Below are 72,089 nucleotides of genomic sequence, written 5' to 3'. Positions count from 1 at the left end.
TCTAAATCTCTATACACTCTTAAGAAATACATGAGATACATCTTTTATATACACTACCCTCCAAAAATCTAGTATACGGACACGTTTCCTTTCCACCAAAGAATAGATTTCCATTTCTCGTTGCAGTTCAAATCGGCTCTCTGCGCTGGTAATTCTAAATTTGCACATTCAATGTCCATTAAAATTTCTCGGTGCAGCGAGATTCGACACTCCACGCAACTGATTTTCACTGCTCCACGGACCTTAACGCATTTGTTGCAACATAAAAGGCGACACCATTGATTGCGGTTGGTGATGTTTGGCTTATACACCACCGCTCTTCCAAAAATTGAGATTGTGGAGCTCCATAACTCGTGTGCTCGTACAGACCTCAACTCCTATTGACGCCTTGAACTCCTGGTTGATGTTTTCCAAGGATGTGTACTGAGATTTTCGTACTACCCTTCCGAGTACCCTCCCCCTCCAGTCACACAGGAGCTATCGTGGTCTTCCTAGGCGTTCATCGACTGTGATAGTACTGTCACTCTTCCATTCTATGGTAACATCACCTAAGTAGATTACGGATTGTGATGGCATTGGTATGTGGATCTTCAATGCCATCTCTATCTTTTGCAGCGTCATTTGTAGAATCAACAATATTTTATAAAATGCTCTTCGTTAGTGTCCCTTACTTTTGACAACGTTGTGCACTTCCTTCCTGTCTTATACTATTTAGTGTTCAATCCAGAGGTAAAATAAAAGAATCTGCATATTTACATCGATCGTTAGATGGCGCAAGTGTATCTGCAGATTTGAACAACTACATTTCTTTTTATGATTAATGCTCGCTGTCTCTTCCAGAATTCTTTGATGGAATAGTTGGGTTGTAAGAGGAAGAAAGAATGTCAAGAATTGTAATTATTTGGTTCGTTTATTTAAATGGTAAGCACGGACTGTAAACATCTAAGACCATTACTCTACTAATGCAGTATACGTTGTGAGCCCCATAAACAACGCCAGAGTGACAGAAGAATTCCATGGAATTTTCCATAATACAAACTGCATAGAAGTCTTTCGAGTTAGGCTTAAGAACAGAGAAAGAGTTGACCTTTTGTCTTTTACGAGAAGAGCATCGCCTGCACGATGCTCTTTTGTCATTAAAATAAACATTTTGTTTAGTTAGGTACCTTGAAATTTAAAGTCACTAATCTCTAACGTTTTGGTGACTTCTGCCAACACTTTTCACCCCATCCCCCTCTTTGAAATCCATCCATCTGGTGTTGAAAACTTTTTCCAGTTTTTGGCACGCCATCTTGGCAATGTTTCTGAAAGGGAAGAAAACAATCTTAAAGACTATGATATTTTAACTCATGAGTGAGATTGTTGCAATTTGGCAACGTCCAGAGTATCCCCCATTTACCATTATTATTTACTTTTAATATTTTGTATTCTTATTTCAATTTCTAAAACACCCTTTTAAGGATAATCTTAAAAATTAAAAACAAAGAAGGTGTGTTTGTTTATACCTCAAAGGCAAAATTGGTTTTCGTTCTGTTCAGTAATTACGTTGATTAAAATTTGTAGATTGAAAAATGATGACAGAAAGAGAAAGCGAATTACAGAATGATAGAAATAGTTCAATACAAAATGAGAAATTAACTGATAGAAACAGTTCAATACAGAACAGATAGAAATAGAAAGAAAATGATAGAAAGTTAGAAATAGTTCATGACAGACTGATAGAAATAGAAAGCTCTTGGTAGAATGGGAGAAATAGGCAGATAGAATAAGAAAAAAAGTGTTCATGAGAGAATAATAAAAATGGAATGAGAGAAATGGACAGATAGAAATAGTCCATGACGGAGTGATAGATAGAAATAGTCCATGACGGAGTGATAGATAGAAATAGACGGAAACAGACTGAATCTGATTGATAGAAATAGAAAGAAACAGACTGAATGATAGAAATAGACAGATATAAATAGTTTATGATAAAATGATTGAAATTATTTTATGACAGGATGATAGAAATAGTTCAGGACAATAGTAGAAACATACAGATAGAAATAGTTTAATGACGGTATGATAGACATAGAAAGCTTGTAGCAGCATGGTAGAAATAGCCAGATAGCCAAGAGAAATAGAAAGCTCGTGGTAGAATGAGAGAAATAGAAAGCGAATGATAGAAGTAGAAAGAAATTGTTAGAATGATAGAAGTAGAAATAAATTGTTAGAATGATAGAAATAGAAACACAGAAATAGTTCATGACAGAATGAGCGAAATAGAAAGCTAGTGGTATTATGAGAGAAATGGATAGATAGAAATAGTTCATGACGAAATAATATAAATGACAGAAATAGTTTATGACGAAGTAATAGAAATAGTTCATGAAATGGTAGAAATATAAAGTGCATAATGGAATGATTGAAGTAGAAAGCAAATGATGGAATTATAGGTAGAAAGTAAATGATAGAAATAGACAAACAGATATAGTTCAAGACAGAATGAGCGAAATAGAAAGCTCGTGGTAGAATTGAGCTAAATAGAAAGCTCGTGGTAGAATGAGAGAAATAGAAAGCTCGTGGTAGAATGAGAGAAACAGAAACACAGAAATAGTTCATGAGAGAATGAGCGAAATAGAAAGCTAGTGGTAGAATGAAATAAATGGATAGATAGAAATAGTTCATGACGTAATAATAGAAATGGATATATAGAAATAGTTCATGACGGAATAATAGAAATGGATAGATAGAAATAGTTCATGACGGAATAATATAAATGACATAAATAGTTCATGAAATGGTAGAAATATAAAGTGAATGATGGAATGAGTGAAGTAGAAAGAAAATGATGGCATGATAAGTAAAAAGCAAATGATAGAAATAGACAAAACAGAATGAGCCAAATAGAAAGCTCGTGGTAGAATTGAGCGAAATAGAAAGCGCGTGGTAGAATGAGAGAAATGCACAGATAGAAATATTTCAGCACGGAATAATAGAAATAGTTTATGACGGAATAATAAAAATAGACAGATAGAAATAGTTCATGAAATGGTAGAAATATAAAGTGCATGATGGAATGATTGGAGTAGAAAGCAAATAATGGAATGATAGGTAGGAAGCAAATGATAGAAATAGACAGATTGAAATAGTTCATGACAGAATGAGCGAAGTAGAAATCTAGTGGTAGAATGAGAGCAACGGATAAATAGAAATAGTTCATGACGAAATAATAGAAATGACATAAATAGTTCATGACTGAGTAATAGAAATGACAGAAATAGTTCATGACTGAGTAATAGAAATAGACAGATAGAAATAGTTCATGAAATGGTAGAAATATAAAGCGCATAATGGAATGATAGAAGTAGAAAGCAAATAATAGGTAGAAAGCAAATGATGGAATGATAGGTAGAAAGCAAACAATGGAATGATAGGTAGAAAGCAAATGATAGAAATAGACAAACAGAAATAGTTCATGACAGAATGAGCGAAATAGAAAGCTCGTGGTAGAATGAGAGCAACGGATAAATAGAAACAGCTCATGAAGGAATAATAGAAATGACAGAATGATAGAACGACGGAATAATAGAAATGAAAGAAAAGAAAAACTTTATGGCAAAGTAATAGAAATGGACAGAAATAGTTCATGATTTGGTAGAAATATAAAGTGCATAAATGGAATGATAGAACTAGAAAGCAAATAATGGAATGAAAGAAATAGAAAGTAAATAATACAATTATAGAAATATACAGATAGAAATAGAAAGATAAAAATAGTTCATGACAGAAAAAAAAGCGGAAATTGAACAACAGAAAGAGAATCATAAAAGGAAAAATAGAATGATAGAAAGAGGGTCACATAAAGAAAAATTAAATGAAAGGAACAAATGAAAAAAAATGTACGAAGAACAAATAGAAATAGAAATAAACAGAGGAAAAATAAACATAAATAACAAAAAATAATTTCAGTTGATTGATAGTTGAAACGCGAGGGAGAAAAAGAGAGGATGACAAAGAGGAAGAGCCTTTTTGTATCCTCAGATGCAGCTCCCTCCCTTGTTGGAAACTTCACTGAAGAGGCTAATTCGGAACACTTTGGCCTGCTTGTACTGACAGCTGTCCTTTATCAAAGCCGCGAGAACTTTTCAAAGTGCTAAAACAGCGTTATCGCTAAACACAACCTTCACACGCAGAATGGCCTACTACTATGTTGGCCCGTGTTGTTATAGTAACCTGGATGGGGAAACGTTAAAGTTGAGCCAAACTCGCGAGGGTTTTTCTAAAGAGCTGAATCGGGGCATCGGAAGAATTATCGTAATTTTTATCGCATATGTGGTGGACATTTAGGTGGCGCCATCTATCGACAAACCCATCAAGGTTTTTAAAATTATGTTTTAAGTGTGTCACCTAGAAAACTCTTCTTTTTTGGGGGGGGCGTAATATCTCTGATTATAAACAATGGATCTAATATATACTAGTCAAAATGCACTGTGCTACGCATGCGTGCTATTACATAAAATTACCACACTTCACTGGCTATTGTAAAAATGGAAAGAGGAAACTGGAAGAGAAATTGTTAGATTTAAATATAAGAAAGGCACGTGGGGTGAATGGGATCAATTCAATTGTATTAAGAGAGGAGCAAAGGAAGTAAGCAAACCAGCGATAATTATGAGAGCATCTTTGGATTCAGGGGAGGTCCTCGTGGACTGGAGATGTGCAAATATGACCCCAATTCACAAAGGGAGATTGAAAGGTGACACGAGTAATTACAGACCAGTTATTTTAACTTCTGTTCCAGGGAAAATAATGGAGTCACTGGTTAAAGATCCATTTCAGGATCATCTAGACAAGACCGCAGCAATAATTCATGGGTTTGTTAAGGGAAAGTCTTGTCTGACAAATTTGATCGGGTATTATGATGTGGTTACAGAGGAACTGGATATTTTGATATCATATACTTGGATATCAAGAAGGCTTTTGATGGTGTTGCACATAAAATGCAAATAAAAATTGGAGTAGTGTGGAATTAAGGGTGGAATTGCTGCTATGGATAAAAGTATGGTTGAGTGGGAGAAGACAGAGAGCGGTAATCAGTGGACATTGCAATGGACGCGAGGGGATTCGAACTTTTTCACTCTGTGGCTGAGTTAGTCGGTCTCTCAGGCTTCGATAGCAAGGTTCCTCCCCCCTTCCCGCCGAAAACTCAGGTTTTTTTGTCCAGCAAAGCAGACAATCCTCAAGGAGTATTTCCTCATTACAGGAAGCACTTTAAGCGTTCTCACTAACACCCTTCAAGAAAGACATTATCGTAATAAACGGAAACAAACACAGCAACTTACTGTATCTCCAGGGGAGTACCCCCAAGGGGGCGTATTGTCCATCACCTTCTTCGCAATAGCACTATAGCCCCATTTTCAGCTCAAAACTGTGAACAATTCATTACATATGCGGACGATTCGAAATTTTTTGTTACCTCTAAAAAACAAGAAACTGCACTTCATCTATCCGAGGAAGTAAACAAGACAATCAGGAAGCTAGAAGAATATCTACACTACATTGGCCTGAAACTTAATGAAAAGAAAACTGTCTAAATGACCTTCACCAATAAAAAGAAGAAAAACGAAATTATAATCTTTGTGAACAATACCAGAGTCCAAAAATCCCCAGCACATTGTCGACCTTGGCCTTAAGTGGGATGAAGGATTAAACTTCATACCTTACTTCGAATACATTAGAAAAAAGACATACGCAGCACTCTGGAGCACTAGACAAGAACTCACCAGTCTCCGAAGCCCTCATCTTATGAATCAATACATCCTTAAATGCGTTACACCAATTCTGTTGTACGCATCGACTATCTAGTCATCGGTCCCCGAAAATAAATAGGGAAGAATCAAGTCTCAAGTGCAAATTGACTCAGTTGGGCTCTCTGGGGAGATTCGTCCCAGCAAATACTGTGAAGTAATTTAAACATAGATCCAGAGAAACTAGATACACACAAAATCTATAGGACAGAAATCTTTGATAATGTGTAGGCACCTGCGAGGTGATCTGATTGAGGTGTATAAGGCCTTGAATGGGTTGAGCAGGCTCAATGCTGATGGGATTTTTCTTCTTGCTCAGATGAGGGAAGACGGTTGTAGAATAGATGTGGGGAAATTTGCCTTTAGCCAGCAAGTGGTTTATTGCTGGAACAAACTTCATTCTCTCGTTGTGGAAGTTGAGTTTAAATAAATTCAAAGAATTAGACCAACTATTGGAGGTAATGAATAGGTAAAATGGGAGGTGTCGTGTTTTTTTTTCATATGCCACTACTTATGCTAAATATGTTACAGTCTCTCTCTCTCTTTCTCTCTCTCTAAAGACCTACTTCAGGGGTAATTAATAAACCGAAATTAATTAAACTTCAAAAATAGATAAATCTGTATGACGAGTACTTATATTACTTTCAGCTATTCTACAAATACCTAAATTCATTCGAAATACTGTTGTATTATCCGTGCTTGCTTAAGCGAATATTAAATAAATAAATAAGTATTGCTTAGTAAAAAGTACTCTAGTTTTTCCCATAATACCTTTTCATGTTTTGACGCTATTTTAAAATTTACGTAAATAAATAACATTTAAAATTCATCAGTGTAGATGAGCAATTTTCTCAATACGAAGTCCTAACTTCCAACATACGTTCCGAGTTTAATTTTAATAATACCTTAAGGCCGCCTGCCAGTTGACGTCTTCAGTATGTACTTTGGAGCGTTTAATTTCAACAAATACCGAGCATTCCGATGATTGGTAATCCTTCTCCAACGACATGAACTTTGTCCTGATGATTTGACCTCACGTCTTTCCAAAGTGATTTCATATCATTTATGAGGCACAAGATGACACTACCAGCCAGGCATGCGTGTTTCTGTAACAAGCACGTGGTCGTTTATTATCATGGATGTCATGTTTCCACAGGTAAGTTTAGTTTCTAGATTCATACTTGATTTTGAATCAGTTTATTCGCCGTATCTTTTCTCCTGATGTCTTTGAACATTTTCTTCACTGGAATTAAATTTTAAATTGCATTTATCTCGGCGCCTCCGTAGCCAGGTGGGAAGGAGCAGCAGTGCGTAGCACACGCTTCTTGATTAGACCGGGGTTCGAGCCCGTCACCACCAAATACGGAGCATGCGGAGAGGTCAGGGAATGACCACCGCACCGGAGCAATATGGCCTTAGTTGCTAATGCTCCTAAAAACCAAATAACAACAACATTTATCTCCACATATCTTTGTTCCTGGATTTTGTGGCACGTAACCAAGATTGCGAGCCATAAATATCTCGCTTTTGTAAATTCCTCCGATTCTACGGTCAGTTCGCGTGATTTTCGGGATGAAAAACCCCATGCATCCATCGGTCTAGAATAATTCAACAATGTTTTTTAAAAAAAACAAGCCCATAAAAGTTCTGCTCATCTAGATGGAATTCGAATCCGGTGTTTTCCATATGATGTGCAAGTACAAGATTCATAAACACTGATTATCACATAAATAGTTCGTCTACATTTTTAATTAAACACAACAAATTTGAACTTCATTTACCGCGTCAACTACTGAGAGTTGTGTTTCCCAAGCAATTACAAGCTCATGTCATCCCATTACATTATAGCATAACTTCCAGACGTTGATTTTAGCACTAAAATTTAAGAAAAACCAAAACAAAATAGTTTGTGTTTGTCTATGAAATCTTTATCCCCTTTTCTCGACTAAAAGATCAGACTTATTACCTTTTCTTTCGTATTCAAGGACTGTTTACCTGTCAGGTTCAACAAACTGTCCTAAGTTGTAAGGTAATATTTGTTCGCAAACAAGAAAGATGAAAGAAAATCGAATGTGAGAAAAACAAAACGAGACAACATGTTTGTTTGTTCCTTCCAAAAACATTAATTCATCCAAATGGCTTTTATATTTTCCACAGAACCACTCATTGCATCCGAAAGTTGTCTCAAAGTCGTCTCATTAGCTTCATCTTTCTCGGAAACAACATCCCTAGAGGCATTGGTAAACTGCTGTTTTATGCACATCACTGGTGGACTTTTCTCAAATAAACAAACACGTTAGCTGGGTGAAAGACTGTTTGCTTCTTTCATGGTGTCGTAAACAGATGTGGCAGACTATCTAAGGGGGAATAATAGTGGTGAAGTGACTTTTCGATAAATGTCTTTGGTCTGGTGGGGAAGATTTTATCAACCTAATCACAGGAGGTGAAAAGATAAAGATAAACAGTCATGGAACAGTAAGGAGAGGGAGATTCTTCTATATTTCTGGCCAGAATAAACAAATAGTAATTAAGCTGTGATTTTAGAATTTGTTACTAGGAAATTAAGGTGAGGGGGCTTTAATATATCGTATCTGTTAGCTCCGTTTATTGCACAGCGATCGGTTTTCTGTTTTTCGGGATGAAAACCAGGAATGCGCGGGTTTTTCATCCAGATAAACAGAAAAAACATGGATAAAATTAATAAAATTCGAAAATAAAAGTACTTTGCTGCACATTTATTCATATATAGCGAAATATATTTGAAAAGAATATATGTATTCAGGTTTTCATAAAGTTTTTTTCTATCGCTTTGAAGACTGATGGGAAATGAATCAGATATCCTCGAGTTCACATCAGAAGCGAAAACCATTTATCCAATAGCCGACAGAGAAATGAGAAAACGAAGAACAAATGCGCAATGGCGAAAGTACTAAGTTCGCAATCAAATTAGTGGAAATGAATTGAATCAGACCAACTCATCTCATATAATCGACTCGATCACTCTTCACTCAAATGTACCCTGCGTGAGGCTGGAAAAGATCTTCGTCTGCAGTTCGAATTTGTTCCAATTATGAGTAGAAACATGGCACAATTTCGTTAAGGAGAAGCGAATTACTAGCTCGACTAGAGAGAAAGAGAAAGTAGAATCTCGTCAGATTCAGTAGAAAGCTTTTATTTAACTCATAGGTGAAAAGAACTGGTTAGTTCCTCTATCACTGTAGATCAGACTCCCGTTGAACTGTGATAATAAAATAATATAACAGTTCCGTGATTGATAGAATAGACATGTAACGTAGTTGTGATTGTTAAAAACTTAAAGCCCTGAACATGGATTATAAATTTTTTTGGTGGTCATTGCTAAAATATAGGACCCAAAACATGTGGAAAAAATAGCTACTTACAGTAATGAAATTCTTCCTATCTTCGAAGAATATACATTTTCAAAAAAAAAAAACTTTAACGGGCCCTGAACATGAATTAGAAATTATTTTGTGTCATTTACCTTTAGAATCTAAAGGGACCCGAACGTGGATAAAAAATTATGCATCAGTGGAGAGTTATAAAAACAAATACTGTTAAAAATTTAGAGGGGCCCGAAACATGGATTATAAATTAGTTTTTCTGGTTATCACTAAAATATAGGACCCAAAACATGGAAAAAAAAAGCTACTTACAATAATGAACTTTTTCCTGTCTTCAAAGGATAGATGTTATCAAAAAAAAAAAAAAACTTAGTGGGCCCTGAACATGGATTGTAAATTATTTTCTGTCGGTTAACGTTAGAATCTAGAGACCTGAACATGGATAAAAAAAATTATAATTCAGTGGAGAGTTATAAACACGATCAAAATTTTATAAGAAAGAACTCCAAGATTTTGGAAAAATAGGAATAATCCTATTATCCTAAAGTCACATCGTATCACAGGACACGCTGTGAACTACTCGTACGCCTAGAGGTTAAAGGAGTGTCCACTGAAGCACCGTAATTACATGTTAAAAAAAAAAAAAAAAAACGAACCGAGTATGAAATCCTCATATTCTACACATGTGCAGAATACTCGAGTGACCTTCTTACTTCTGGCCGTGCATAAAGAAAACTGAGGCTATCTTAGCGTCTCGCTTTGGAACCCGTCCAGAAAGTTCCACAGAGAGAGAGAGAGAGAGAGAGAGCCTGGTAGTTTGAAAGGATGAAAAGAGGACGAGTGATGAGAAAAATTGGGGGATAAAGGGATGCTGCAGCGATCATGAAGAAAAACATCTCTCTCGGCATTCGAAAGAGAAACAGCATCATCCAGCCAGGATACGAAAGCGTCACAATGGGAAGCAGCACACAATGAAAGGGGAGTGGTAGAAACGAAACTGCACGACGAAACAATGGGGAAACGGGATGGAGACAGAGCTCGTGCGCACGCATACGCACACATACACGAATATACTTTAATTGTGTGACATCTTTTCTTTCTCTCTCTCTCTCTTTACACCTTTTATTTAATCTTATTTGCCTCTTCTTTTTCACTATCAAAGTGCATTTATCTCGCGCTATTTTTAAACCATTTTATCCACTTTTTTATTTCATCCCACCACCGCCATTTCATCCACTTCTCCGCATTTTCCTTTTGCTTATTTATTATACTTTTCTCTTCCTCATTTTATTTTGTTGTCTCTCTTATCGATTTTTCCCTCATCCTCATTTATCCAATTATTCTATTTTCCCTCTTTTCCACTGCATTCGTCTTCTCTCTTTTTGATTTTATTCATTTTGTGTCTTTCGCAGTTTTATCTTTCTCTCATTTCTTTATTTATCCGATTTTCTTCCTTCTTCACTCTGTCGATTTTTATTGCTTCCTCATTTGATCCATTTTTTATGTCTTAATGTCATCACTTTTCTCTCCAACTGTTCTCTCTTTTTCATTTTATCCAATTTCTTCCCATTTTTATTCCAGCCACTTTTCCTTGTTTCTGATTTCATCTCTTTTATCTTACCTGCATTTTATCTATTTTTCCTTCCTCATTTCATCCATTTTTCCTTCCTCGTTTTATCAATTTTTCCTTCTTCATTTTTCCTTTCTTCCTTCAACCTGTTTCAACCATGCCATACTCAGGGAATTGAAGAAGTTGGGCATTGGCAGCCGCCTGCCTATTCGAAAGCCACTCATTCCAGAGAAAAACCGAAAAAGTTGTTTGTAGTTGTGCCGAGAACGTCCTCATTGGACAATGGAACAATGGAAGAAAGTGATGTGATCAGACGAATCACGATACACTTTGTTTTGTACAGATGGTAGGCAAAGAGTGGCGAGAATCTCACGAAGCGATGGACCCCTGTTTGCTTTATTAAGACAACCCAAACATCTGGAAGTGGTATCATGGTATGAAGAATGTTTTGTTGGCATGGACTGGGTCCGTTGATACCGGTGTAAGGTCGAATGTCATCCAGAAGTACCTGATTTTTGTATTAGATCTATTGCACTCTGCAATGTCACACTTTTATCCCGAAGGTGATGACCACTTTATGGATGACAGTTCAACAGCGTATTGTGCAAGAATGGTTTGGAGAATATGACACGGATTTCCACCATCTTCCCTGGTTCACCTGATCTCGATCTTATTGAAAATGTATGGGATGTACTGGAGAGAGCTATTCGGCAACGAAATCCTCTTTCCTCAACTTTGTCACATTGTGCGATATTTTGCTGGAAGAATGGTTACAATTAGACCAAAACTCCTTCTTACAGAATCCATGCCACTCCGCACATTTGCTGTAACTTGAAATAAAGGCGGGCCCATTCAACATTGAATAAAGATTCGTATTTCCTTGGCCAGTGTGTGTGTCTTTCTGAGGTTTTCTCTCTTTATCGTTTTATCCAGTTTCCTCTCTTCTTCGTTTCATCTACCCTTCTGTGGTCCTGAGTCTATCCACTTTTCCTCTTAAACATTTCGTCTGCTTTTCCTCTCCTTTATTTCATCCATTTTCTCTCCATCTTTTTCCTTTCATCTACTTTGCCTCTTCTTTACTTCGTCTAGTTTCCTCTGTTCCAGATTTTATCTATTTTTGCCGTTATACTTTTATTCAATTCTGTTTTCCTCATTTATCAAATCATATTTTTTCACTGTCCCTTTAGCTGTATTCCTACATCTTTTATTTCCGCCTTCTTTCTCTCCGTAGGTCTCCGTGGCTGCCTATTTCCATAATCTTATTTCTCCACCCACAAATCCTCCAGAGCACATTCCATTTCGTATTTCTGCTTGCTCTGACCTCCCGTGGCTTTTCAGTTGGGTATGTTTAAACGCGTCCAAAAGCAGAGATGAAGGAGTGAGTGGTGGCGCAACATCTCTCAGGCAGACAGATTTAGTAGGAAAAGTGGCGTGCGTGGTGTGGAGAGAGAGAGAAGTATGAGAGGGCTGTTCATAAGTGGAGTGGCCACTCCATTATTTAAGGGGCAGGATTAAGAAGCGAGTTATTTCCAGCATGACCCGAAAATCCTTTTTTCTTCGTTCGATTACTTATTCACATTTGCCACGGTGGTGGCGTCAGAAAGCGGCCGTGAAAGGGTATTTCCGCGCAGTATTTTTCCGTCTCGGAGCCTTTTAACGGCGCTCACAAGGTTGCGTGTTAAGTGGGCGTCTTCCGCAAGCACCCTTCGGATGCCAGCAAGGGTCAGACCTTTCTCGCGAATGAACGAGTGTTCTGGCGACGACAATGAATCGCCGTTTTGTGAGGTGCCATGCCAAGAGCGGAGAGCCCGTTTTCCGCTTTCGCTCGTGCACACAATGTCTCGGACCGTAACTTTGTTCAAAGTTCAACGAAGTTTAAACGGCGAGCCGTCTTTTCACTGAAGGCAACTTGATTCGATCCAATGTACACATCCGCCAAATCACATCCAGCTGTCGAAGCTGAACAGCAAACAGAGAGAGAGAGAGAGAGAGAGAGAGAGAGAGAGAGAGAGAGAGAGAGAGAGAGAGAGAGAGGTGGAATGGACGGGAGGAGGCGATTTAATGGAAGCAGAGTAGAAGAATTCGGACTTCTCGAAAGGACTGTTAGTGAAGAACAAAAAGGCAACAAATTTGATGCATTTTCTAAACAATCTTAAGCTGCCATTTGGAAAATTCTACAATGAAAGGGGTCCTTTCTCCCCCCCCACTCTTCACTCATCTCTCTTTCTCTCTGTTCCCTTTCTCTATATTTATCTCTATCCATCCCTCTCTCTTTCCCCTTTCTATATCTCTCCATCCATCTCTCTCTCTGTCTTTCTATCCATCTGTTTCTCTCTTTCCTCCTGTCTCTTCTTATCCATCTGTTTCTTTCTTTGTCTCTCTCTCTCTCTCTCTCTCTCTCTCTCTCTCTCTCTCTCTCTCTCTCGCTCCCTCTGTCTCTTTCTCTCTGTCTTTCTGTATCGATTTCTCTCTTTCTCTTGATCTCTTTCCCTCTCTCTATTTCTCTTCATCCATCTTTTTTTCTGTCTATTTCTCTGTTTTTCTCTCAATTAATCTCTCTCTTCATCCATCTCTCTCTCTCTCTCTCTCTCTCTCTCTCTCTCTCTCTCTCTCTCTCATCCATCTCTCACTCTTTCTCTTTTTCTCTATTTATTTTTTCTCTTTCTCTCCGGCTATCTCTTTTTCTCTGTCTCTCCCTATCCATCTGTCTCCATCTATTTCTCTCTCTATCTCTCTGTCTCTCCCTCTCTGTTTCTCTTCATCCATCTCTCTCTCTCTCTCTCTCTCTTCGTCTCTTCCTCGATCCATCTGTCTGTCTCTCTCTCTGTGTTTCTCTTTCTATTTCTCTCCATCCATCTATTTGTCTCTCTCTGTTTCTATTTTCATTTTTCGCCGTCTCTCTCTCTCTCTCTCTCTCTCTCTCTGTCTCCTCTTTGCGAATGATAGTAATTAGTTCAATTTCCTTTTTCCCCAACATTATTCTTTATCAATATTAAACCTACATTCCATTGAATCCTCACTGTGAGACACATGGTGATCTTATCCTTCTTAAAAATGAGAAAGATAAACATCCAATGACATCCAACCAATAACGCCATCCGCATTTCTTTCAAGAAAGTCTGCCCTGTGTAGGATTTCAGTATCTACATTCACACATCCGCATCTTCCAGAAATGGGCGACAGACCCCACTGATTATTCCACCCCCATATTCAGCCACGGATGTAGCAATTGTCCTTCAATTGACTTCACGTTCAACCAGAATTAGATATTTTTAATATTTCAATATCGTTCTATTATCGTATTATTTTGACTCTTATTTCGATCCCCATCTGGTATTGCTAAAATTCAAGCATGGATGATATGCATCTTCCTATTTAGAAGTGAGGTCCTCGCGGATCGGTTGCTGATATGTTCTGAAAAATGGCAACCGAAGAGTAAATCTTCTGAATGTAAGATTTTGCATCTGGGGGTTACTTATGAACTAGGAAGAGAAGATTTAAGAATGGTTCAAGAAGTAATAGACAGGGATTGCGATTCTGTCAAACGATATTTTCTATATGTAACGTAAACCGGTGGCTAGGAAAGCACATGATGTCTCTCAATCTCTTGAAATGAGGATAAAGTTACAAAAGTTCGGGATTTTGTGGCAAGAGATCGTTGTTTGACCCTCAGAATGGTGGATGATGAGTTTGAAATGATTAAGGAGACGATTCTTCAAATCCTGTTGAAGATTTAGGGAAAAGGATGGTCTGTGCAAAATTTGTGCTGCGCAGCCTCACGAAGGAGCAGAAGCAACAAAGACTTCATCCAGATTTCTCAAGACAATCCTAATTTCCTCGACTGTATTATCACTGGAGATGAGTGTTCGGTGTTCCAGTACGACCTAGAGACGAAGCATCAGAGCATGCAGTGGATTTCAAAGTCATAATCAAGGCCCAAAAAGTTTTGTTTACAGAAATCCAGGATCAAGACGATGCTGATCACGTTTTTCAGAAGTAACAGAAGTCTGTATCTCATGACGTTTACATGCTGGTAGCGTCTTGGAGATCAGAAGAAATTTCCTGTCTAGTGGACGAGGAGGAGAGCTTGCTAAAGTTCAATGTGGAACTGAATATTCAAGTTCTAGCTGCTGGTTTTAGCAGATGCAGAAAAAGTTCACCTCCTTTGTATCATTTGAACATTGTAATAATTAAAAACCATTCTAATATTCATATAATTGTATAATCTGAAAAATTACTTCTGTGTTTTCTTTCAGTAGGAGAAAAGAAAGGCACTTCTTCGATTGAATAAGTCTTTCTTCTTTGTGAAACGAACGAAAGAAAAGAAAGAAAGAAAATGAAAGAGAGTAGGATTTAAAAAAAAGATGAAAGTGAATAGGGCTCAGTCAGATTTCCTCTTAGGAAAGCCTAAAATGTTTCCGATCGTTCTGCCCTGCTTCTCACGGTGAGTAACCCTCTTTCCTTTCTGCGTGTTGTTCCCCAACCCCCCAAGTATTGACGGCACGCGATCACCAACGAACCATTGTCGTACAGGCAGCGGTTCGTTTTTCGCCGAATTTAATTAAACCAGCTGTTTAGAGTGGTGGATCCACCGAGGGCCGCTTCATTGATTTCTTCTTTCTTCTGCAAAGCCATTTATAAAGAAATACCAAGCACACACACGTGAACAATTCCCTCAAGGAAATTAGCTCAGAAACTTTTTGGAAAACCATTTCTTTCGGAAATCTGCTCAAAGGACAACTTATTTCACAACAAAACTCAGTAATTCTATCTCTCTAAAATGTTGTACTAGGTTTCTTTGGAGCTAAATCCTATGCCATCTGGACTTGGATGGATTCGTTAATTTTCTAAATGCAGAAAATTCAGATATATTCAAGATATCCGACGAATTTTTTCTATTATCTACCAGCCATGGTCTGATTGTTCAACAAAGCATTTATACTGATCACAGCGACAACCTTCACCTGGTATATATTCAGCGGGTTGGTCACTGGTCGCGCATGCTGTCAATTGAACAGTAATCTAAACATACCATAAAATATCCAAATATGCCATCAGTTATAAGGCCTGTTTTACACAATGAAGAACTACCTGTACCGAAACTACCGGAAACTTTCAATTTTGATGAAGAAGATGAACTAGATGATTTTGAGTTTGATGGTGGCACTCAGAAGACCAGCAAGTTAGTGACCCCCACATATGAAGTCACATGCTCATCCTCGGAACCACACTTAATATCTCAAGAGGAACTAAATGATCTTGTTCGTGGTCGGAAATTAAGCATTTAAGTCACATGCTCATCCTCGGAACCACACTTAATATCTCAAGAGGAACTAAATGATCTTGTTCGTGGTCGGAAATTATCTAAAAATGAAGCAGAACTTTTGGTTTCTAGGTTGAAAAGATGGAAAATCCTGCAAGAGGACATCAAACCATGCTATTTTCGTAAACGCCATTACATATTAAACTTGATTTAGGGAAAACTTTGTGAAAGGAATGGGTCGAAATGGAGCAAACTTTTCTGTAGATGAAGGAGAAATTTCCTGGAGTCAATGAGAACAAAATCAAAGAGGGCATATTTGTGGGACCCCAAATAAGAAAACTGATGGAAATTGATTGAAAACTGATTGAAGATTACCAATAAATAATCAGCGAGCTTCTCAAAGCATATGAAGTTGTGAGATGTAGTATATCCATAAAGATCCATTTCTTGGATTAACATTTGGACTCCTTCCCAAAAAACCTAGGTGCTATCAGTGATGAGCATGGTAAGCATTTCCATCAAACTACTTCCACGATGGAAAAGAAGTACCAGGGCAAGTGGAGCTCAAGCATGTTGGCTGATTACTGTTAAACGCTGAGGACGTTCCACAGACGAAATACAACAGGAAATCATTAGGATCTGCATTCTAGTTCGAAGATAACATTGCTCCGTCTATACTGTTTGTAAATTTCGGGTGTTCTGTGGTCGATTTTCTATTTACTGGATGAAAAAACCATGCTGTTCTCTCCAGAGACCAATTAACTCAGCCACGTTGTAAAAAAGGCCGATTAAAATTCCTCACGTCATCGAAGGGACTCGAACTCAGGTCTTTTCCACCAAAACTCAGTTGCAGGAGGACGGCGATCCTACCATCTATGCTACCCACCAGGATGTCGATGATGCTTTGTTTATATTCTTTTATCAGCCCAATTAATACGATATGAATGTACATAATTAAAGATTTTTGACCATATTTCAGCTGGAAAATAAAGGGTATTGCTCTTTTAATATGACCTTTAGGTATGCCTTTGCTGATTGGGTGAAAATGTCATCCCTATTGTCGGATGCTATTTGACCTTTATCTTTTAATATCCCCAGATTGGAACAAAAGTTATAAAGAAAGTTAGAAATAATTCCTGCATCTGTCATAGACTCCAAGCAAGCGGCAAATTTTCTTGTATGAATACAAAATTAGTGAACAGCACCATATATGAAAATTACATAACTTCATCTTCATGTCTGCGCATGCGGTGACTTAGCGATTGCGCAGTTAAAAATTGGTAAGAATCAAAAGTCAGGACATTTGAAATGTTTCTCCAAATTTGAAAGTTGCCCTAAAAACTCTGATAACTGCTCTAATTTGTAGAAAATTTTATGGTAATACATCAATTATTTTATGGTAATTTCATGGTAATACATCGAGTATTTTTTCAGATAAATTTTTAAATCTGCTTTCGATTTACCACTAGAATACCAACGTGTGATGTTTGTGTAAAATAATTGGTAATTTAGCAGTATTTTTTTTTTTTTAAATAAGAAGGCATTACTTTGTAGCAATACATTAAAACAGAGGTGTTCATTACTTGAGTGAAAGAAAAAGAAAGAATTGGAGAAACTGTGCTAGGTGAAAGGGTTGTGATTTTCTCTTTGATATCGTAACCACCACTTTTGGATCGTTTAGCAGAAAGAAAATGTCTCGGGATATAAGAAAAACTCGGTAATTGTTGTTCATGAAGAAATGCGATTCCATAATGAGTGTGCTTTGTGCTTCTACCCGACTACTTGAGAAGAAAAGAAGAAGAAAAAAAAATGTGGATAATGGTATGGTACACAAGTAGTGCGCACGCACGTGTCTACAATTTTCTTTTGTATAAAACAGTCAATCAGTGGGAATCGGGAGGTGACTTCTTCGTTCAACAATTTCTTGAAGTCACATAAGAATATTGACAAGAGCAGAAAGAAAAAATAAAGAAAGGAAAGAGAAAGAAACTGGGCGAGAGAGGGAGACTGAAACAGAACGACAGAGAAAGAACAGAGAGAGAATGTACAGAGAGATAATATACAAAGAATAGAGAAAGAGAGAAAGAGAAAGGTACAAAGAGAGAGGCAGAGAGAACAGATAGGGAAAGAGAGAGAAAATACAGAGAGAAGGAAAGAGAAAGATAGATACAAAGAGAGAGCAAGAAAGAGAAAGATACAAAGAGATAGAGAGAAAGAGAAAGATGCAAAGGGAGAGAGAGAGAGAGAGAGAGAGAGAGAGAGAGAGCGAGAGAGACAGAACACGCAAAGAGAGAGAGAGAGAAGGAAAGAGAAAGATACAAAGAGAGAGAGAGGTAAAGAGAAAAGATAGAGAAAGAGAGAAGAGAGAGAAAGAGAGAGAAAAAGAAAGATACAGAGAGAGAAAGGGAAAAAGAAAGATACAAAGAGAGAGAAAGAGAGATAATAACGAGAGAAAGAAAAACATACAAAGCGAGAGAGAGAGAGAGAGAGAGAGAGAGACTGAAACAGAACGACAGAGAAAGAACAGAGTGAGAATGTACAAAGAGATAATATACAAAGAATAGAGAAAGGTACAAAGAGAGAGACAGAGAGAACAGATACAGAAAGAGAGAGAAAATACAGAGAGAAGGAGAAAGAGAAGGAAGCAGAAAGAGAAAGATACAAAGAGATAGAAAGAAAGAGAAAGATACAAAGAGTGAGAGAGAGAAAGAGAGACAGAACACACAAAGAGAGAGAGAAGGAAAGAGAAAGATACAAAGAGAGAGAGAGAGAGAGGTAGAGCGAAAAGATAGAGATAGAGAGAAGATACAGAGAGAAAGAGAGAGACAGAGAAAGCGAAAAAGAAAGATACAAAGAGAGAGAAAGAGAGACAGAACACACAAAAAGAGAGATAATAACGAGAGAAAGAGAGAAGAGAGAAAGAAAAACATACAAAGCGAGAGCGAGAGGTAAGAGAAAAGATACAGAAAGAGAGAGAGAGAGAGAGAGAGAGAGAGAGAGAGAGAGAGAGAGAGAGAGAGAAGATACGGAGAGAAAGGGAGAGCATACAAAAATAAAAAGAAAGAAACAGAGAGAGAGAGAGAAAGCACACAGAGAGGAAGTGTGTGCCGTCTCTTCCCTAAAATGGAAAGAGAGAGAGAGAGAGAGATACAAATGAAAATGTATAGGATGGAAGAGAAAATTAGAGACATACAACGTATACAGGGAAGGAGATAATGAAGAGAGAGAGAGTGAAAGATAAATGCAGAAGAAAATAATAGAGAGTATAGAACAAGATAGGTAAAATGAGAATGAAAGAAAGTATAGAGTGAAAGACAGAGAGAGAGAGAAAATAGAGCGAAAGAAAGACATAGAAAGGAAGAACAGAGCGAAAGACATCCAAAAAAAGAAAGGGAATAGAGTAAAAAATAAATAAATAAATAAAAAAGGCATGATAATGAAAGAAAAGAGAGGAAAAGAAAATATCAGAGAGAGAGAGAGACAGACAGAAAGGGAGAGATAGAAATATACACAAAGAGAAGATGAAAATTAAGACGGAAAAAGAGATGACATTCATAGGGAGAAAACAGAAAGAGAGAGAGAAGAAGAAACCGGCAGCAGGAAAGAAGTAATAATTATTAACTGAAGTCACGGATGCAGAATTGTAACGTGAACAAGTCGTGCGGGAGTTCGTGTCAGTCGCTCTTTCTCAACTGCGTTTAGGGTTGTTACCGCAGTTCAGCCCCCGAGATTTATTCCCCTTCATTTCAATTTTTAATTAAAGCCACTTACTCGGCCCCGAAATACCCTCGTGATAATTGATTTAATGAGCTTTTCACATTTTGCGCCAACTATTAAAGTTGCGGTGGCTAATCTTTGTTTTCGGCGTACCCATGGCAACGCTTCTTCCCCTAACTCACCGATTGCGAAACGCAAGGCGCGTTTCATAAGCGAAGAACGTCGCCTTCCCCAAGAATAAAAGTTTGCCACCGTCATCTGCGCAGAAAGAAAGAAAGACAGAACGCAAACAGAGTGCGCTAAAAGTGTCGTAGCTTGAACACACTCAAATAATCGCAATTAGACTTACCAACGACAATCTTCCTCTGCCATTCTTTAGACACTTTAATTAAGCGAAGCCAAAGTGATTGCTTAATTTTATCTTCAAATTCCTCCGAAGTGGACCATCTGGACTGATGGGGAAAGTCAGTCTTCTTAACGTCTGCCATCCCTGCGAGGAACGATCACTTCTCCTCCATCCTCCCTTGTCCACCATGGTCCGAGAAGGTACAAAGAACTACAAAAACGGGAAATGGCCGTATACTTTTGAAGGGTAGTGTACATGTCCTTCCAAAAAGCTGTATTCGGTCTCTTACGCCATTGTTATAAAGTTATTTTAAATATTATTGTACAAAGCAATGTCCCGGCTTGCTTCGGGGCGGTTTTTTCCCTTCTTCTTCTCCTAATCTTAACTAGAGAGCGGTGCAAACACACGAGTCTCAGGTGTACAATACACCTGAGATGTGCTTGAGGTCGAGAGCAGTTACGATAAGACACTTTAGTTTTCACTTCAGAGTCCTTTTGAGGTTCTGCGCCAAAGATGGTATGCAGGTGCGAACTTTTAACTGGAGTGGTCTTTTTAGAGAATCTATTTCCTGTCTCTAAAGTGGCTAGCTGAGTAAAAGGCTGAATATAGAAGCGGATGGACCGGATTCGACCCACTTAACTAAATTTTCAGCAATAAAGGCACCTCGAAAATTATATTAAACCTCTGACTTCAGTTATATCAGCAGACAAAGTGGAAGAAAGACTCGTTTTCAACCTCCATCTTTTTGTGTAGAAGATTTTGACCTGGACGAAGAATTCCAAGATTATGTTTCTTATTTGAAGGTCTTGAAAAGAAAGAGAGAAAGAAAGAGACAGAGGGATTGTGTTTTGTTTTATTTTTTTAACCGTTCTATTCTGCTACAACGTATATATCTTGTCTCTGTCTACACAACCTTGGCTTCACTAGTGATTGCTAGAATTAACTTTTGTTTTCTTTCTGGAAAAACAGAAAGTGAAACAAATAATGGATCTTCTCTGTGAGTTTACTTAGCTCTAGCTAACCGTGACCATCCTATAACGTTTCCTTTATATTGCTTCACGTTCAACCTTATCGAAACTCAATTTTAAAGATTTCATTTTTCTCTCTCTCCTATCTTTCCTTTTTGACATAAAAGACCCTGTATATTAAAAAGAGATTTTTTAAAGATATTACTGGGTGCGTTAGAAACTGTCATTATTAAAAAATAACATCTTCAATTTTCCGCACAGTGTGGAAAAGAAGTCGTAGCCACTGCGCTAGCCACGAAGGTTTTATTCGAGAAATTTTCGATTATAATGCTGATAAAACCTTAAAATGGGAGGTTGCTACGTAAAAGACCCACAGAAAGTCCGCCTTGCGGTGTTAATTTATCCTAAAGTTTTTCCGCACAGTGTGGAAAAGAACGCGTAGCCACTGCGCTGGCCACAAAGGCGTTTATTCAAGAGCTTTTCAGTTAGGATGCTGGAATGCTCAGAATGGTAGGTTGCAATATAAAAGGCACACAGAAGTCTGCCTTGCGATAGAAATTAGTCCTAAAGTTTTTTCGCACAGTGTGGAAGAGAACTCGTAGCCACTGCGCTAGCCACGAAGGCGTTTTAATGCGAATACCGGGTAAAAATAATTTCTATCGAAACGTTTAGGCTTTATATTTATTAACTTAAAAGGGAAACGGTTAAATCAATAGGAAAATCTTTACAAAATCACAAGTTTCAAAGATTGCATACTTTAGATGCTGGATTGCATGCTGGAGATTTCGTATTTAAGAGAGAGAGAGAGAGAAAGAGAGAGAGAGAGGGAGAGAGAGAGAGAGAGAGAGAGAGAGAGAGGAGAGTGCTCGAGGCAGACTTTCGGTCATTCAAATAAATAATCGGTATTAGAGAGAAAGACGTAAAACTTTCTTCGCTCTTTGGTGTACAGACTGCTGAGTAATCGGAATGTTCAAAACCCTTTGTACATCTCTTGAACCACTCCGAAACACTTATCTATGAGAGAGAGAGAGAGAGAGAGAGAAAGGAACGGGGTGGGCAGGAGGGATTTCGCAAGAGCTTCCTACGTCAGCATTTTACAGAACACTCGTCTTTTAGCAGGTGGAGAGCGACAGAAGAGAAGAGAAAGATCTCTTTTGCATCTCTGAGCCCCTTAATAAACTTTGATGTGAAATGAAACTACCAGATCTTAAAGGAATCCACCGGAATCGATCTCGAAGTATCAGCCAAAAGTCCTCAGGAGTTTGTTACAAACATCAACAGAATCATGGGGGGAAAACAAATACACTACCTCTCAAAAAGTTAGGGAGCACCCAAGTAGATATTTAACAATACAAACACCCGAAACATGCCAGGAATCACAGAACAAAGCAAGTATACTACCTCACCAAAAGTTAAGGGAACATCCAAGTAGAGTGAGGCATTTATTTCGTGATATAAAACGTTTTCCATTATTTTTCGATGGGGTTCACAACCTTATGAAGTTTCCACGCGCAGTTGGCAAAGTGCCTACTCTGTTAAAAGGTTCTTCGTACTTTAGGGACTTATATCGGCCGTGCAAATGGACCACCTTTTCAGATTCTCGTACGCCATTTGCGTTCGCTCGTAAGAGTTCAGAACCACAACCCAAATTGTGTTGCGCAGAAGTTTTAGATTTTCGATAAACAGAAAAGGCGAATGTTTTACTCGCATAAGGAAGCCCGGGAGAAGTAAAATATGAAATGTGTGTGTGTTGGTAGAAGCTGAGACTTGCTCAGTTTCCAAATAAGCGTGACCTACATCTCTTATCAGTTTAGAATCTCGGGTAACTCAAGAAGTTTCCAGGAGTTTTCAAGCACATCTGCTAACCTCCCTCAGTGTCACTTAACAAAATTTAATGAACGCGAAGAGAAGACAGACTCTATTTATATTTAAGGTGTGTTTACCGTTACGTATTTTTCTTGCTGCCTTCGTTCAACACGAGCGTTCTCTGGAGGGTGTTTAGCGTCGGTGAGTTCATGGGACCGATAAGAGTGGTGCTGAGTGAACACTGGCTTCGGCTAATGATATTTACCGCGTGAAAATACTCTACGATGTTCCAGAACACCACAATGTCCCGAATTTGGAGCAATGATAAAAGAAGGAATAAATAGACCGGCCCTGGTAAATGAAACCAGCTGTGTACCGGCATGCTTTGCACGATTACTTATCACTAACACCGGGATATTAAATAAAACGTATTTAAAAATTCAGGCTGGGATTGCGTACAGTTTTACAGAGACAACAAAAAGGATATTCTCTAGCACGAATCATTTCTTCTGAAGATGCAAAGAATGCCTATTGGAAGTTTCGCAGGGGGATGCTACATTTTATGATAAACTGGCCATCGTAATTACTTTGCCCCTGTCCAACATGCTGTGCTATATCTCAACGAAATTGGTAAATGCGCTTGGAGAGTTTGGACAGCCAATAAATGGTAAGTGTTCTTGGACAGTCAATAAACTGGCTAGTGTTCTTGAACAGTCAATTAAATGGTAAGAGTTCTTGGACAGTCAATAAATCTTGGATGGTCAATAAAGCAGTAAATGTTCTTGGACAGTCAATACATTGGTAAGTGCTTTTGGACAGTCAAAAAATTGGTATATGTTCTTGGACACTCAATAAATTGGCTAGTGTTCTTGAACAATCAATAAATCTTGGACAATCAGTTAATTGGTAAGTGTACTCAGACAGTCAATAAATTGGTAAGTGTTCCTGGACAGTCAATAAACCTAGGACAGTCAATTAATTAGTAAGGTTCTTGGAGAGTCAATAAATTGGTGTGTTCTTGGACAGTCAATGAATTGGTTAATGTTCTTGAACAGCCAATAAATTTATTTGTTCTTTTTAGTCAATAAATTGGTAAGTGTCCTTGGACAGTCAATTAATTGGTAAGTGTTCTCAGACAGTCAATAAATTGCTAAGTGTTCCTGGACAGTTAATAAATTGCTAAGTGTTCCTGGACAGTCAATTAATTGGTAAGTGTTCTTGAACAGTCAATAAATTTATGTGTTTTTGGCAGTAAATAAATGCGTAAGTGTTCTCAGACAGTCAATATATTTCTAAGTGTTCCTAGACAGTCAGTAAACTTTGGACAGTCAATAAATTGGTAAGTATTCTTGAACAGTCAATAAATCTTGGACAGTCAATTAATTAGTATGATTCTTGGACAGTCAATTAATTAGTATGATTCTTGGACAGTCAACAAATTGGCAAGTGTCTTGTCCTCTTTGCAAATTTGTATGGATCTATGGCGAGCGCGTTATAGAGACTAATTGCGTTGGATGGGAAACTGTTTGTGAGACACACTAAATTGTTGACGGTAGTGTAGTGTGGAAGTATCGTCCGTCCTTTTTCTTGGCCCTCAAAACTTGGGCATCTAATAATACTTGAAATTGTGGTGCGTGGTACATCTACGATCCCTGTGATGAGTCTTGCTAGAAGGCAGAGATCTGCTGCTGAAATCTGTATTTTACAAGGAGTTAGACCGAGGTTGCAGTGTCAAATCGACCTCGAGATTGTGAACGGTTACCCGGTTAACGGATTGCCCCAAATCAGGATCCAGTATTCTGGTCCTATCTGCTGTGTTGTGCTTGCGAAGCTGAGGACCAGATAACGGAGGCGTAGAGTGGGATCGGAAAGAAGCATCTTTGGATTTATTGAATCATTATTGTAGTGTTCCTTATCCCCAATAGCTCTTGCCTAATCACCCACATGGCTGCGTACGCCTTGGCTTTTATGAATCAAAATGTTGTTCAAAATTTAAATTCCTGAAATTTTCTTGAAAAATTCCATATTAAATTAAATAATTTTGAACAATCTGAAAAACAATATAGTCGTAAGCACCATGCTTTATACATTTGATTTATCGTGGAGCCATCGATAAAATTTCATTCAAAAATATTCTTCCGTTGTAATTTCTTCATGGTATTGATTTTCCAACAATATAATTTACCTTCAGTGTTCGAATGATTCTCTCCATTCTTAAAAGGAATCTGAAACGTTTAACAATCCGCTAATTGTGACTATTGTAGATGAAATCGTAATGAAAGCTCCATGTTGATTGATAAACACCACTAAAGTACTTCTAATCGGCATCTCTTAAGTTGGTTCGATTAGCTTTCAAGTTGACTAAAAAATCTTCGGATCTACAACTTTGGAGCATTGACCCGGTCTACGAGGTATCATCAACAAGGTGTCCCTTCTTACCCAAGAGGAACTGCAGTGTAGGAAGTGGGTAAACCATGAATATCCTCCGATGGAAGTTACGCTGCTTTGCTGTCAGAAACAGCAAAGACTGCAATGTAGCACTGCAACCATCCACCCGAGGATATTTACTCAACTGGGAGATGATGGTATTATCTTCTCGTGGATTAAAACTGATTTTAAAATAATTTAAATAAATTATTTATAATCATTAGTATTAGTGCAACTATTTAACATTTTTCCGTTGCTTTTGATAGTTAGCTATTAACTAATACTTAAAAATTAGTAATTATAGTTATCTCTTACGATAGAACCTTTTCCTAATACAGTAATATTAGTTCATAAATATGCGTTTTCTGGTGGGCGATGGGCGTGTTGGATTCCAACTGATCAGCACCTTGCTGCATGGATAATGCTCGTGAGACATTTTATTTTTTGGTCCATCAAGAATCTGTTGATGTACCAAACATCAACAGATTCTTGATGGATGTGCTCAGAGCTAGCATAAACCAGCTGGTTGCGGAAAAACGTTTATGATTCGGGGCATACCATTTAGGTGGCTTTGGGCTAACCATTGCCACCCATAGCAGAAACCTTTTGGTAACCAGAGAAATGGATATCTTGAGGGCAGTGATATTGGATGTGCTCAGAGCTGGCATAAACCAGCTCTGAGCACATCCAAGATCATTACATTACATGCACTTCAGCCTTACCAGTTGAAGCGCATGTAATGTAGGCGTTACCTTACCCGTCTGTATTACTGAAGAGGTTGTATATTTCCATCAAGAAGTGAATCATAAACGTTTTTCTGCAACCAGCTGAACCAGTGTAGAATATTTGAATCGGTTCGCGACTGCGAGATAACAGACTCCAAATTACATGTATGAGTAGAAAGAATCTTTTGCTTGTCATTGACCATTCTCATTAAGTTGCAGATGTCCTCGTTGGTCATCAAGTTTTCGATTTTCTTCGCAATTGCGCTGAGTCAGTTGAGCGTGGCGAGCTTTAGATCCTCATTCATCTCGCTGTTTGGATGATTGTAAAAGTTTCGAAAGGGATCTTCTTCTCACAGTCGCGTTACAAGGCTATGCAGGTCATTACCGCACGCTTCGTCAGGGCCAACGTCGTCTTGACACATCGTCTTACATATTTCAATCGTTTTGCGAATGTCCAAGTCCGATCCATACAATTTACGATCTAGTATGAGCTCTTCATTGTCGAGCTCTTCATTGTCATTGAGAAATGAGGAAACAGAAATGATTGCAACAATACAAATACTTGTATTGTTGCAATCAATATTCAATATTTCAATATTTCCACGTCTTTGCCGTGCTGATTCTTCTTGATTGACCCTCAAGAAGAGACTTTATAGTTGTGACATCTACCATAGATATTTTTCTTCATCTACAGTAGATTTTCTTTGATAAAACTTCTTTTGTTTGATAGCTTTTACACTCTCAGTGCCACTGTCACTCCGTCCTAAAGCCGGCCCTAGCTTTGCACATTTTTGCTTTAAACTTATAACGTATTTGATTATTTACATATATCATCGCAATGTATGGATAAGCAAACTTTTAGACAGTTCTATTAACCCTTTTAGCCCTCGTGCGAAGCATATTTGGTGGAAAAGACCTGAGTTCGAGTCCAGTCGATGACGTGAGGGATTTTTATGGGCCATTTTCACAACTGACTGAGTTAGTCGGTCTCAGGCGAGAGTAGCATGGTTTTTTATCAGGGAAACTCGGATTTTTCATCCAGTAAACAGAAAATCTACCTCAGAACACACAATTTACAGACAGTATACACGATGCAATATGGCTTTAGTCGTTGATGATGATCCTGAAACTCTACTATAATAGTAACTTAAAGTATAAATCCTTTTAAGGAAGAGAAATTTTTGTGACAGCGTGTACATAAAAAGATAACTGTCATCCAGTGAATAGAATTCAGTTGTAGATAACTCTTTCAATAAACCCAAGTTTGTTTTTTTACCGAGCTCGTTGCTGATATACAGTACCCTCCAAAAATTATCGGGACAGATACTGAAAACAGTTTCAATGTTTTTAATTTCGTTGATGATGATTATAATGATGTTTTAACTTTAAATAGTGAAATGTTTTATGTCTATTTTCTATCTTGTTTCTTGTTAAACGCAGATTTTAAAATCCAAACGTGCCACTAAACCAAATAATTGCTTCATCAATCGTATTTCTGCTTTAAGTGATACAAAGGGGGGAGGTTTAAACTGAAAACACGCTGCTAACAATCATCCAACTTTATTTCCAGTTTCATCTTAATCATTCCCAGCCGCTATCGGCGTTCCTGTTTGTGTGTGCGTGTGCACGCGCACGTTATCATTATTAGTTCCTCCCCGGTTACCACGAAGAGTGGGTATTGATTTTTAGACTTTAGCTTTTTCGTTTATTTATTTTTTTCTTTTTATATCTGGCTTTACCAATGACACTTCTCTTTTTGCAAAAGAAAATGCTCGGAATTTAGCGAGTAAGTAATGGGGTGGGGTGGGGTGGGGGGGAGAAACTAATTGCACGCGCACAGTACGTACATCACTTAACTAATTATTCAGTTGAACATTCATTAGTGGGTTGATAAACTTTGCGATGTTTCTGGAATGCTATTAATTCATAAAAACCTTAGGTATGTTCAAGAACTCGGATTCGTTTAAAAATACATAAAAGATTTTTCTTTTAAGAGGTTGTATAATTAAGGAAAAAATTTAAATAAATTGAATTTTAGTTTTTTTTAAGTGATTTTTGATGCTGATAATACACTCACTGATCAAAAAATTAGAAACCTTTATTCAGTAACTAGCAAGGTCAACGTTTGGTAGAATTGCAGCCCGTACCCATCGTGGCATGGATTCCACTAGATGTCGCAGGGAGTCTAGATCCAGATTTAGAAGATTTAGATCTAGATCCAAACTGCCCTTTCCAAAATTCTAGACATTTTCAATTGGATTCAGATCTGAGGAACTAGATGTTGGAAAAACTGAATGTTCCTCTACTCCGATTCAATTTTTACAGGGGATGGGTGGTTAATTGCGTTGTCGTCGTAAGAGAATTCACTGCAATCCAGGTAAAAATGTATTATTCCAGGATGCAGTTAGTCCAATAAGATAGAAAGATATTCGTTGGAGGTAACGACGTTTTAACGGTATGAGCGGACAGTGTGTACCAAAGAGCATACTCCATACCATGCTACCACTTCCAGTTGCTTAAGTGGAGGACACGAGATATTCTGGATGCATGGCTTCATGAGATTCGTGTCACACTTTCACCCTACTACTGATCCAAGGAAAGTGTAAATCGAGACCCGTCAGACCAAATAATCTTCCTCCACTGTTCCACGCACCACTCCACTTTTTACAGAAAGAAGTTGTTTTGGTACAGGCACACGACTATCATAAACTCCCGCTGCATGGAAATATGTTTTTCTGTTAGGAGAACCCATGGGGTTTTGTCAGTGATATACAGAAATTTTTCCAGCAGGGTTAAGGAGGATGTTTGTCCCATTGAAGACGGCAATGGTTAAGCCAGATCTCTTAAGTGCTGAATACAGGTCTCAAAGCTTCATTTTGGAAGGATTTTCATCGACTGTAAAGTGGACACCTGCGAGGAGACCCCATTGAATTGTTTAATACTTTAAATTGGTGGAGTAAACTAAATGCTGGTTGCATCATCACTTAATCATAAGACAATTTCTATCATCTTAGAGTTAGCGCGAGATGAAAAGTCAGCACAATATTTGCATATATTTTGTGCTCTTGAAAATAATTTTGGTCAATAAATGGTACAAACTTACAATGAACCACGTTGAAAAATGCAATGTGGTATTTGTTGATGAGATCAATGCTTGGTATTTAGAAATATTATCGAGAATCCGAAATTTATAGAAGATTCCTTGTGGATAAATTGCAGAATCTCTCCAAATGTGCAAGATACTTCAGAGGTAACACATGGCGGCCCTATTAAGTAACAAGATGGTATTTTTAACCTGAGGGAGATGAAAATTATCTTTCGCACGAAAAATGAATTCTTTGCCTTGGAGAGGGTTGCGGGTTTTCGTACAGCCTCCGTTGCATGGACCGCCTGTAGCCAGTCTCACCTGCCGATAATCCTGGCATGCAATAAGATACAGCTGGCTCAGTCCAAATCGATACGTCCGTGCTCCTGCAAGTCACAGATTCGTTTAGGTCTTAGTTAACTATTCCGACCAAGGCGAGTTGACGGACGGCAGATAACGACGCCGTTTCCATGGTAACCATTACAAGATCTCTGGATTAATCCTCGGATTTATGGTCAAGCATTAGTGGCTTTTAGCTCTCTCTCTCTCTCTCTCTGTCTCTGATGTCATGTTTCTTGCATCGTTTTGAAGAAGTAGAAACAGTGACGAAGGTTGGATGACGCTTAAAACGGAAATCAATTGGGAAATACGTCATGGCAACGTCATTCGAGAATGTTTGCGTGATCTTAAATTTGACAACGTTCTTAGCCTGATGAATTGAGCCTTTGTTATATATAGAAGTTCTTTGTAGAGGTGGGGGGATTGCAAAGAAACCACTTAGGACTATTTCTTGAGTGTGTTTTGTAATGTCAACATGAAGGACAGGAAATTCATTAAAAAAACTAGTCTTTTTACGTGAAATCGAAATACACTCGTTCAACAGGAAAAGAAAGATGGTTTTAATCTTAACGGATGTATTTTTTATCTGATACATTGACCAATCTCTGTCATGGATAGAAAATATTCATTCTTAAGCGCTGATTTTTGTCCTTTACATCGAAGAAACTTCCATTAGTGGAAGTTTCTTCGATGTAGCTGCTCCTGGAGATTTTCTTTAAAGACCAGTTGTTCTGGTTGTGCCCATGCAATAACCAATGTGGAAAACAACTGTCGTATTGAAGGGAGTAAGGAGTTGGATCTCCTCCTTACTCGTGTTCCGCAGAGAATTTCAGCAATAATTGCAGTCAGAGTTGCCTAATGTGTTGTTGTAGAGGAACACTGAGGAGGGATGTTGCTTTCATTACTGGAACTTTAAAAATTATCTAAGTTTCTGGTTCTTATATTGGAACGTAAAAGATGTTATGTTAAAATGCGATCCTCCGCAACAGCGCTTCGAAAACAGGGACCATAAGGATGTTATTGTGGACTTGTATCGCTGGAAATGGTAGTTGGAGCACGACCTGCATCAGAAATATTTCTTCCCTGTTACTAAAGTCATGAGAACTGAATGTTTTTGGTGAGACAAGTTCTCAGAGTTCCATTAATATATTTTCATTGAATACTATAGGATTTGCCAGTAAACGTGGTTCGTAGACGTACTCTTGGGAAAGTTTAAGTTTGGTTTCCCCTAGGATGGTTTCAACGTTCTGGATACTCAGTTGTAAAATAAGCCTGTTTGGGAAAGAGTTTTGTACTCGCGATGGAGAATCAACTTCTATTGATCCATCTCATCCCATTTCAATTGTTTGGACCAAATTTTTCTCTGGCTGTTATCGAATGCGCACAGTTTACAGACTCGATATTTCGTGCTGATATCTCATGGAATTGTAAACTTGCAAACAACCAAACTCAACCCATATTTTATGAAAAAGTTGATCGTCAATAGATGTTCCAATGTTGGAAATTGGGACTTACACATAAAGTTCCTCGTATGATAAAAACTTCAGAAAAAGTGACTGATAACTTTCACTAACATGTTTAAGCTTGTCAGCTTTTCAGAGTTACTAGCTTTGCTTCATACTTTTAGGCAGATAACTTATTTCAGTGTCTTTCCAGAGAGAGATAGAGAATGAAAAAAAGAGAGAGAAGAGTAAGAACAAGGAAGAGAGAAAACAGTAAGAGCAAAGAAGAGAGAGAAGAGAAAGAGCAAGAAGAAAAGGAGAAAGAGAAAATAGAAGGGAGAGAAAGGAGACAAAAAGAGAAAGGGACAGAGGGAGAGAAAGAAGAGAAAGAGAAGATAGATAAAAAGAAAGAGAAGAAAGAGAAATAAAAATAGAGCACATGTAGAAAAAGAGAGAATAGAAAGAAAAAAGGGACGAGAGAGAAAAGGAAAGGGGAAGCGACAGAGAGAGGAAAAGAATGAGGGAATGAGAGAAAACAGAAAAATAGAGAAGAAAAGAAAATGGAAAAGAAACAGGGAGAGAGAGAGAGAAGAGAAAGAAAAGGGAGAATGAAAGAGAAGAAGAATAAAGAAATAAAGAGAAAAGGAAAGAAAGAAAATTGAAAGCAGAGAAAGATAGAGAGGAAGAAAGAAGAGAAAGAGAGAATAAAAGCAGGAGAGAAGGAAGAGAACGAGAAAAAGAAGAGAGAAAAGAGAAGGGAGAGAAAGAGAAAATAGAAGGAAAGAAAAAGAAGAGGAAGGGAAAAGAATGAGAAAATGAGTGTAAAGGAAAAAGGATGAGGAAGAAAGAGAGAAAAAGAGACAAAGAGTTAGAGAAGGAGAAAAAGAGAGAAAGGAAACAAAGAGAAAATGAGGTAGAGAGAGAAAAAGACACAGAGAGAGAGCGAGAGAGAGAGAGACAGACAGAGACTGGTATTTCCAAAAAAATTCTCTTTAGGCGTGCTTTGGTTGAAGACATTTGAACTCTAAGGGAGAATGATTTCATTATTATTAAAACAATCTCTTGTGGAAATCAGTTCATCCCAGAACATCCCATGAGAGCAGAAGGGTGGCATACTACGTTAAGATCCACTGGTGGTAATTAAACACGACAAATCTTATAGATTAAAATTTACGCACGCATCCTTGATTACAAGCATGGAGGTGTTGATGGAATCCTTACAGGAATAGCTTCCCACCCTTTCAGATTGTACGCTCTTCTTCAGCACCACAGATTTTGTGATACAAGCCAATTGAAGTTTGGAAAATAACCGTGAGGAAATTGCATTCTGAATGCTTCTTCGTGAATTCTTTTAAGAATAAGATTTACCAAATTGCAAAAGAGCGCTAGTATTTACTGGAAAGACGAACTAAGCCTCTCCAAATCGTTAAGGTTGAGAAACCAATGCGTGTTATGGATAGATTGGTAATATTCCAGTAACTGACCAATTCTACTGAGCTTTGTTCTAAGGACAGATAGCGGCCACATTGAAGCCTGTGTTCCAGACAGCACTCCCCTCTCCCGATGACGTTGTCATAACTTTCAAATTGCCATTCTAGATACGCGTCTGGTTATTTAAATTTGATGTCCAGCCACCATCTTGCAGATCCATCGCTCCCAGTCTTCCTTCTACTGCATTCTACACAAAGATTAAACCTAATCATAAGTTTTCTTTATCACATTACATTAGAAATGTGTGCTGCTGTTCCAGTGTGGTCTTTTATATCCAAAATTAATATTATACATGACGTCATATCCGAATTAAATTACGTCACAACAAATTTCGTGTAAAAATTTCAAATTAAATTTGAAAATAAAAGAACGTGGTTATTATTTAACTTTTGGACAGAAGTGTAGGTAGAGCGAGATAGTAGGAGAAAGCCAGAGAGAGAGAGAGAGAGAGAAGATAAACGTATAAATTCATTAATATAGAGGTAGATAATTAGAGCTTGTTTGAGCCATGTTGGAAAATTAATCTTTTGGGAGCTCTTTTAGCAGTTTGGTTAAAAAGCTGACGTGGAGCCAGAATGACCTTCGCCAATGTGTATTGTAATCGATACCGTCTGTCCCTGTCGAAGCGTACCACGGACAATGGCGATTCATTTGGAACGCCAACGAGTAGCCTTTCTTCTAAACTGTGGTAAATAGGAAAGGTCACTCAGACTAGTTGATCTCCTATTAACAATTTTAGGGGATTGGTAAATAATACCATTGTTACATCTTTAGTTTTTAGAGAGTTATAGTTGGGAAAGTTTCCCCTAACATGAATTAGGGAAAGGGAGAAAATGGGAAAAATGAATTTTAATTATTTTATATTAAAATTAAAACTAAATAAATATTAAAAAAAACTTTAAATGAGGTAAAAGGCACAGAAGACAGAATACTGTAATGACTATAAAATTTCACGATCAAGATATAAATATTTCCTGTCTATACATGTTCGAACACGTTATAACATGTTATATAATGTTTATTCTTCAACATTCGTGGAAGAATCAATTTAATTTATTGTTTCTCTAATAGGCCAGAAGGTGGCAGATGCTTTTCCTTATATTTTACAGTAGTAGAAAATGAAATATCTTTGGTAATGATTTCATCACCATGACAATGAGCCAGCTCACTTTTTTCTAATAAAGTATTTGTCAAAAAAGAGCGCGCTCACTGCGATCACTTTTATTCACAGATTTATAATAAACGACCTTCAATTCACGAATTGCATCTCTCTTCTATCATTTCTCAAGTGATGGGAGAAGGGTTGCCACACGGCAAAGGATCCTCCAGAACACGTTGAATATACCCTAGTGAAATTAAGAGTGTGTTATTTTATTTTTACGGAGCACTCTTTGAGAGATTTTTTTTTTTTTTTTTTTTTTGTCTCGTGCATCTGCTAGAACGTATTTCGCATCTTTGTGAGATCAGGCAAACTTAAGTAATGACTGAAGAAAACAAAGCACTTAAAAACGTACTTTGTAAACTGTGCCTCAGAAAATTTAAAATTAATCCGGGTTTTTAATATCCATTGTTGCGTGCGAGTCGAAATTAGAAAGGGGAATAACATTGGCGCCTAAATTTGTAGAAGTTCTTTAAAAAACACATCCCAAACACGAACACCCCAGTCATTAAAATGCTAAGACTCGTTTTGTAGAGTCTGTACCAACACAGAAGGTTCCGTGGAACGTTTTTTTTGTTCTTTCTTTCGAAACATTCCCACTTTCAATTTCTCATTTTCGAATATTAAATGCTCTAATGGAACCTTCATTACAATAGTTCCATGGAAATGTGGTTAGAAAAATGGAGTGGTTATTTCTGATTAACTTTATCCGTGTCCCAATATCGCTAATAGGACCCATGAATCTTCTGTTGCTGAGAAATATCTTCTGACTAGTTATCAGTGGCTCCACCCGCTGGGAATTTGGTTCGTTAATTACAACCAAATTTCCAACAGGTTTAATTAACTGTTTTTCAGATAAATGCCCAAAGATTGATCTTGTTGCCTTTTGGTCCCTAAAGACGATGAAGGTACCAAGTGGTCACTTTATTAGATACTCCAAATACTTTGTTACGTGTATCTAATAAAGCCTTATGCCTCGTAGCCAAATGACATTCAAATATTGTGCCACCGGAACAAAACTGAACTGGTTCCAGCGATATGAGAGTGAATTAAACCCGATTCAATGCCCTTCCAGTCACCAGATTTCAATCCAATTGAGCACTTGTGGGATGAGGTGGGGCGAGCTCTTCGGTGTATGGATCCACAACTATCTGTGGAAAACAATTGAGCCAAGAGTAATGGTTTCGAAAGTTCGTTGTGTCCAAGCCATGACAAATCCACGCTGTTCTGAGGATTAAACGGGACCTATTCATGGGGACATATTCGTTATTAGGCAGTGTACCTAATAAAGTGGCCACTTAGTGTATAATGTAAGCAAGTAAGGCCATCGGTGGAATTCGCCTTATTTGCCTACGCGTGAGGCCTTCATATACTAAGAACATTTTAAAGCAATGCCATACACTGAACAGAAACCCAGGAATAGGTTATAGGAGGTTGAAATCAGTTACAAAAGCCAAATATTAAATTAATATCTGCGTACAATGGAAAAGGAATGGGATTTGCTATTTTATTTGATTGGATTGGAAATTCGATCAAATTACATAAGTTTTTTTGTTCTTGTTCTTTCAAATATAGTTTAGAAGCGGGGAATATCTTAAAGGTATGTTTGTTATTTAGTAGACGCTGCTTTTCTATTGTGCAACTGATAGAATCTTTTAGTGGAAAACGAACGATGGTCAACAAAATACACTTGCGAAACAGGACGAATCACAAAATGGAAATACCAAACAAACAACAACAGATGCAAATCAGACAAAGAATGGGGTAAACAAAACAGAAATAGCAGAGAGAGAGAGAGAGAGAGAAAGAGAGAGAGAGAGAGAGAGAGAGAGAGAGAGAGAGAGCGAAATAGATAAATAAGAAAATAATGAGAAAACGGAGGGAGAAAAGGAGAGAAAAGAAGAGAGAGACATAGAGCTATAGAGAAATAGAAAATAAAAACAAAGAAAGAGAAAGCAAACCAGATAAATAAGAAAATAAAGAAAAAAAGAGAGGGAGAAAAAGACAGAAAAGCAGAGAGAAACATATGGAGAAAAAGACAGAAAAAAACAGAGAGCTATAGAGAAATAGAAAATAAAGACAAAGAAAGAGACAGAGGAAGAAAGACAAACGGAGACACAAACATAGAGGAAGACACAGGGCGAAAAAAGAAAGAGCTATATAGAAAGAAAAAAGGAAAGAAACGGAATGAGAAAAATAGATGAATAGAAAGAGAAAGACAAACGGATGTTGAAAGTGAAATAAATACAGTGGGAGAAAAAGACTGAAAAGAAAGAGAACTATTGAGAGAGAAAAGAAAGAAATAGAGAGCGAGAGAGTTATAGACAGATAGAGAGAGAGAGAGAGACAGAGACAGAGACAGAAAGCGAGAAACAGTGAGAGTGGAGAAGGATAAGGGGAAAGATAAACTGCGAAAGAGAGACAGAAAAATAGAGAAAGATGGAGAGACAGGAGATGACAGATTAGCAAAAATAGAAAAACAGAGAAAGAGAAAGACAGGGAGGAATAGATAGATAAAAAGGAAGAGAAAAACAGAGAGAAGTAGATAGAAAAATAGGAAGAGGAAGGCAAATGGAGATAGAAAGAGAGAGAAAGACTAAGATAAGAAGAATGACTGAGGAGAAAGACAGACTGTAGTGCTGAAGAAGAGAGAGAGAGAGAGAGAGAGAGAGAGAGAGAGAGAGAGAGAGAGAGAGAGAGAGAGAAACAGAGAAAGACAGAGAGAAGGACAGAGTAACAAATAGATGAGGGAAACCATAGGGAAGAGAGAGAGAGAGAGAAAGAGAGACACAGACAGACAGATCGTATTGCAATTGCGCCAACAGTTGTCTTTAACCCTGAAACCAGACGATTTTTGAAGCATCCGTGCGATGCACAGCGAACCTCCCTTTCGCTAATTCGCACTCGGAACAAGGTGAGCGATGTTCGCACTAAAGCGGAGCAGATGCGGCACTTTCGAACCGCTAATGTGTATTGTTACACTCATTTCATTACGCGCGAGTTCAAATTTATATTCACGCGCACATTGCGTTTGTTTTTGAAGTTTGCGCCGAGAGCTACGAAGATGTTATCTGACCTACGAACCCGCTCCTTTATCTGCGTCATTTTCGCTTATCTGCTTTACACTTTACTGCCTATTAATATCGGTCAAATATGCTCGTGGCCCGTTAAGCTGTCCTCCTCCCCCCTCCCTTAAATCACTCTCCTAACTACCATTCTCGCGTTAAACTAGAAATTTCCCACTTCCTTTACATCACACTTTAACGAGATCTCGGATTTCGGCCCGTCATACTTTACAGCCGCATCGGTCCATCATCGGGCTAATCGGAATCATTCGGAAGCCGATTAATAATTAGATGGGAAGACAGTTGTGACGTAAGTAATCGATGGAATAACTCGTACTAAACGATTAAATATAGAAGATTCGATCTCCTAGGAATTAACCGCCCATTCCTCAATTATTTCAACGTCCTTGTTTAAAAAAAAATAATAATAAGAATGCCCATTCTAATCCTCCATATATTTTTACACATCCCCGCATAGAAATCAGATTTACATAATCAGCCTAAATATGGCTCATTTATTCTCCAAACAGGAGTCCCCCAAGGTTCATCCCTTGAACCCTTCGGCATTTTTATTAACGATCTTGCCTATTTCATGCGTACCAAATATGTCAGGTTTCTAATTCGTGCAGCTGAGGATTTTTAAACGTGGATGTATAATCTTCAGATTTCTCTAGACGTTTTCAGGCCATCTAGTGGTCAGCTTGTTTGTTTGTTATTTGATTTTTAGGAGCATTAGCAACTAAGGCCATATTGCTCCGGGATATGCGGTGGTCATTCCCTGACCTTTCCACATCCTCCGTATTTGGTGGTGACGGGCTCGAACCCCGGTCTAATCAAGAAGCGTGTGCTACGCACTGCTGCTCCTTCCCACCTGGCTACGGAGGCGCCCTAGTGGTCAGCTCAGAACCCCTGAAACTTAATAAAAAGTAGTGTCAAACCAGCCTCATGCATGCTGAAAATTTTTCACATTAACAGCATTACAAACTGCTTTTTTCTACTAGATCATTTCAAGTACACTCTCTCGATAATTCGCGTATCGATAATCCGATATCATCCCTAGCAAAAATGGAAGTTGGATCTCGGTTATAACATCATGGTTCCTCGTAATTATCAAAACATTAAAATTCAGTTCTTTTTTTTTCGTTATAAACTGAAAATTTTTCGTTAGAAAAATTTTAAAACATTTTAAAATGTTCTTAAATTCCTTAATTTGTTTAAAATTATTTTTATTTAAAAAGTTTAAAAATGTCTTTAGGAATTCCTTTAAAAATTTATTTTTTAAGAATTTCTCTAAGAAGTTTTTTTGAAGAATTTCTTTCTTAAGAATAACTTTCTAAAACTTTTAGAATTAAGCAATTCTTAGTTCTGAAAAATTTCTGAAATTCTTTTAGAATTTCTTTCTTAAGAATAACTTTAGGAATTCTTTTTTTAACAATTTCTTTCTTAAGAATTTCTTTTTTTTAAGAATTTCTTTGTTAAGAATAACTACGAATTTCTTTTTCAAAAAATTCTCTCTTAAGAATAATTTTAACACTTTATTAAGATTAATTTTAAGAATTTCTTTCTTAAAAATAACTTTAGGAAATTCTTTCTTAAGAATTTATTCTTTAAGAATTTCATGTCTTAAGAATAACTCTAGAAATTTCTTTTTTAAGAATTTAATTCTTAAGAATAATTTTAAAGAAGTTTTTTCTTAAGAATAATTTTAAGAAGTTTTCTCTTAAGAAAAATTTTAAAAATTTTTTTAAGAATTTCTTTCTTAAGAATAAATTTCTTTTCTAAGAATTGCTTCTTAAAAATTTCTTTCTTAACTTTAGGAATTTCTTTTTCAAGAATTTTTTTTACAATTGCTTTCTTAAGAATAATTTTAAGAATTTCTTTCTTAACAAAAACTTCATGAATTTCTTTCTTAAGAATTTCATAAATTTTATTTTATTAATTTCTTAAAATGATTCCGTTCCTAAGAACTCCTTTAAAATTCTGTTTCTTTTCTTTAGTATTCTGTAATTAATTCTTTCACTTGCTGTGTAGCTAAACTGCTAGTGAAGTACACAATTTAGGGCATATTTTTTATTCTTTTCATTAATGTATGTTTATGTATATATTAGTATTAGTAATGCACATATGGTGCAAAGAAACCTAACACTTCTGAACCAGCAGAAAAAAAAGAGTAATATAATAATAATAATAAATTAAATAAATACTAAAGGAAGAGGAAATGGACAACCTATGCGTTTCCCTCCTCCCGTAGGTAACTATCCATATGACCCTTGAATTTCCCCAAACTGTCAGCCCCTACCACCCATGTAGGTAACTTATTCCAGCAATTTATAACTCGCTGGCTAAAATAAAACTTCCTGCAGTCCAATCTAAACATTTCCCCGTAACTTGAATTTATGTCCCCTAATTCTAGCATCATTTATAACGGTGAAAATTTCGTCCTCATTCATTTTACTGATGCCTCTCAGAGCCTTAAACACCTCAATGAAGTCTCCTCTACGGCATCTATTTTCCAAGCTCTGCAACCCACATATTCGAAGTCTTTCTTCATATGGACGCCCTTTTGCTGGCCTTACCAGGCGAATTACCCTTCTTTGGACCCTTTCAAGAAGAACAGTGTCTTTCTTTATGTGCGGTCTCCATACTTGAACACAGTATTCCAAGTGTGGGGGCTAACAATAGCCTTATATAATGGGATTATCACGTCCTTATCTCTACTAGCGATTGTTCGATAGGACACCATGGGCCTTTCTTGCAACCAGTCTACAATCCTCGGAGAACTTCGTATCTGACTGTATCGTAATGCCCAAGTTCCTTTCCTCCACCACAGGCTTTAGTTGACCTCCACCAAGTGTAAAGGTTATTTTGTGGTTGCTGTTCCCCAGGTGCAATACCTTACACTTTGCTGGATTAAAGCATAGCTGCCATTTTTCTAATCTATCTAGATCACTCTGAAGAAGCTCTGCTTGGCAGTGATCATTAACTACTCTACCAATCTTTACGTCATCTGCAAATTTAGACATCACGCCCTCTATCCCTTCATCGATGTAATTTATGAAAACCAAAATCAACAGTGATCCTAATACTGATCCTTGAGGAACCCCACTTCTTACATCAACCCAATCTGAGGAATAACTGTTTATCACATCCCTCTGCCTCCTGCCCTGAAGCCACTCATCTAAGGATTTTCCGTGTGATTCCAACCAATTCCAGCTTATAAAGTAACCGCTCATGTGGGACTGACTCAAATGCTTTGCTGAAATTCAAATAAACAATGTCGAAATTATTCCCAAAGTCCAGCTCTTGAGTGACCCTGCCAAGATAGCTAACCAGATTAATTAAACATTATTTTCCCTTTACAAAACCATACTGAGTATCCTTCATAATTCCATTTGTATCTAAATGATCTTGAATTCAACCCTTGATCATTGCGTCTATGATTTTCCCTACTACTGAAGTTAGACTAACCGACTGGTAATTTTCCACTTCACTCTTAGAACCGCCCTTATATATTGAAGACGCATTGGCACTTTTCCAATCCAACGGAATCACTCCCGAGTCCAGTGATGCTCTCATAATTAGCCTCAATGGTTCAATGCCCTCACTTGCTGCCTCCCTTAAGATTATAGGGTATACGCTATCAACCTCAGGAGCCTTACTCACCTGTACACACGAAAGTTTTTTCGTTGTCATTAATTACATATTTTTCAACTTCACTCCCATAATTTCTCATTGACGTGCAGGGGTTTTCTTCAGTAAATATCGATGCAAAGTACGTGTCGAGTTCATCTGCAACATCAGCCGAGGTATCTAATACCTCAGCTGATGTTGCAGATGAACCATCCAACGTCCATTACATGTATGTTATTAATGCAAGCTTTCATTAATTATGCAATTCTATTGTCTTTCATTAGTTTAAAGAGTTTTTATTAACTGTAGTAAACAAAATTACAAAATTCACACTTTGGATTTGGTTCCATTGATCTCGAATTTTCGCGACTCCTCGAGATTCGTTTACAATCCCAACTATCCATTAGAGATTGCAAAACTGCCAGTAACGTCTCTGAGTGCTGTCCCATTTCTGGTCACATTAAATACAAACATGCAGAAATACGTACGTACTCTTCCAAGACTTCACTTGGCAGCAGACCTGTTTATTGTGTGACTTCTTTGTATTCGCAATCCATCTTTTGTAAGTGATCGCTCTTCAGGTTTCATTTTAGGCGGGGTCTGAAGTATGAAGGAGGTCGAAGGAGCAACTTATTGTGAGGAGATTCAGTTGAATGTGTGATTGTGGATCGCATTTCTTTATGACGTCAAGTGACACTTCAGTGCGGTTACGAGCACCCAAAAAGGAATATACACCGAGTGATGATAGATAGAAGCACAAACTAAGCAAGAGAGAGAGAAAGAGAACGAAAAGAAAAACAAAGTGAAAGACTGAAGGAGTGAGAGGAGAAAAAGAAAGTGAATTAGGACAGAGAGAGTGAGGAGGGGAAAAAATAAGATAAATTGAAATAAAGGAAGAATAACAGGGAAATTGAAGGAAGAAAGAAAGAAAAACAGAAAGAGAAATTGATAGAAAAGAAGAAAGGCAAATACATTGAAATAAATAAAGAAATTGAAATAAATAAATAAAGAAAGAGAAATTGAAAGAAAGGAAAAATGACAGGGAAACTGAAAGAAAAAACAAAGAGAAATTGAAAGAAAAAATAAAGACAGAAAAAGTGAAAGAAAGACTGAAGGAGAATAAATAAAAACAGAGAGAAAAAAGAAAGACAAAAAAGTTAAACAAGGAAAGAAATAAGAAATAATGAAGGAAAAACAGTGAAAGGAGAGAGAGAGAGAGAAAGAGAGAGAGAATGAAATGAAGGACACAGCGAGGGGGAAAAGAGAAAGGAAAGCAGGGAAAGAGAGAGAGAGAGAATGAAAAGAAAAAAAGACAGAAAGCGTGACGGAAAAACAATGAACAAAGGAGAGAGAGAGAGAGAGAGAGAGAGAGAGAGAGAGAGAGAGAGAAAAGAAAGTAAGAAAGGTTGAGGCAAAACAGAGAGAGAGAGAGAGAGAGAGAATGAAAAGAAAAAAAACAGAGAAAGACAGAAAGTGTGACGGAAAAACAATGAACAAAGAGAGAGAGAATGAAAAGAACAAAGAGAGTGAAAGTGAACAACAGAGAGAGTGAAAGGAAAAGAATGAAAGAGAGAGAGAAAATGAAAAGAGAGACAGCTAAAGTAAAAGAAAGACAAAGTGAGGAGACAAAAGAAACAGAGAAAAGGTCAGGAGAAAAAGCAGGGAAAGTGAGAGAGAGAATGGAAAGAAAGAAAGGAAGAAAAAAGAAAACCGAGAGGTAGAAAGGAAATACAGTGAAAATATTATGTACACTTTTTATGTAAGTAGAGAAAGTTAGATAGATAGAGCGCAGACAGGCTCTATGCTGATGGAGAGAGAGAGAACATACAGAGATAAAATAGTTTATAAATGATCAACCTTCCATTCCCACAGCATGATTTGCATTCTTTTCTAACTTCTGCTGAAAGAAACGTTGTATTTATTGCAAAGCAGAATTGTGCCAAAAGCAGTGAATAAAAAGCAAAGTGTGTTTGTAATGCGATCGCGTCGTTAAATTTGCATTGTAGTTTTTGGCAGAGAAGCACGTGGTCTCTGCGGCTGTTGTGTTTGTGTGTGGGGTGCAGCACGAATGATCTCCATGGAAACGCACTGTAAACAAATGACAAAACGTTTTCTACCAAGCAGAGACTTTAATGTTTTGCTTCACTGCTTCTACATACAAATATTCTCATTCTTAACAATAACAAAACTTCACTTTTTAAGGAAAAATAATACTCTCTGCACTACATTTTTACACCCAAACTTATCCTATGTACACTGTAACAAAGAAGAGGGAAGAGGGGCTTACCGCTTTACACCTATTTCCGCACTTTGTTCGTATCAGCGGGTATAAAAGAGATCCGGAATCCATCGATTATTTTCGATTAAACTTCGATCGATTAATCTGATAAACCTGAGGCACCAAAAGTGACAAGTTTAAACGTGTCTCCACGTACTTGCTGGCTTTTATTGGGGGGAGGGGGAAACACTCCCCGTTTTCACAAATATTTAGCGACACTCCGGCCGACATACACCCACACAATCAAACACACGCACGAACGAACAAAGGGGGGTCTTCATGTCTATATCACATATATTACAGATGGCACATTTGCTATTGCACTGTCCACTACACACATCTAAGATCGATCGATCCACCTCCATTTTGATCGCCTCAAACGTTCAGCGAATAGTAGATGACCCCGTCTTTAGCCGTCGACTCCGGCTCGGGTGCGGGACCGTGGTAGAGAGAATCGAGCGACACTTTCGGCGAAGAACTGGCCCCCTCCGGAGCCCCCCTTTCGTCTTTGACTACCACCGAATAAATTGCATTATGGGACATCGAAGACGGTGGTGGATGCGAAGCTGGTGGAACTGGCGAGTGGGAAAGAACAGGGGGTGCTGGTAGAGGCACGTTAGGGGGTGGGGGAATTGAGTTGTGGGGTTGCGAAGGAATGCGACAGGGTGGTACAGAAACAGGTCCTTTCGGTGGTACTGATTGGGCCACTATTTGGAGTAACGAACCTCGTCTGTTTGCTGCTGGCCAGGTGTCTGGGTTTCCGGGGGCCAGTCGATTCTCGGCGAACGAATAATAGCGAGAGTCCACCATGGGGTAATATCCGTCCAGACCACCCGATTTTACGATGTCTGTCATCGCTACCGAGGCTCGATGGATCTCGAAAGCGGGTTGTTGGCCCACTGGAGAGAACGTTGGTCTGTACACTGCAGGGGCGGCGTTTACGCCCCTTACCCACTGGTTCTGTACCACAGAAGAACGACCCATTGCTCTCGGAAGCGTGTTTCGTAGGAGCTGGTTTGGAGTGGCGTACACGTTTTCTTTTTGAATAGACGAAGGGGTTGGGGCAGATGTGGATTCGTGGAGCTGTTTCAGGATTTCGGTGGTTCCAAATCGGGATCTGATACCGCGCACAGCTGGCCTTTGGGCGAATCCAAAAGTCGGATCTTCGTCCTCTTCTTCGGCAATGCTGTATCTTTTTTTTATCCTTTCTATTCTCTCAATGTCTTGCTTGACAAACTGTTCCAGTTCGTCATGGGGAGGACCAGGCACCCTTAGCATTGGTCGCGGGTTCGGCGGTCTGGGGTCCACCCGATTAATCGTCCCAGGAGGAATTGGTTGACTATTAGGGGATACCGAACTGGAAACAGGAACACCTGGTGACGGTGAAAACTGAGAAGAATTGAAGGCCCCTCGTATGACTTGCTGCTGAAGACCGTCTCTATTTACAACCACCTTTTGAATCACCCTCCAATCGCGAAAGTCTCTAGGAACAGTCACCCTGGCAACCACTCGTTGCTGTTGTATTTGGTCAGGTGGAAGCCATCGTCTGATTAACGGCGGTTGGGCAATAGGGGGGTTAGTCCTATTGGGAATGTAAACACCAGGATTCCCGGCCATGGGCTGGTAAGGTTGCATTACTGGTCGAGGGGCGTACGGATTGTGCATGCGTACAGTCAAAGAAGGACGATGGGCCAAGGTGGAATCGTCTTCGGATGACGTCGTGGAAAACTGGACACTGCTCATCTTGTCAGGTAGACACGGAGGAGGAAGCTGGATGGTGGGTTGTTCGCGCACTGTGTCCCGGTCGCTGTCGTTCTCGTCAACTGTCGTTAGCCACCGCAACTGCTCGACCAGCGAGTCACGTGAAGGCAGAGGTGACTTGGGTCTCGGGTATTTACCTGTCTGGCGCCGACGTGCTTCTATTCCCCTCAGAAGGGTGCACTGGAGTGCATTCCTCTTGATTATCCGCCTGATCTTCGAGTTGCTGTGCGCAATGCCCTTCAGACTTTCGTCCTCGTAGTCCTCGGCATCTTCCTCATCGTATCCGACGTCGTCTTGACGACACTCCTCTTCCACTTCTCCGCTACGAGAGTCGGAAGATGTGGAGTCGTCGTTCTCTTGAACTCCGTCGTTGGCTGTGGTCGAATCCCCTGAGTTTTGCTTTTTAAGAGAAACGGTCAAGCGAGGTGGAAACTCTTGACTGGTGTTGGTGGGCGTTTCTGGACCGTCCCTTTCTTCCGAACTTTGTCTTTTCAGCTCCTCACCCAAGGTCTGCGGTTTATCCACACTTGGAGGAACAGGAACATGAAGATCCTTCTGTTTGACAATCGAATTGGAGGACTCTTCCCGGATCTGTTCACTTTCCACGACATCAGACTCGGTGCGATCACTGGCATCGCTCTCCTTTAGTACAACCGTGTCTTGCGAGGAGGCGCTGCAGTCGCTGTCGCCTTCGTGAGTCCATTTCACGGAAAGGTGATCGCTGTCCTTCGCCTGGGGGTCATTCTGCTCGTCATTGCTATCCACGCAGAAATCGGTTGATGTAAAAAGATCATTGTGTTCCAACTGGAACGGTCCATCGCCCTCCAAGGATGACAGAAGCTGCAATAGTTTGCGGAAGAAGTCGTCATCGTATCGGCCATTTTTGCCTTCGCTCGCTAACTCTTCGCCAAGGGTGTGAAACAGACTATCAAGCTCCGCGTCTTCTCCGGATTCTTGTTCAGCGTCCTCAAATCTTGGAACTAAATCTTGGCCTCGTGGACTGTCTACAAAATTCTTGGCCGTTTCCATCTCGTTTTTCTTCGCCGCTTCGCTCTCCTGGGCGGCGACCGCGGTTGCCATGGAAACGGGGCGACTGTCAATGCCATCTGCAGGCCGTGAAATCAGTTCGTCGACTCCACCGCCACTCTTCTCGGCCTCTCCGATGCTAACCCCTAATTCTACGGCTCGCTCGCAGCAAGGATGAGAACCGTTGGGTGTTTCCACTTTGTTCGCCACTTCGGATGTTACTTCTGTGGGCGTCGCCGCCTGCTGCACACATTCGAAACACTGCCCCGTGCTGCTGCTGCTGTCGTCGGGGTCGCGATATTCGGCGGGGGGTTCGAAAGGGATCAAATCCTGATACTCCGGAGGTGGTTCGAACATGTAAAACACGTCTGCATAGTTGAGATCGGCTGTCCGTAGAGCTAACACCTGCACGTCGGGCAGTTCGTCGGAATAGAGGGTCACCGCTTCGTCGAACGTGACCCGACACTTCTTCTCGGATCGTCTGCCCTTCTTCAGCACCGATTTCAGTTCCCTCACTGCGGGCATGGCGTACATAGAAGGAGGAGGGATCTCATCCACAGGTGTCCCGTCGTCGGTGACGATTATTGTCGGGCACCCTACCGTATCCATCGTCTGCTTATCGGCAAGGTCCGTCACAGAAGAGGTGGCCAACTGCCGGAGGCATATATCCGGAAGTCCCTCCGCAGTGAGAGTCGGGTCGGGGTCAAAGGGATGCGAGGCTCCATTGAAAGCAGCCTGGCCGGGGGTGATGGTGATGGAGGTGCGCCGATCACTGCCATTGGTCGCAGTTCCGTTCCTCACACAACAGTCGGGTTCCCCGTGTGTGGGGGGTGTCGTAAGCACGTCTGCTTTCTCGTCGACACGGCATAACGTATTCCTTTCTCCGCATGCAGGACCGTCGGTGGTGAAGACATCGAAGGGTGCTAAGCCTAATGGGAGATCTGACGTCTTGGGTGACACACACGGCACTCCGTCGTCGATATCTTCTGTCGTCTGGCGGCACCGAATTTGTTCTTCTGCTTTACGATCGTCGGGCCGACTGGGGACATCACTATCGCGAATACTGGGGAGGTCTTGAGGGCAAAAGAAGTCGACATTTCCGGACTGTTTTACATGCCGAGTTGACAGCTGGAGATCCGGCGCTGTACTGCCGCTACTGATCGATTTCAAGCTACAGTCGCTATATCTCTGCGCGCAGAGCACGTCTGTTTCAGCCATACTCTCGACAGCAGGCGAGTCCATTCCATTCTCAATCTCGGAGCCGGCAGCGGTGGTGCTCCGAACGTTGAAGGAACGTTTTAAAAATAAAACATCTCGAACTTCCGGTTTCAGTTTCATGTTAGAAAATTATTTCTTTTGTGAGATAAAAATGGCCGCCGATATCTGCTTTCGGCTATCGCTTACATTGTGTACACGTTCGGTTATCTCGCTGTTTTATAGTTCATTTGGCAGCGTGCGGTTTTATTCACTCGTCTGCCACCAACAATGTGCCGCGCAACTTTCAACCGATATTATAAGCGATCCAACAATGGAGCAGACGATGAGCAAAATCACAATCGTACGAGAATGCCGCTCTGAGGTGAGTCTGATTCGCTGCGGTGCATTTCAGATGTTGTTGGGGATGCGAAAACTGGAATGGACATCCACGACGATTATTGAACACCAGAGAGGGCGCTAGTATCGCGAGATGGAAACGTTGCACGACGAAGGAAAGTTTAGGGCTAATTTAATAGGGCTTGGTTGTTGCATCGTTGGCGTTCGTTCATTTGAAGATCAGGTTCGCCATCTGAAAAAAAAAATAATAAATCAATAAAAATAAAATCAGCGAAGGCAAAGAAATTAATTTAAAAAATACGAATACGTTGTTTAATCAAAATAAAAAACTGCGCACGTTTAGAAGTGAGGAAAGAGAAAGTGATGGACGACATTTCTTCACAGAGCTGCTTCCTCTAATGCTTCCCAAGATATTTCATACTTTCTTAAGCCAATTTTAGTATGAGCACCTCTCCTTACCTGATCATCCCCCCCCTTGCATTTAAATTGATCCTTCCAACAGGGAAAATAGCCACAGATGTGCTCTTTTCTCCAGCACACACACACAGCTGAATGGCCAACAAAACACGACTGCTTGCATTGTGAATCCCAAGGGATTGCAGCTGCCATTCCACACTTCAAGTTCCACTTAAAGCCTGTCGGTCTATTTGCCTCTGTCTCTCACTATCTTTTGTATTCTCTCCTTCTGACATTCTGCCTCTCTCTCCATCTATCTACACATTTCTTTCCTCTCTTTCCCACTTCCCTTTCTATTTGTCTTTCACTGGCACATATTCTCTCTCTTTTTGTCCGTCTCTTTCTCTCCATCTATTAACTTCTCTCTCTCTCGCTCTGTGTTTCTCTTAGTAGCTCTCACGAGCACAGGCAATACCCTCTCTCATCCTTTTATCTGTAGCTCAGTGTCACATATTCTCTCTTTCTTTCCATCTGCCCACTTCTCAGTATCTCTCCTCCTCTCTCTTTCACTGGCACATATTCTTTTTGTCGGTCTGTCTATCTCTCACCACCACTTCTCTCCTCTCCTTTCTTTCTCCCTATTCCTCTCTCTCTCTCTCTGTCACTCACTACGGCACATATAATTTCTTTCGGTCTGTCTGGCTGTCTCTCTATTCACCTATTTACTTCTTTCTCTCCCTTCATTTTCTTTCTTTTCCATCTTCTTCTATATTGTCGTATAACGCGCAACCCTGGCATCGTTATCAAGAGTCAACTATCAAGATTGTACGAAAAGACGGTCTCTGTTTCTGACGCAAAACACATGCCAAGAAATAAAGGTAAAAGAAAGGTTTAATTTTGTTTTTGTAAATTTATAATTACATACCACATATCATAATATTTTTATCTTCAATTGTTTTTTTTTCTTTTTATTCATAAGTGTTTTATTTATAAATATTCCTCTTCTATATATATCACTCTTTTTCCCACCTTTTTTTCACATTCATCATTTAAATAGCAAAGGAAATATTACAATAATATTTCATTACCGAAATCCTTCGGGGGGGGGGGGGAACAGATTGATCAATAGAAAGAGAGAAAGAGGTCAAAGATAGTGAAAACAAATCTCGTACATAAAAGGAGTATGAATTAAAGAAATATCATAGATGACGCAAAGAGATGTCAGAAAAAGAAATTGCAGCAGTTGAAACGCTTTTGATAAGGCGCTGATGTCACATTGATAGGCGAACAAGCAGACACCATTTAAAAATAGAACAAAAATTCCCCCTCTCTGTCTCTCTCTCTGCAGGTAATGAAAAATTTGATTAATGACCGCAGCCCTATCTACTGTATATTAGCACTTCGAAGGTCGCGTTATGAATAAAAGAGCCCAAAGAGAAACATTTAAAAAGCATTAGTGACATTCTCGCTCTGTACACTGTACGTGCGATCATGCATTTCACTACACAAACTGCACGAGACAGGATCACGCGAAACAGTAGCCAATCTCATTGTTAGCATCCTGAGTACAACGTATGTGTACAGAATACAAATTCATTTCACAGCTCCGAACTAATGAACCGAGTCTATCTTTAACGTTATCTGAGAGGTGTCGCGAGCATGAAGAGAAATAAGATGGAGACAAAACTTGTTAATTAACCCCCCCTCCCCATCCCCTCAACGTCTTCATTCTTTCGAGAAATTGTAACACACACAAACGGAGTTATTTCGGCCAGTTAAAATCACGGAGGAACTGGAACTGTTTTTTTTTTTTTTGTCACTGGCAACTTTCCAAACTGATAAGAATAACTGTAGGTGTCTTAAAGGCGAAATAGGTTCTCATATCTTGAACGAGGGTGATAAAGTCGTAAGATTTATGATGTATTCCTCTCCACCCATCCGTTTCTTCTCTTCGGATCGTCTTTAAGTAAAGAAATTAAGCGAAAGTTGTACTCGGACAATTTTCCGATGAATTATTAATTATTCCGATTATTTTTGACCCAATTTCTCTCTTCTGCGTGCTTTAAAAGAGAACTCTGATATTTTGAAATTAGTGGGAGTGAAGGTGGTTACAACTTCGAATTAAAGTCGGCCGAACGTTTAAATATTAATGCACCCCCGGTGCCAAGAAATTGAGATCTTTTAAGGGTGTAATCGGCGCTACGCAACTAGGGTTCTTTTATCATCCCTAGGAGAGCGCCACATCTCGGATAATTTCTTTAAAGACTTGAAGGAGAATCGTTCAAAAATATGATAAAAGTAGCTTCATCCGGTGATGGAAATGGACGAGTTCTTTACTTCCTGTGGCGCAATGTCTCCTTCGAGAGATCGTTCTTAGAACACACACGCGTTTGAGAAGTCTCCTACGCCGATGTATCTCGAAGAGCAAAGTCGAGTTCTTGACGCGCGTCTTATCTGTTAGAGAGAAGTAAAAGATGGTTTGTGGTAAGTATGGAGGGAGTGACGTCACGGGTTGTGTACAAGTGCCAGGATGACGCAGTCGCTCTTTTCAGAGAAACTGGGAACGCGTAAGAATGCAAAAGCAAAATTAACAATCAAGGAGCAGCCACTTAAGTATTGCGAAACAGGTATCCATAGTTACCGCTTTCGTTTTTATCCGCTTCTTTCACTCTCTCTATTTTCGTCATGTTAGCACGGCCTTTTTTCTTACATTCTGTTTTTTTTCCTTTTTTTTTTTCATTAATGAAAATGCCACAGTCATTATCATTAATGTTTCTTTCTTTCTGAATTTTTCTTTCTCTCATTTCACTTTTTTTTTAAATCTTGTTTTATTGTTGTTCTCTTTTTCGTACTCTTATTTTCTGCACGTTTCAATCTATTTTATTCTCTCGTTTTCTGAATTTCTCACTCTCTCTCTCATTCCCTGTTCTCTGCCTCCTGTTTTCTTCTCTCTCTCTCAATTTCTGTTTTCTCTTTCTTTCTTATTTTATTCTTTCTCTCTCTCTCACTATCTGTTTTCTCCCTTTGTCTTCTCTTTCTATTTTTCCTTTATCTCTGTTTTGCTCTCTAGCTCTCCTCCATTTCTTCTCTCTCTCTCTCTCTCTCTCTCTCTCTCTCTCTCTCTCTCTCTCTCTCTCTCTCTCTCTCTTTACTTTCTATTCTCTAATCTCTTCTCCCTTTCTCTGTCCTTCATTTCTTCTCACTCTGTGTTCCATTTTCTGCTCTCTCATTCTATTCTCTTCTCTCACTCTGTCCTCGATTTCCTCTCTATTTTCTTCCCTCTTTCTCTTCTGTCCTCTCTCTTTCTAATCGCTCTCCTCCCTCTCTCATTCTATTCTCTATTCTCCTCTCTTCTCCCTCTTTCTGTTCTCTCACACTATCCTCCATTTCCTTTCTTATTTTCTATTCTCTCACTCTGTTCTCTATTTGCTCTCTCTATTTTCTTCCCTCTTTCTCCTCTCTTTCTATTATCTATTCTCTTCTCTCTCTCTCTCTCTCTCTCTCTCTCTCTCTCTCTCTCTCTCTCTCTCTCTCTCTTTCTCTCGTCTCTATTCTCCTCTCTTTCTCTCGCTCTCTCTTTCTGTTCTCTATTATCTTCTCTCACTCTCTTCCCTCCATTTCCCATCTCCATTTTCTTCTTTCTTTCTATTCTCTTTCTCGCTCTTTCTATTCTCTTACCTTAATATTTTATTCTCTTGTCCTTCCATTTTTTTAAAATTCTTCCTCTCTTTCACTCTCGCTTTCTTTCTTTTCAATGGCGCTTTTTGTTGTCTTTTTTATCTATCTCTCTCTCTCTCTCTCTCTCTCTCTCTTTCTTGTTCTTTCTTTCTATAAGATCCATAAAAAGAAAAGAGATATTTATGAGGTATACTTTCCATTTGAATGTTCAGATGGCAAGTTCGTAAGACCTTTGGCCGCTATGGCCCACTGCACCTCCTTGGTAGGCTTTTCTCCAACGAATGGTAGACTGTAGTGGATATATTCCCCCTGCACAACAGTGACAATTGAGCTGCCAGTGCGGACTTATTGGTCTGGCCCTCACCCAACGTTCTGCTTCATCCCACAGAGTTCAAATCCAACTTTTGCACATTCATGTGAATGAACCAAATGGTGCGTTAACCTGTTGGAAAAAAAAAACATCGGTCTGTACCAAAGAAGTGGAAAATAGAAGATACCATGAACGCCGATGCCTATCTTAATGATTTAGGCTGTTCCGTGCTCACTGCGATGTAGTCAAACCATAACTTCACCTCCTTCGAATTTTCTGTTGGCACAATACACTCTGGCAACGATCTATGATTTGAATATCTCCATTTTATTATTATTATTAATATCAATTTATTTCCGAAGAAATGTCCTTTTACAGCTTGCGAGTGGCACTTGCCAATCACTGCCTTCTTCCTGACTTTCGAAGTATGGAGTGGTACCCAAGATCTGAGAATGCGGCGCACTAAAAATGCACAGATAAATAATTATATAGGTAATTTCCTGATTAGGTATCGATCAGTGCCTTTCGACAGGTGTTTCTTTTACGTAGATTTGACTTACTCCGTCATACCTCTACATAATACGTAGATAAACGTGGGCAGGTTGGCGAGCAGGGGGCAGAGCCCCCTTGTATTTATTAATAAGATAATTTAAACAATAAAATCAACATAACAAAAGAAATATATCAAAGAAAAATAAACTTACAAATATTCGTTTATATCTATAGACTTTGTTTCTATATAAAGTACAAGCAGAATAAGAAAAATTCAATATGATTATGTATTTAGTATAAAATCAAATTCTAAACCTTATTTTAAATAACTAATAATTACATATAATTTTATAACGTATAAAAAATAAAATACATGGTTACAGCTATTTTATTTACAGTTATATATAAGATTAATACGCCTTAATCTTTTGGCTATAGAAAGCAGTGGACTAGCGCGACTTCTCGGAATGTGGGATAGGAAAATGGTAGTCCCTTTAATTCGCGCTTTCAAATTGACTAAAGGCCAGAGGTGGGAACCCCTTGTATTTATTAATAAGATAATTTAAACAATAAAATCAACATAACAAAAGAAATATATCAAATAAACTTACAAATATTCGTTTATATCTATAGACTTTGTTTCTATATAAAGTACAAGCAGAGTAAGATTCTAAACCTTATTTTAAATAACTAATAATTACATATAATTTTATAACCTATAACAGTTCAACTAAAGGAAATTAAGAAAGGTTTGTTAATGACAATCTATTAAAACTTACTTTTTTAATTGGTGGAGACGAAACAACAGAACAAGAATATTTGAATTAACACTTTCGTTTCTTTTAACCTGCGCTTACACTCACACGGGAACTCTTGTGCGATTCAAGCGAAATACTCAAGTGGAGGACAAAGGGAGGACAAACCAAAGAGCTCAGAGGTGTGACGTCACAAAACGGGCCATACTTGATAGAAATTTGTAATTGGAGTTTCGCATTTTCGAAGTTTGTAAAAGTGTTCTTCCTGATTTTTTTTTCCCGGAAGTGTTTATAAATCTCGAATTTATAATTTTTTTAGTCTCACAAAAAATTTCTGCAATCATACGTAGCACGTACAAAGACAATGCAGTATTTCATTTAATAACATTTTTATTTTTATTATAAACAAAGAACACAGATTGACCAGAGGCTGTAATCTGTTTCAGGAATACGCTTTAATCTTCTGGCTATAGAAAGCAGTGGACTAGCGCGACTTCTCGGAATGCGGGATAGGAGAATAGTAATCCCTTTAATTCGCGCTTGCAAATTGACTAAAGGCCAGAGGTGGGAACAATATAAATGTTTTTACAAAAAGGAATTCAAAAAAAGTCTCTATAAAGAAGTTCGTGAGGTTCGACTGTAATTAAATCAAAAATGAAGCAATATTAAAATACGTAACCAGTCGGGGGTGGTACCATCAAGCTTCCATTTCATGATAATATCACCAACTTTGGTGATAGTGTAGGTTGTCACCAATTGCACGAATCGAAGAACAATCCTTGTTCATTAGGGAAGGTACAATGGATTATGAAAAGAGGGGTGTGCAGAAATGTGAAAAAATTCAATTGTAAATATAAACGTTAATCAACAGAAATTAAATCCTATCTCCTATTTTATTTTAAACCCTAAGTTTAGGGAAGCCACGGTAACTGGTATTAAAAGAAAGACAATGTTGGGGAGACTAATCCTCTGCTACAGCATGACAATGCATCAGATCATTTAAAGACATAACTACTGTTAGGGGTAAAGGGAAATGCTTTTGCTTCTGAAAGGGTAACTACAATGGTCATAGGCAACTTTTAAACTCTATATAGTGGGGGCGTCTGATGATGTTGCTAGCAGTAAAAGCTAAATGGGAAGTATTCAGGGAAGAAATCAAAGAAGCTACTAGGTTTTCCACACAAACAAAGAGATACTGTTCAAGGCTTAGACCTCAACAGTTCATGTCGATGAACTGTTGAGACACGTGGCAGAAAAGAAAGGTGCACGGATGCATATAAATTATCAGTTGATAGGAAATATCTATGGTAGATATAAATTAGTCTGTAATCAAGTCACAAAGGAGGTTATGCAAGCTAAAGAAGATTATGAAAAGTCTCTGGCAAAGAAAAACAGCAAAGACTTCTATGCTTATATTAATAGTAGAAAGAAGGGGTTGGATAACATTGGGCCACTTGATGTCAATGGGATAACTGCTGATGACCCTGCTCAGGTTGAGGATAAATTGAATAGGTATTTTGCATTTACTTTCACACATGAGGAATTCATTAGGGAAGAGGATGCCTGAAGTTTATCGAACTTTAACGAGGAACAAAATGACTTTGTGATAACCGAAAGGAAAGTGGACGAGTAATTGATGAGGATTGGCATAAAACAGGCACCTGAGGCGGATGGAATCTATCCAAATATATTAAGGGAGGCAACAAATGAGGTGAGCAAACCCTTCGCCATAATTATGAGAGCATCCTTGGATTCAGGGGAAGTCCCTATGGACTAGAGAAGTGAGAATATATCCCCAATTCATAAAGGGGTCAAAATGCGACATGAGTGATTGCAGACCTGTTAGCTTAATGTCTGTTCCAGAGAATATAATGGAGTCACTGGTTAAAGAAGTAACGAAGGACTATCTGGAGCGGCATGCAACTATACTGCAATCACGGCATGGATTTGTAAAGGGGCGGTCTTGTCCAACAAAGGAGGTTATGCAAGCATTATGATGCAGTGAACAAGGAATTGGACGCAAAAACAATTTGGCAATGTGACATTTAGAGCAAGTTACTGCTATAGATAAAGGAATGGTTAAGTGGAAGATGGCAGAGAGTGGTTATCAACGGGCACTGCTCTTCATGGACTAATGTTATTAATGGAGTTCCCCAGGGTTCACTGCTTGGTCCATTGTTGTTTTCAATATTTATCAATGATATTGATGAAGGTATATGAGGCTTAATGTCTAAATTTGCAGAGATGCAAAGACCGGCAGGGTGGTTAATGACACTCATCAGGGTGAGCTACTGCAACAATATCTAGCAACGTTGGGTCCATCGGCTGAGAAATGGCAGTTGAACTTCAACATTGCCAAATTCAAAGTACTGCGCATGTGTAGCAGCAACCCCAGAGTAATTTGTCAACTGCGTGGTACTACTACGCTCAGGAGGGTGGAGAATGAAAAAGACCTGGGGGTAATTATTCGGTAAAACATGAAATTCTCTAAGCAGTGCAGACATGCCGCCAAGACAGCTCATGGGATCTTGGCAGTCAGTGATATACAGAAACTTTGCTAGCAGGTATAAGGAGGTGATTATCCTTTTGTATAAGACCATGGTTAGTATGCATCTTGAGTACTGCATGCAGGTGTAGAAGCCTCACTTTAGGAAAGATGTAGAAAGAAGCTGGTGCAAAGAAGCAACCAGATTGGTGAATGGGACAAAACGGTGCTCTTACCTAAAAAGGCTTCAGTTGTGCAAGTTGCAGCGATCGAGACCAGGCACCTGCGGGGAGATCTGATTGAGGTATTTAAAGCCTTGACTGGATTGAGTAAGGTGAATTGATGGTATTCTTCCACTAGCTGAGACTACATCCATGAGGGAGCATAAATTCAAATTGAGGAAGGATGGTTGCAGGATAGATGTGCGGAACCTTGCCTTCAGCCAGTGGGTGGATGATTGTTGGAACAAACTTCCATCTGTTGTTGTGGAAGTGGATGGGTTGAATAAATCCAAGGAAGAACTAGATAAATTTTTTGGAGGGCAGGGATGGGTGAACTGTTTTTTCTTTTTGGCTGATACTATATAAGCTTGCTTTCTTGCATTATTTGCCATCTTAAACGTGCAGAAGTTTTACAGAGCAGCGAGCTTAACACCACTGAACATCTTTAAGATGAGCTAAAAACTTCTTCTGCAGGCTAGGGCAACACGCCTGCAATCAACAGCTCTGTGTTGAACGAAGAATGAGCCAAAATGTTGCCTTCTTGATGTCAGAAAGGTACGATGTCCACAGTGTACAACTAAATTTGAACGATGCAGGCGTCCGGTTACTTTTCACAATGTACTGTACATCTGAGCACTGAAACAGTCATTACCAGGCAGATTTGAGCGCTGAAGGAGAATTATACAGGCTACAGGAAACCACATGACAGATGATTCTCACGTGGACAACCAAAGCTCTCTTTCAAGTCCGAGCTCTCTCTTTTCATCGGAACTAATTCATGACAATCCTCTATTTTAATTTATTCCAACTGTCATTGCAGGAAAGAATCCTTTACAGGGAAAAGCTGCATATATATTAGCTCCTACACAGCAGAGATGAAATTTCTTCTGTAAAACGCATTGTTTGAAAGAGTTACAACTAGTGTTCGCATTTTGGAGATAAATTAATTTCCATATGTCTGCTTAAACGACTTCCCGTTATTACGGTCTAGCAAATAATTCACCATAATGACTTGCCTCGAACCACATCCGTCAAAGTACAATCGATACATAGTCTCCAGGCTCTTGCTATTTATTGACAGGTCTAAATAATTTATTTACTTCAGTTACCAGGACAACCGGCTCTCTGAGAGACTAGGTGGGAAGAGCAGAAACCATTGTCTTATTACCCAACGGTGGGTTCTGTGGCAAATTCTTTCAGAATATAATGGGACATCGCGAAAAAAAAAAGCAATCAACTTCAAGAACATAGTACCTAACCCTATGCTGCACACTCCCCCATTTGAACGATTTCAAATATATTTAAAATGAAATATTTCGAAATGCATTACAGTTTGACGTCGATTATTCCGAACACCGATTATCCGGAACCTCGATTATCCGGAACACCGATTATCCGGGACACCAATTATCCGGAATTTCACAAAAATTTTTGATGTTTGGTATTCTGGTTGCGTGAAACTCGTGCTTAGAGGAGAAATTTTTGAAAATTTAAACAAAATGGTTATAATTATTAAAATTATTATTTATTAGGTTATTAAAATTTCAATTCGAGTTATTAAAATTATTACCGTTCTTATATTTTGGTCTCTTATGAAAAAATAAAAAATTATATCAGATAAAATGGGGTTTGGGTTTCTACCTGAGAATTTCAAAGTGATTTTAAGCACCTCTAAAAGCTGCTGGTAAGCGAATGTTATCTGGGGCACCGACATTCGTGCTCACTGAACTTCTATTAACATCCCCGTTGTTAAGGGTTTACATAAGAGCCAAAGGGCGGTTATTCCGCTCACAGAGTACGTTTAATGAAAAATTCTGCTTGAGCAGAGGAAGGTAACGGTTTGAGGTGTACTTAAGTGCTTCCGGGATCGAGGCTATTATAGCAGCGGGGCTCCTAAGCCTTTTTATTTGGTGTGTGCGTGTAACTTACAGATGTTGCCTTTTAACAGTAACTTAAAAATGGTACACGGTCCCTCGGAACTTGCCTGAGCTTTATTCTAATAAGCGAAACCCACCTAAAATGTTGTAGGTGAAATATGGGGGGGGGGAGTGCTGTTCTCTGTTTGGTTGTATCGCGCATGCTCTTTAAAGTTTAATTACGATTACCGAACATAATTTCCTGATTAATATCTTTCGACCGCAATTGTTTCTTCGTTAATCTCATTTTACCTTTATGGTGTTTCTGCACACTGGCAGCATGTTTATTGAAAGGATTCACTAATACGCTGGTAAAGAGAACGGAAATTGAATTCGCTGGTCAAACAAGCTCGAGGTATACTGTTACGTGTAACGAGGACAGAATTTGTAAGCACGCGCTTTACCGTTAGCAGTAAATTCATCAAAAGTGAAGAGGGAAACATTTTTAATGAAAGACGTGTCGAGAACTTCACGCAGTACTCATCTTCAAGGGTCGTGATGTCTGACTTCACTTTTCATGGTCATCAGTTTCTGAAAATGGTAGGAAAAGAACAAGAAAGGGATAATAGAAGTCGGAGAGAGAGATCGAGAGAGCGGAAAAGCGCTTTATTAGTTGATCGATAATCCAATTTAAGCTCTACAAATGAATACGTCATTCATTACATCAAGCCTTGCTACCAAACGTAAATCAAGTACAAAACCCGTCTTCCTTTCGCTGAACGAATTACCTGCCAGTGAGTTAGACGGGGAAATCTCTCGCTAAGATGTTCCACTGCTGCCACTGCAGGGGGGTGTGGTCCTTTGCTTGTGTGTGATTGAAGAGACTGAACGCTATAGTCGATCACTGCTCCTGGCTACCTTTGTAAGGCTTCGCGTACACTTATTTTCCTTTGCATACGTGCAGCTTTCTCTTTGAAGGACGTAGGCAGCCTAAAAATTGTCGTCTTTCTCCTCACAGCGGTTAAATCATGCGTACTTTTCTATTCTCGTTTTTTCTTTCTTTTCTTTTTTTTTTTCCGCCACCTTCTTTGATCATTATTAATAGCCCTAAATCGATAATAATCAGAAAAAATCAAAATTAAGGAAATTTTCTAAATAATACAAACTTTTATTCGTAAAACAAGAGAAGATAAAAAAAGACATACACTGAGTGGCCACTGTATTAGGTTCTCCTGACCTTTTGACGAAATAGAGAGCGTCACGTGTTCATCATCATAAGATAGAAAGCAGGTTTCTGTATGTTTACAATCCAACGAGAGAACAGGCAAACGATTCACCAGATCGCAATCCGAGTATCCGTCGAAATAAGATGGAATTATTCACTTTGCAATAACTGTGGAAATAAATTGCGAACACCTGGACCACCATCCCTGGGGTATACTTTCGACACCTCGTTGGGCCATTGCACACCAGATCTAGACTGTTTTGAGAACTGAGGGGAGCCTACTCGTTATTTGGTAGGTGTACCTAAAAATTTGACCACTCAGTGTATATGCAACTAGCATTCATATATTCAGCAAATTGGTCACCACATTAAACAATCTCGTAGGTAGACTCGACACAAGAAATTAAGGCAATCCAATCAAAGAGAAAGGTAAACGGGAACAATTAAACGAGTTCTCAAAAATTAAAATATCTGGCTCAGCAATTAAAACGGTTTTCCTCAAAAATTAAAATAACTCCCTGAAAGATTAAAATTTTTCAACAATGAAATTTTATCAACAATTCAAATAACTTTCTCAACAATTAAGACGTTTCAATAATTTAAATAATTTAGTCAGATACTTTTAAATAACTGAAATAACAAATTTGAAATAACTTTCTCAACAATTAAAATTGAAATAACTTTCTCAACAATTAAAATTGAAATAACCTTCTCAACAATTAAAATTGAAATAATTTTGCAAACAAATAAAAATGTTTACGAATTAAAATTAATTCAAGAATTAATATTTTTAATAACGAAATTTTATCAACAATTAAAATAACTTTCTAATCAATTAAAACTTTTTCAACAATTGAAACAATTCCCTCAAAGTTAAAAATTTTCAACAATGAAATTTTATAAACAATTGAAATAACTTTTTCTGACAAAGTTTCTGAATAAGTAGATGGTATCCAGAATTGAAACAACTTTCTCAACAATTAAAATTGTAATAGCTTTCTCAAAAATTAAAGATGACTGAGAATTCCAATTACTTTCTCACCGATTAATATTTCTGAATAACGAAATTTTCTCAACAATTAAATTTTATCAAAAATTGAAATAACTTTCTCTGAAATTAAACCTTTTAAACAATTGAAATAACTTTCTAGACGATTAAATTTTTCCAAATAACAATTTTTCAGCGATTAAAATTTCACAATATTTTTTTTTTCAGCGATTAAAATTTCTCAAATAAAATTCTGGCAGTGAATATACTTTCTCATCAATTAGAATTTCTCAAACATTAAACATTTTTCTTTTCAATTAAAAATAAGTTTTTGAACTTTTACAAAAACAGTTTTTAACAAAACACACACACACACACACACACACACACACACACACACACACACAATAAACTGAGAAATGGAGAAACGTATAGACAAATAGATGAAAATACCGAATAGTGATGCCATACATTTGTATTATTTATTTCTTCTTTCGTATATTCATGAACTCCGCATTTCCGCCTCCATGGCATGCGGTATCCGGCGCACTTTGAAAGATGAGGCACCTTCCAGGCAAATAAAACCAATGAAGAAATCCGAAGTAAGCCTATAAAAGTTTGGCCATATGACTCGGTCAGCATCCAATCTCTTTTTGTTTTCCCCCTTCTTGCTCGCGCGGATTTCCCTTCTGTAAGTGGAGATGTGAGTTACATTCTCCACCCGCGCTCACTTGGTCACCGGTTCTAGCTTTCTCCACAGCCCCAACCGATCGATTCGAAACTCGGCGTTGTACCGTGTACCGTATCTAAATGACCCTCCCAGTAGTATCTTCAATGGGCTGACTATGGTCTCAGAGGTGAGCTTCAACTGTTGTATTCCTATTTAGGGGTGGTGGATCGCTACACCCTATTGGTCGACGTTGGCACTAACAAATCACCGTTCCTCAGAACTACAATTAGTCTTAATTCCTTTGGGGTCCTCCATAAACAGAAGCACATTTTACAACGTCAAAGGAACTATGTTTATATTTAGCTATAAATCAATTGATCAGTGCTTCGAAAGATGAAAATTATCAACTTGCACATAACTTTTATGTGTCTGTTGATAGTTAATGTCTTTTGTACGAATTAATTGCGAGAAACTGGGGAAGGCCGCAATAGCAGCAGACAAAAAATGATCTCCAAATTACTCCAGGATTGCTCAAGTATCTGCCAGGATGAAAAACCCATTAAAAGTATGAGAAGTTGGGGTTTTCTAACTAGCTGGCTCACGAAGGACTGACCACATTTTAATGTGGGAGGGGTAGGCGGCGCTGGCTTCGGTGGTCTGGGATGTCAAGATTAATAAAGCGTTCAAAGCTCCCTGTGGAAGCTCCTGTTTTACAAAACATAGCCTTACGTTACCTTGTCATCGGCTGGCGAAGAGACGAGTAACTAGATGCCACAAATCCATGTCAAGTAAGAGGCATTAATATCCTCTTCCCTGACAGGAAATACACATTAAACAGCTCTAGGCCTTCGTAGTTACCAGACCGTTCCCCCGATAAAAATATCCCATTTTTTTTGTCACGGTCTAGTTTCTGTCCGCATTATGAACCAGCTCGTTTTTCATCCAACTAGTAATGAAGGGAATAGAAAGAAGATGGAAATAGAAACAGACGCAGATTAAAAAGACAGATAATTACTATGTATAGCAAGAAAAAGAAGTTATTTTTGATAATAAATTACTAACCATAAAGACTCTATTGTGTAAAATATAAACTTCGCGTCTTTCTTTTTTAAGACAGTTGGAAATTTGCGTTTTACTGTTTCTTATATCACCATGGCAACTTGTATTTGTAATTTTAGCGATATAGAGTTGGAAATATTCAGAGACATAATTATTTTTTTTTTTTCAAAATGGCGGCCACTATTTCGGGCTGCACTTTCCTGTTAGTTTTCCATTAAAATTATTTCCAGAAATTAGCGAAGAGGAAACATTGAATGTGTGTATCCGCCCTGAGTGGGTTGAGTTGTAGAGAAATAGGTCATCTTGGTCAGTAGCGGATTCTGAAATTGCCTTTTTCGATTAAAAGTTCTTATTTTTTAAACTTCGCAATCTTCTATATTTGATTGGTTGTTTCAGTCAGCTTCTTTGGGGAAAATCATTAAAAGTTAAATGAGGTAATATCTTGTAATGGACAAAAGAGAAGAATGTTTTCCAAAAAGGAAAGGACTGATGGAGTGGAAGGAGGTTTGTTATTGTGTATTTATGGAATAAAATTTTATTTTGCAGACCATCTTTTGTTTTTTCGATTTCTTTGGATAGATAGATGGTTGAACAAACAGCGGGAGCCAGAGAGAGAGAGATGGATGGATATGATGGAAAGATGCAAAAGAGAAAGATGGATAGAAAAGTAAATAGATAAATAGAATTTAGAGAAGCCAGATTCATTGGCAGAGCAAAGAGACAGAAGGCAAGTTGAATGACAGAAAGAGAAAAGAGAAGAGTCGTTGACTCTGTTAAAAGGAAAGTACTCCAAAAAACTCAACAATGCGCCGGAAATAGAAGACAGGAACTACAGTCGGACCTGTGGGAAATAAAACTCCAACATTCATAGTTCCGGCACGATCTCACTGGCGTGTCTTCAGTTGTTGGATAGTTGTTTTAATCTTTTCTCTTCTTGTGTGGCTTGTTTTTCGATTGTGAGCAACCTCAAAGCCAAGACATACACAGCGGGTGCGAAAAACAACTTCAGGAATTACGAAAATACTAATATCTCATTGTTTTTGTTGCCAGTCCTTGAGCCAATGAGGTCTGGACATGAATCGCTTTCACATGAGCACAAAATAGGACCGGATTCAAAATATGTTCGGTGTAATTTTCTCTGCGCATGTGGGCTGCATGAGACGGATCTCCTGTATCCGTCTCGTTCTGGCCCTTTCTTGTGTTTGTAATATAGGCAGCAGAAGAAGAGAGGGGCCCCTTCCTCTGCACTAACGCCAAACTTTATCAATAAATCTGTCTAAAGATGAGTGACATCATTAAAAGATCAACTCCACTGGACAGTGATTGTTAATTAGTTGGGAAGCTGTAGAACCCTTGTCTCAATGCCCCCTGTGTTAAGGGCACCCTGTTCACCCCTTTTGCTCTCAATGTCCTTGCATATGCATTCTATTCGTCCTCTTCATGCTCACAGCGTTCCTGCTACTCTCCACTGATGTACTCAGTCAAGGGTGTGTCATCAACACCCATGTGAGTAATTAGTTCGTATTTCTAGATGAGTCTCGCTGCAACAGCCAACTTTTAGAAGGTCACCTTGGCGAATAGAGCATTATAAGCCAGTTGTGAATGGCTCTTCTTCGTTCACTTATTCCGTGTGATAAACTTTCGAATTTTAAGACATTCATCATTTGAAATGCACGTGTCCTATGGTACTTATGGTACTTAGCCACGCCGGTAGGGGGAATGGATGGGAAAAAAAGCAGACAACACTTCCTGGAATGCGAAATGAGCAGAAACACATCCAAATATTCCATTTCCGTTTTCATTTCTGCCTCGCTTAGACAACGAGCTACACATTTTATCGATCAAAAGCTAATGCGACACACAACTCACTGTTCTCTACGGAGCAGGGGGGGTAATCGAGACTAATTTTATCAATCTCCCCTAACTAATTTCCATTTAATTTGTAGGGGCAGTGGTCGTTAAACTCCGACTCCTTCCTGTTTTCTTCCAAACTTCGTGGCTACGTGAAAGAAAGAGAAAATTTAATACTTCATTGTTTCGGTTAGGGCAGAGGTCAACGTTCGGTACGAGGAGCCTCTTTTTCTACGCTGATTATCATCCTTTGTTTTGTCTATATTTGCACTCGAGTGTTTACTTTATTGGGACACCACAAGGTCGCATGAGAATGGACTGATACGATACGTGACTTGTATATACACCACCCCATCATTAATATCTGGACACTTGCATATCTACCAATAATCTTTATTTATTTTTATCTATTTGACCAAAGATAAAAATAAATCCAAAGACATCAATGATCCCAGACCAAAACATGAAAAACAGCCCTAGACCATCACGCTGGCTCCATCAAACTTGTCAGGACGGTACACTCCGGCAGGTACCTTTCTCTGGGCGGTTATCACACTCAGACATGACCATCAGATTGGTAGACCATGTACCATGACTCGTCAATCCAAAGCACAGCTTTCCACTCGCCTACGGTCTAAAACGCGTACCATAGTGGTGCTGGCATGTGGCCCAATCTTCACATTCCACGCTGGAAGTCTGTTAACTCCATCAATCGCGGAATCTTGAATTCAGTACTTTTTATTGCAAGACGTGTACTAGTACAGTCTCCTCAATGACCTATGTGTCTGACACGTGGTTCTTGAGCGCGAGGAAACACAGAGGTAGTGTATAGAGTGAGTCCAGCACCGTTGGAAAATTACGAAACGCTTGGTATCAGAGGTCAAGAACAGAAAACGATTTGGTTGTTGGAAGCCTTAATTATTGATAAACTATAGTCAGGATTTCATTCTTGTATGTCTAGACGCTGTAAAGGGATAATAAAATGCAAAGGATCCTCCCATTGAGTAATAAACATTGAACTTTCAAAGGTTCATATAAATTCTTGTTTGTCTTCCATTTTTTTTTCTTATGACTATTCATAAAATTGCGCATGCGCTACACTTGTAATTATTTTTATTAAATAAACATATTACTCTGTTTTGTTCGTTGTAGAGTGTTAGGCAAATCACCGACTTAGACCATATTACGTATTATATACACGCACTGGGCAAAAATATAGGAACCTTTGTGTTAAGACAGAAGAAATTCAAATAGTACATCTTTAATGATATATCTTCCTTGAAAGAATTCATAGGAAAAGATAAAAACCAAAATCCGCAAGCTGTTGTCATCAATTTAGATTAAGGAGCAACCTCATGTATGTAAGTCCTCACTTAACGTATAATAACAGATGAAAATGGCTTGTAGTTAATTGTTCAAAAAATTGGCACGTTGCCAAATAAGTTAGTTAGGACACTGGGTACAATAGAGTCGTTTACGTTGTCAGCTACAGGGGCGCTGTAGCGTGTAACAGCTGTGAATTACAGCAGTTGATCCTGTCAGAACACCTTCTCAAATATCTTTCTCCTTCCACGCGTCTCAGAATTATCTAAATATTAAGACAATCGATAGAAACTGCGCAGTACAATCAATCGTTGGAATGCGCAGAATGGATAAAATAAATGTAAATATTACGTCACGAATTCTATTATTAGAAAGTTGCTATTAAGGTGTGCCTAGAGGGGTGTGTGCACACTTGAAATCATAATGATTTATTTCTTTCGGGGATGGGTTAGTGGGGCAGTGCTAGATGAATGTGGATGTCTTAAGGCATTTATCAAGGGCCTAGATAAGGAGTTTAGGTCAAAGTCTCCACCAGCGGGATATCGTTTTACATGGAAACACAATCTTATCAACAGTTAATAGTTTTAACGCCAGGTGGCATGGAGATTGATTGTGTAAAGAAACTTTAGCTCTTGTAAAGGTATTAATACTGAGTTCTTGACAGCGTTTCTTTGGCCTTCATCTTGTTTTTGTGGGTTTCTAGTTGCAGTATTTGAACTGAACAATCAGAATATTATCTTAAACTGAATTAATGTTTCTATCTTAAAAATATTTCAATAAAAAATATTTTTTTATTCTAATTAAAAATCACCGACTTTTACAAAGCCAATATACGAATTATGCATACATGAATATTATTAACACGATTCGACATGTCAGAACATGTCCCGGTAGCGACTTATAATTTTTTTTAACCGGCCCTAATCGCCACTACTTTTTAAACAGCCCTCGGGGAATTAATATTGAAAATAGATATTTTTAGATTTTTAGACTTAAGTAATTTAAGTAGTAACTGAGAACAACTTTCTCATTAAAAAAAAAAAAAAAAAAAAAGCAGGAACGATGATTTTAAAAGTTGAAATAAATGTCACTGATGATATTCTAACGGATCTGAAATTTGGCACTTTGCCAAATAACTTACTGTGGCTCGAATGGATAAAATTTTTTCGCATTAAAATACTAGTTTTTTCTTTTTTTTCTTTTTTTTTTTTTATTCTTTCCATCAAATTTGTAAATGTTATCAATGAATACACTTTACACATAATTAAGATAAAGATAATTCCACATTAATACCAAAGAGTTGCTAATTCTGTTATCAAAACAATCGATTAAAGCTTCTCCTGTTTTGCTACCATTATGCAAATAACAAATTCGTTCTCTAATTAACCTCTATTTTTACAAATCATCTTCTAAGACGATCTCCAGCGGATGTGAAGAATTCTTTCGTAGATTAAAACCTCCACTTTGGTGTATTTTATTGCTTGAAATCTCCGCTGATAAATGCGTCAAGTCAACTGCAAATAAGAAGACACACCAAGGACATCCTGTAATCTTGGTAATAACGGATGGATTTATCAGTAAAGGAAGAAACTCTTGCGTAAGGTAAAACATTTAACCAACTGGTCGTATATCTCTTGGCGTAGACAGTTGGAGGGTGCATTAAGTCTGATTTTGCAGTTTAAACTTATTGCACTACTCGTATACAAACAAACGTCTTCCAGTGGAGGAAAGGGTAGTTAAACCCCTTGGGCTGCCCACTATACTGTAAAAAGATAAAAAGTGTATTTTCAACAGCATCGAAATGGTAAAGTAGAATTTTCGGAGCTCGTACGTCTGCTCATGATCTTCAAATGAAAATCAGAAGGTTCAAGATCAGGGACTAAAGTAGCATCTCAGATTACGGCTCTTGGATATCTTTCAGCCTTGAACCGACATTATAGAGAAGAACATTGTCCTCTTCTTAGGGCAACACATCTTTGCAACCCAACTGCTGCTAATCAAATTAAATTTATCAGTAGTTTTATCTAATTACTATATAACGAGTCACGTGTGCATTGTACACAAAAAAAGCTCATATTAGGGTTACCCATATGTATTATGTGCGTAAATTGCGTGTTCTGTGATCGATTTACCTGTTTCGCTGGATGAAAAACCTCGCTATCCTCCCCTATGACTGACTAGCTCAGCCACGGTGTGAAATGTACAGTAAATATCATTTAATGTAACTCTTTTAGATAGCTACAAATGGAATAAATGCTACAAATCGAATAAATGCTTCAAATATTTTCAAAATAATATCAAGACATGTACCGTATATACCCGAGTATAAGCCGAATGGTTCTAATATTCGTTAATAATATCGATGTACGTATTTCAAGCCTGATAGCTACGTTTTCTGACGATGCAATGGTGGTACATAAATATTGATTGGTAAGTTTGTATCTCCACGCTTTAGATGGAGAAAATTAGCCTAATAGTGTGTACATTTACATTCAGATCTTTCCAATAAACATATATGTCGCGGAACAGGAAGCCATTTCTGCATCACCGGCTATTTTCCAATTGCATAACATTAAACTTAAACATTTAAGCCAAAAGATATTTTACATTTTTATTTCGTTAAATATTTACATTACAAAAAAAAAAAAAAGGAGTATACCTTTCGAAAAATGGGGTTACTGGCCTTGCGCAGTTGTCCAAAATCACAGCATCTATTTGATTCACGCGCTAAACCAGGAAATCCTACAGTTAGGCAGCTTCAATTATCGATTAGCACAAATAGTCCACGGTCGTTGTGGTAGCCCACACGCTACAACTTAGAATGGTTTATTGGTTACCTAGCAACAAAACCTACAGATGGCAAGGTATTGTTATCACCGGGAGCTTACTGCTTTTTTTTCTTTTCTTTTTTTCTTTCTCTGAAAGTCGATATATCGGCAGGGTTTGAGGACAACCGAAGCAGACTCACACGTACACTATGTTTAATTCCTTCACATTTTCAAAATCTTAACTAAATCCTTACCTCGTGACATCCCTTTAATTTAAACAACAAACGCTGTACTCCAGTGGTGGCGCTGCCCAATAACTGTTCACTGATTCGAAACATCAAATACGTTTAGAGCGGTACAGTTAGTCTTATCTGCACTGCCAGTTGCACATACGACAGATCTAAGGCTTCTGCTCCCTTAGGGGTTGAGAGCGCATGGCCTTGTGGCCTACTGTACCCAAGTTCAGCATTACCCAGAGTTCCCGTTCAATACTAGGTCATAACAGGGCCGTACGTTTCGCAGCGTCGACTAGCGCGTGACTTCACACAAGTCCTGTTGTCTGAGCAATAGAAAGTCGAGCGATAAGCGAACACAGAAATGATTGTCGGAGAGCCTGACATACTTTGGTGATGTTAAGTGAGAGAGCGAGGGCTCTTAGGGGGTTGTGTATATTGTAATGTCGCGAGCAGCGTTCTGGCTTCCTTTAAGACGTTTTTTTTTTCTTTTATTTTCTTTTTCTTATTGTCTGGTAGTTGTAAGTCAATGTAGTTGTAAATTTAGCAAAGGGTATGCCATGAAACTGATAGCTTATATAGGTGGCGCTGTGGTTCCAATTAAGCCGCGTGATCTTGGGATTAGATGCCAGGGGCGTATATTTATTTTAGACTCCTTATAGATTATTAAGATTAAGAGGCCCTCGAAGTACTGTGAGTGAGGGGTTACTACCTTTTGGATTCGAGTTTTTAAATTGATCTTATCGCTTACAGGGGAATAGACTTTGCCTTCACAACAACGAGTTTCCTTGATATTGAATTACTTTCAAACAAATGGCACTATCACAAGGTTAAACTGTCATTTGTTTAAATTATGAGGCATTTCTAACAGTGTTCATTAATTCAAATTATTAAGACATATTTGTTTAAAAGTAGGGCAATATCAAGGCAACTTGTCGTACAGCAGTTAAATTACGTGAAAGGATAAAACAGCAACCCCCCTCCCCCTTAATTCCATGTTGAACCATAAGTTATGGTTCAACATGGAATTTAATCCCTGTCCACTGTCCTATTGGCAGTTCATCAACATTACACGATCGAAATCGGTTAATTCCTTCTGCTTTTCCATTAAAGCAAGATTTTTTTTAAAATTTAATATCTATAGGAATGTATACAGTTTTAGTTACTTCTGATTGTAAAGTATTTCACGTGAAACATCTTGGAAAGAGTGAAGAAGAGATATCAAGTATCAACTCAACGTCATTCTACAGTTTCCATTTGAAAGATAATCTCAAAAACTCAGTCATATGTCTAGATGTGAGTACAACGAATTAGGTACTTCCTGTGGTAATCTTATGTCATTTTATATGGCCTTCGTTCCATCAAATATGTTACCTCATTAATATTTATTGAATAAAGGATTAACTTGTCTGATTAATGCAATTTAAGAAAGGAAAGAACACAAGGCTAACATCATATGATATCACAGAGGGGTGTTACTTGATCAGCGCGCCTTAAACTCCCATGAAAGATCCGATTTCGCATTTCCAAGTCTTTAAAGAACAAAAACAAGAAAGAACAAAATTCTCTGTGGATAAGTTGATAACAATATACACTCCCTTAACAAAATAATAGAAAACGCAAAATTATAGTGCAACGAGTGGCATTATTCTATCTGGATTCGAAATTCTTGACACAGTTTGCCCCGATAGACATGTCACCTCCTCTTAGGGATGCTCCAACGTAAAGAATCATTAGTTATCACTCACTTTTTACTTATTGAGGCCTTAATGATGACACTGAGGGGGATGCATTTTGCTTGTAGTGTACACTCCCATCCACTCGTTACTAAGTGATGGCCTACTCCATTTAAATTCGACAGGGGTGACCAGCGTATCTCTGTGTCCAACTCTAACATTTTTAAGGTTCAGTGGGTTAATGCATCTCCAAAGTGGTATTATCGTGCATTCACCAAATTCCTTTGAAGTTTCGCTCGTGTTGATGGGATATTAATACGTGCACCGCGAACAGACAGACAGTAATGACTTTTGCATTAATAAACCGGGATTGGGCAAAAGAAATGTCTGGTTTCTTGGAATGTGATAGATACAAACTGGTTTCTATGCATGTAGACAAGCTGACAATTACAACTGGTTCCAGCAAATTAATTACTTCGGAATTCTCGTAATAATTCGCAGACGATAATTCACTCACGCTTGCGCAGTGAGTAATATTGATCTTGATGACCCCTGGCTTCATTAATATCCATTTTTATGACACTGTATTAACAATTAAGGTCTATTTATTACTTTTGAATTAGCCATTCATTTTTCACTGGATAAAGGGGGCGCTTTGCACGTCTTTGCAAGATGTCTTCCTTAAGAATTCTTATCTGAAAGTCTTATACTTCACGCGATAAATACTCTCGTGCGGTAAAATAAATTGGATCACTTTAAAGCAAGGTGGTGTAAATATAGCCTCAAAGTCTTGTGAGAAAACATATTTAAAGACTGTCATTAGGGGCAGATAAAGCACAAAAAGGTTATGCAATATCGGCACCTATTTATTTTCATCTTCGTTATCTCCTTGGGCTATATCTTGACGTCTTCTATAACACCATTGTTGGAATTATTTTGCAATAGCGTTAGAGAGAAAATAGGGCGCTTAATTCGCAATAACCTAAAAATATCTAGCATAATTATGCTCCCATTAATTATTTTTATAAATAATGAAATGCTTAAGTATTATTAATTTCTAAGTTAGAAAAAAAATGAATAAAGAAGTAACAAACTTAATTTAAAAGTCAATGGACTGTCTAATTCCTAATATTTTGAGACTGCAGTGTATAAGCAAAGTTAGCTGAAAGTTTATTTATCGTGCCAAACGATCTCAAAGTTGATTTATCGAACCAAACGATCTCACTATATAAACAATCATTTTCTGATCATCTCTCGTTTGTCAATCATAACAATGTAGATATATCAGCACGCTCTTGAACTCTGTGACGTCATGTTTTTCAAATTTTGTTTTCCTTACGTTGTGGTTTAATATTTTTTTAGTTATTTAATCCTTTACAGTTATGACACTCATTAATTTCTGTAATATGTTTATGTCTGCGTGTTCTCTCTCTCCAAAAGAGCCACTTAAAAGCTGTCGTCTGACAATGACGTCATATCAGGCAAACGACATTCTTCAGTTTATGGTATCACCATGGATAGCAAAGCACAAGAAAAACATTGTATAGAACATTCTTAGCATTTTCGAACCACGTAAACAAGATGAGGAAAGCATAAACACTTTAATAAAGTATGCTGACTATTTAAAATAAAATAAAATGTATGAAAGAAGCAGATAAAACCCCCGAGTGGTGAGTGCGTAAGGGTTGATGACTTCAGTCAGATAAGAGAAAAGTGGCAGTCATTCATGGAAAGCTAGATAAATGACATCTATGCCACCAAAATACAAGAATTTATATAAACATTCTTATTACAGAAAAACCATTTATTAAAATACGTTGCGATTTAACTTTTATCTTACTGGACCTAGGTCTGTGGCCCTTGGTAGTAGCGCATGCGTATAAGCGCTCATTTTCACTAACCTAATGAGAGGTCAGCTGCTCATGTTTACAATTGTCGTTTAGAAACTGTAATTAGTTATAAGGCGTGTTGAATTTACTGCCCACTTGTACACTACCCTACCAAATTATTAGAGAACTCAGAGAAACCTTTGCACACACATTGGAACCCACACTCTACTTTTGGTAGTTTGTTGATCTATTGCTGTGTTTGCAAGTGACAGTAAAAACATTGGGAAAAATTGGAAGCAGACGAACAAAAAAAATCTTTCTTGTAACAGAGTTGAGAAATAAACGAGATACAGCGATGTTCGTCTGCTTACACCAATTGTTAATTTCATACTAAAACAAGCAGAAGATTTATTACAAAAGATATTGAATAATATTTACGTTATAATATTTATACTGAGTGGAAAATTATACGAGTTCCTTCTTACAATTCATATAACACACAAGCATGTCTCGGATAGAGTGAGAATGTTGGAACACTTGAACTTGGCATAGAAATTTCTGGGCTGTTGTCCAAAGAGGAAAATTGCGTTGTGGCTTTATTTGGCTGGAGTCATGAACTATGTGTTAACCCCGATAACACAAAGGTGACTTACCAATAAAAACATTTTAAAAATCTGCTGCTTGATCTAAGTAGATTGCCAAACGATCTTAGCCTCTATTGTTTTTTTATACATTCGTTAGACCTAACGTTAGATCTGTTAAGTCTATTTAAAAAGATTATCGCTTAGGCCTAATTAGACAAGACTTCTGGTATGTTAGGCCTGATGATAACGTCGGTTAGATCAGTAATATGTTAGGCCTAATAATAATGTTATCTATTAGACTTGTAGATCGTTTGGTCTACTTAGAAGTCCATTTTTGATTATTTTATATATTTATTGGCTTCTCTTATCGATATTTCAGTTTCAGTACTTAATAATAAATAGTGTGAATGAGTTTGCGCAGAAATGAACGTCCCATTTTCTAAGAATTGTCCCGGATGGTTTGGAATGTAACGTCACAGTGTCCCAATAATTTTTTAAAGTTTTCAGGACTAGGTTTGACCCAATTTTCCTCTATATATGACTGACAATCTTTGTTCATTCTTACGATTGCGTATTTATTTGTTGATTAGAGAAACAACAATCAATCCTTCTGATGATGAGAATTTCTATTATCCTTGACACGTAAAGCATTAAAATGAAATAATTCGGACTGGACTGTTGTTTTAAAGATTTGAGCTGTGTAAGGTGACATTATTCGGTGACTCGTGTATAAATAGACTTAGCGAAGCAGGGAAAGAGAGAAGAAGGAAAGAAATGGATGTTACTTTGGTAATAGGAACAAGGCTTAATGTCTAGTTGGTTGAGTATTTGGAAATGGGAGGGGGGGATTTCGAGCGTGTGTTTGACTGGGGTTTTCTGTTCGGATT

The 72,089-nt window shown here is 38.3% G+C and overlaps 1 protein-coding gene across 3 annotated transcripts; it reads right to left on the bottom strand.

Moving 5' to 3' along the window:
* Nucleotides 1–42,403: 42,403 nt before the first annotated feature.
* LOC150085313 (uncharacterized) lies at nucleotides 42,404–67,297 on the bottom strand. 3 transcript variants are annotated; one of them, XM_090373992.1, is made up of 2 exons: nucleotides 67,135–67,297; nucleotides 42,404–47,035 (listed from the first exon to the last, which is right to left on the bottom strand). In XM_090373992.1, the coding sequence occupies exon 2, from the start codon at nucleotides 46,585–46,587 to the stop codon at nucleotides 42,838–42,840; it is 3,750 nt and encodes a 1,249-aa protein (XP_090230118.1). In that variant the 5' UTR covers nucleotides 46,588–47,035; nucleotides 67,135–67,297; the 3' UTR covers nucleotides 42,404–42,837. The 3 variants fall into 3 exon arrangements, with proteins under 3 accessions (XP_090230118.1, XP_090230119.1, XP_090230120.1); XM_090373993.1 differs by lacking the exon at nucleotides 67,135–67,297 and adding an exon at nucleotides 66,772–67,036; XM_090373994.1 differs by lacking the exon at nucleotides 67,135–67,297 and adding an exon at nucleotides 57,785–58,036.
* Between the last annotated feature and the right edge of the window lie 4,792 nt (nucleotides 67,298–72,089).

The sequence above is a fragment of the Mastigoproctus giganteus genome, chromosome 5 (assembly GCF_048544385.1).
Source record: "Mastigoproctus giganteus isolate SK-2022 chromosome 5, ASM4854438v1, whole genome shotgun sequence".
NCBI lineage: Eukaryota > Metazoa > Arthropoda > Arachnida > Uropygi > Thelyphonidae > Mastigoproctus > Mastigoproctus giganteus.
This window is presented reverse-complemented; position numbering and strand designations above follow the sequence as displayed.

Excerpts from the sequence above, each read along its gene's own strand:
- LOC150085313 (XM_090373992.1), bottom strand. The coding sequence starts at position 46,587 with ATGAAACTGAAACCGGAAGTTCGAGATGTTTTATTTTTAAAACGTTCC.